The following is a 72,089-nucleotide window of genomic DNA, read 5'->3' as shown; positions in this document are numbered from 1 at the left end:
TGTTCTATCATGGTGCCGCTGATGTGATCAGATCAGATATACCCCCCCTCCCATCTGTTATCTGGGTGCTACGACTCATTTCTGGCACCGCTGGCACTGCATTGCGTTTGCTGGTGATAGTAAAATCTTTTAGTATTCATATCAATAGTTAATTTTAAAGGACAGTACAGGGTGTTATATAAGTTGAACTATAGTCCCAGATCCTCCATTAGCACATGAACCAAAAGTCCAAGAGCTAGCTATCATTTAACTATTAATGAAACTATTATTATGTTCTTTCGGATTGCTGTATAGAGCTGTTATTCAGAGGGGAGGTCTTGACATTACTGCTACATTAACAAATGAAAACATTGGTCGTTGTATTTCCTCAGTAGTCTTGGCTCTCTTTCCATCTCATTTAGAAATGGAGGGCAAATGTCAAAACTCAAAAAATAAATCACAAACAATTCCAATAACACACCATTATACCCCCCTCTCTCCAGTAGGCCTCCTATCCGCTACGATGCATTCGGCTGCAGTGATGCTGGAACCATTTGTCTTAGCCAGGGGCACTGGGGTCCAAAGATGAGGATGCACCATGATGCCCTCCTCAATTTATTAACTGGCCCACGAAGGGCGGAGCTAAAATCCTGACCCTGATAATACAAGCCTGGGGGGCAAATGGCATGGAGGAGCAGGCCCCACATCCTGTTGTTCCCCCACTCAAAATGAGATGCTAATTAATTACCATTGGCATCTTTAGCAATGCGTGTCAGCTCCTATTTGGGATATCAGTCAGTTATGTGATCAAACTGAGTAGTCTGTGGCCACCGCTGGTAGCCGCAGTGACTTCAGTTTCTGGACACACAAAAACGCACACACACAGACACACAACCACCTGGGGTTACAAAAAAGACTGGCTATCTTCCTATCCTTCTTAAATCCACTGACCTGAAAGGTACAGTAGGTGTAAACATCCTTAATCTGGAAAAAGAAGATACTTATTTTAAAAGACACTTCTGCCATTTTTGGGGGGGGGGACTTTCTGCAGGAAAAGACCTTATGATGCCTTTATAAAAGCAGGTAAACATACGCTTCACGTGAGATTAGACACTTAACATCCAGTCATCAGTTTAATTGGATATATCAAACGTGTATAGCGAAGAGATGCTATGGATACAAAACAAATATGATAAAACTAGATAGAAGCATTTCACCTGCAGTCTCTCCAACCCTGACTGGGACATTCAACATCTCCTCTACTGTCAGGCCTCTCTCATATGTTCACCAATATGGTAAATGATGTGGCATGACACACAATCATTTTCTTATTTTCATAGATTTCATTTCTTTTTTTGACCCCCCCTCTCCCTTTTTCCTCCCCAGTTGTACTCGGTCAATCATCACACTCTTCCGAGCCGTCCCGGTCGCTGCTGCACCCCCTCTGCCGATCTGGAGAGGGCTGCAGAGTACCATATGCCTCCTCTGATACATGTGGAGTCCCCAGCCGCTTCTTTTCACCTGACAGTGAGGAGTATCACCAGGGGGACGTAGCGTGTGGGAGGATCACGCTATTTGCCCCCGTTCCCCCTCAACCCTGAACAGGTGGTCCCGATTGACCAGAGGAGGCGCTAGCGCAGCGACCAGGACACATACCCACATCCGGCTTTCCACCCTCAGACACGGCCAATTGGGTCTGCAGGGACGCTCGACCTAGCTGGAGGTAACACAGGGATTCGAACCGGCGATCCCTGTGTTGGTAGGCAACGGAATAGACCGCTATGCTACCCGGACGCCCCGATAGATTTGATTTCTTTAATGATTCCTTCATTCTTTCATTCAGTGATGAATCAATGAAAACAAGTAACAATATGATATATCCTTCTTGATAACACTAAGATGTCAGTGGAAGTCCACCCCAGTAGAAAAATGTAATCGTGAATAAAGACATTTAAGGTTCACTCCTAGGGCTGGGCGATATATCGATTATACTCGATGTATCGCGGCTTGTTCTCTGTGGGATGTAGAAAATGATTATATCGCGAATATTCGAGTATACGTTCAACTGTCACGCAGTTGCTTTTAGTCGCGGGCATTGAACTACAGGTTTTTCTCACTCTTTCTCATCTCTCCGCACAGAGAGATAAAACAAGCGCACCTAGTTACGTACGTCACATTCTGTCGTGCGTGCAACGTCACACGCCCGGCAGCAGGTAGCAGCAGAGAGCTCAGGTAGCGGCGGCAGCGCGTGCTATGACAAATGGAGGAGGGAGAATTAATTCCCAAGAAAAACAACGCAGGATCCATCGCCCGGCGGTGGTTTGGGTACAAGAAGGAGGACGTTGAACAAATAAACGTAATATGTAAAGTATGCCGCAAAAGCGTCGCCACAAAAGGTGGTAGTACAATGAATTTATTTCACCATTTGAGAACCCACCCGCTAGAAAACCAAGAGTGCTTGAAACTCCGCACGAGCGCATCTCCGGCCGGTGCCATATCGAACAAAGTGCCGAAGCAACGGAGTCTGGTGTCTTCTTTTTCCAGAACACCACCATACGACAAAAATAGTCAAAAACAGAAGGAGATAACGTCCGCAGTAACGTTGTAAGTCATGAATGTTTAAAATCAGCATATATTAATGCAGTATGAACACGAATGTTTTAATGTAGACACGTAGAATCATCATACTGGCACATCATACTGTATGCATCAAAGTGTTAATTCAAGGCTAAGGCAAAATATCGAGATATATATCGTGTATCGTGACATGGCCTACAAATATCGGGATATCAGTAAAAGGCCACATCGCCCAGCCCTATTCACTCCTCTGGAAAAATACATCAAGTAGTGTTTCACAGATGCAGGATGAATACATGATGGACTTCTACAGCGGCTAAGAGGGTTCCTCTCTGTTGTACAAGACACCTATTAAAAAGGAGGTGTTGTGTACATTCCTGGTGGTAACTTGGTGCGGTCAGACCGTGGACCACTTCACTGCCGGGGTAATAGCAACAGCAACAGTCATTAGCCAGAGATAATAAGCCCAAGGTCAGGAGATTTCAAAATTATCTCCCCTTCTCCCCACTGTTCTGTCAGACGCCTATGAAGTTGTGTTCGAGAGCCGTTTCACGTTAATCAGCGATTTAATTGCCACTTGCCTCTGAGTGCACAGGGAATAAGGCCAATTTCCCCGAGTCTCTCCTTCAGGAGATCTCAGACAGGTCCTGGAAAAGGAGGTCTATCAATAAGGATTATTGTCCTCGTCAGGATTGTACCTCTATAACATACACATGAATATGGCTTAGGAGATTTAAAAAATACTGTCAGCGCTTTAACTACAATAACTATTATTGTTAGCGTTAATTTTGTTATTACTAGCAGTGGCATTATTAGTAGTACTATAGCAGTACTAGGTCATAATACCAATAAGGAATCTTATCCAAGATTCTGGTACAATTATAGCCTTTTTAAGTGTTTTATATATCTCACTGGTAGCACCTTTAGTAGTAACATAGTCTTGATATGAGCTACATGTACTGTCTTTGTGTATGGATATGTACATATCTGTATCTGTAATCTAAGTAGTGAACCCATTCTCACTCGCTGCGCACCCTAATACACAGTTTATACATTCGCTTAAAGCAAATTCCATATCCACAGTCAAGACATTCCTATTTATACGAATTAAATAATTTCAGGTCTCCTGTTAGCTAATGCATCCTGTTTAGAAGAATATTGCTTTAGTATCTCATATTGTTATTGCATTATCCATGTGTGCGAGTTGTGCATCCTCTAATAAGTCCATGTCAACATGATTAATGGACACTGCTTAATAAATTTCCTGTAATTAAGTGTCCACCTGCAGCTTGCCTGGAATCGGTTTCCTTTTTGTGTACACAATTTCCTAGAGGTATTTGGTTATGTCGATCCATTATGGAGTTGTAAGACGATATCTGCTTATTCTAGTCATTCCTGGGTTACCTTATATGACACAGCACGCAACAGCCTGCAGCAAAGTAAAGACTGCTGCTGAGTGATAGCATGGGATGAAACCAATACTCTCCTCCTCAGTGGTCATGTGGTCCATGAAAAGGGCCACGGCCAGTGTTTAGTGGGAGCTGTCAATAGTGGGTCACCAGACTGCAGCTCAAAACCAAGTGAAGATGTAACTTCTCCTCCTTAACTACTAGTGAGACGCCCTTGAGCAAGGTACTTAACCCCCAACTGCACTGGTGTTGTTGCTCAGTGAACACCAGTAGTAGTGTGGTTGCACAGTGGCCTTCAACAAAAGAACAAGGCTGCACTTGGCAGTTTCCTGGTGTGAATGTCTGTATCTCTATAAATATGTAGCTGAGTGTAACTGAAAAAAGAGCATCCCTTTAATCGAATTTAAATACATATACTTCCAAAATCCTACTACCATTTAAATTCTTTGACATTCCCACATACAATTCTTTGACTGCATGCAAATACACTGATTCTTCAACCACTTGCCCCAAAATGGGAACTTATTTCAGGGACTGTGTGGCTGTTTAAAACAGTGGAGTGGTCTCCAAATCAGATGACACATTACAGCCACAAGGGTGACCTTTTCATAAGGGCAGTGGCATGTGCAGAAGGTCATGGTGTCTAAATGGCACAGCCCTAAGTGACTGTCAATCAAATGACTGTCACGATGTCATTTCACTGTCATCGTGCTGCAAATATTATGCAAGGAAGGATGGTCCATTAAATTGAACTTCCACTACTATGCATGTTATCGCTTGAGTGGCTCCCAAATTTAGCCAAAAGTTAGGGATATATTGAAATTCTAATAGAATGTGAGAGGGAATTGGAAAAGAGGGGGTGGGGTGGGGGGCGGGGGTTGGATAAAAATTTGTGTGCTGGCGTCCGGGTAGCTTAGCAGTCTATTCCAACCCGGGGATCGGCACTTCGAATCAGGAATCGGGAATACTTTGTCAAGTGAAATGCCGCTGCCCCAAGCAGTACAACACAAAGACAAAAAGACATTCAAAAACTACAAGAACACACATATCCAAACCGACACATACATATATCCAAAAAAAAAATCATTGTCAAAGGGAACAAATGCCAGCCAGGACAACCGCCGGAACCGCCGGTCCACAGGGGCCAGCAGCCAGCCCAGCCCGCCCCGCCTTTGCATCCCTTCAGACCGCCCTCAGTGCCCCCCCCCTCGGGTGCAGCTCTAGGCAGGGGCCGTGGCCCCAGACGAAGCAGACCAAGCTCTCCCAGCCAATCAAGCGCCAGCTCTCCCAGCCAGACAGCCCCGACACACCTCCATGCACTCCACACGACGACACCAAAAATACCACAGTCAACGCCAGGTGGGGCTGCCGCCAGACCGCCCTCGGTGCCATCAGAACTGCCGGCCTGCACAAGCCGGCAGCCAGCCCAGCCCGCCCCCGCCAGACCGTCCTCAGTGCCACTCCCCCGGGTGCAGCTCTGGGCAAGGCCGTGGTCCCTGGGCCCACAGGACGCAGCAGACCAAGCTCCCCCAGCCGATCCAGCACCGGCTCTCCCAGCCATAAAACGAAGACAAAACCCAGACGCAGACGTAGACAAAGACGCTGCACGGATGGTACTGGGTGAGGCCGCCGCAAATGCAAATTCACACCGCCATCCTCCCACACCGGCACTGGGTGAGGCCGCCGCAAATGCAAATTCACGCCAACATCCTCCCACACTGGAAGCGGAAGTAGGTTAGCGGAAGAATCCCCGTGTTACCTCCGGCTTGGTTGGGCGTCCCTACAGACACAGTCTGCAGGCGGGGAGCCGGATGTGGATATGTGTCCTGGTCACTGCACTAGGGGGCACTTGTTCAGGGGGGAGGGGGAATTAGGGAGAATAGTGTGATCCTCCCAACCGCTACGTCCCCTTGGTGAAACTCCTCACTGTCAGGTGAAAAGAAGCGGCTGGTGACTCCACATGTATCGGAGGAGACATGTGGTAGTCTGCAGCCCTCCCCGGATCAGCAGAGAGGGTGGAGCAGTGACGGCTTGGAAAATAGGGTAATTGGCCAAGTACAATTGGGGAGAAAACGGAGAGGGAGGGGGGGGGTCAAAAAAATAATAAAAGTGTGTGCTAGAGTTGCAGTTGCTGACCAACATGTTCAATGAACCCGAGGACTTAAAAATGTCATTCACTGAATGACTGACTGGTGCAGCAGAGACATTTCTGCTTCACTGAAGTTCCTTTAAATAATCTGAGGGTGGTGCCGTTTTGCGCGATAATTTGCAAATGATTTTGAATCCCGTCACTTTTTCCTTTTTGGCTACAAAGACTAAAGAGTCACTGTGATGACCGGAAAACATTTGGCTCAACGGTGAATTAATGCAATCTAAAAAGTCAATCAAATAGCGTGTTTGTTAGAAAGACACTTTTTCCCAAACCACTGAAAAGACCGGTTAAGGGCGAAGCGCCTTCCAAAAACACACTGCTCAATTTTCATCCACTTTCGGGGGTATCAGGTCCGATATTAATTCAGCATTACTCCGCCTCTGTCAGGGCTCATCAAAAGCCAAGGTGTGAGATTAGGAATTGGGTTGCTTTTTTAAAAATTTATTATTTTTTCCCCTTCAGTGCTAAGGCGGTACTGGCTTCATGCCCCGACAAGAAGTGACTAGAGGCACTCGAGGCGAGCCTGCGCAGGAAATCAGTTTAGAAATTACTGTTGGTGGAGTAAGTGTGGTGCACATGAATGAGAAATAGACGTCAGTTTGCATTTCAGTGGCCAATCACTTGAGTAGGGCTCTCAAGGAGCACAAGTGACAAGTGGGCAAATAATTGGACTCCCCGTGTCCTGTTAAACTCTGTGTATCGGTAAAGGAGCCAGGGAAGGTATATTTACCCAGGAGACCATTGCAGATTTATCAAAAATGAGAAGAGATGTACTTGAAGTCTTCCTCTCTGCTTTCTATCCGACAAAAAACAAACGGTTTCCTCAAAAAGGTGACCTGCTGTTAACAGCTGCAGCCTCCAGACAGAGATTTGTGTAATATGTTCACTGTCACCCAGCCTACATTTATGTATGCAAATATGCAACATTTCCCTTTATGATCTGAATATCTAAATAGTGCAAAGGTGAATTGTCGTGCATATTGAAGCCGAGGAAGCCGAGGAAGCTGGATGGGTATGTGTTCTGGTCGCTGCAGTAGCGCCTCCACTGGTTGGTCAGGGTGCCTGCTTGTGGAGGGCAGTTGGGAACTGGGGGGAATAGCGTGATCCTCCCACACACTACATCCCCTCTGGTGAAACTCCTCACTGTCAGGTGAAAAGAAGCGGCTGGTGACTCCACATGTATCGGAGGAGACATGTGGTAGTCTGCAGCCCTCCCCAGATCAGCAGACGGGGTGGAGTAGGGACCGGGACGGCTCGGAAGAGTGAGGTAATCGGCCAAGTACAATTGGGAGAATAAGAGGGAAATCCCCCCCCCCCAAAAAAACACTAATCTGGATGGTGAGCATTCACAATCTTCAGAGTTTATGTTTTACACTGATCCCTTACACAGTGTACAACGTCCTGTTGTCCTAACAGCTTTAGTGTCAGCATGTGGAATGATACTACGTAGCTTGTAATTACGTCTTTGTGACATGCTATGCCTATTAGCTTTTTTGCTATTTTTGCATCCATCAACACTGAGATCCAGCAATGAACTGGTGCACTCATCAGAGCCACAAAGAGACTTAGTCAGCTTTACACATTACATAACTTGAATTTAGTTTGTTAGAGGTCAGTGGGCCTGAGCCCCCTGACGGAGCGATGTTAAGAAATATGACAACTTTTGTTAACCACGGCGAGAAAGATTTGTATTGCTAGAAAGCAGCCAGTTGGGAAGCCTTCAGCCGAAAGGTCAGACAGAGGGGACTGACAGTGGGAAGTGCAAAGATGAAAAAACTTGGGAGGGCAAAGTGAATAAGAAGCATTTCACCAGTCTATTTAAAACTACCATCATCGATGTACCACTACACGAAGCACCCTCACCCCACTGGCACTGGGCAGCGGCCAGTGGCCAACAGCAAGGGAAAGTGCTGGTACTGGGAGGCTCCTAGTTTTGTAAATGTGTAGGTGAAAAAAATCCATCCATTATCCAAACCGTTTATCCTGCTCTCAGGGTCACGGGGATGCTGGAGCCTATCCCAGCAGTCACTGGGAGGCAGGCGGGGAGACACCCTGGACAGGCCGCCAGGCCATCCCAGGGCCCACACACACACTCACACCTAGGTGAAAAAAATGTAAAATCAAAATCCTCTGAATGAATGCAGACTGGAAAAATGGTTGTAATCATGCTAACAAACATACAATGGCCTACAGAGCTCCTGAGCGGAAGGAACGAGGTGGCGGCTTCTAAACACAGCGTGGTCCAATTAAGAAATGACTGTTATCATTTATTTATCCATCAGAAAACAATTGGCCGTTATGATTGCAATTTGCTTGATTAATGACTTGATTAAGACTGTTAAATGTTTACAAAGGGGTTGAAACGTGCTCTGTAAATATTTCTTAAAAAAACAAGACGCAGCATCCCATCACAACGGTTTGTAAACTTTAATTAAGCTCAAAAACCATTCTGATCCCCCCCCCGAAACCCCCTTGGGATTCATTACTCCAACCCAAATCTGCATTTTTAATTATTTAATTTCAGATAACATTTGGCGGGGGATGCAAATTCCACCGGCAATTATTTATTTCTTAAAAAACACAAAGAAGGGTCAAAATGAAGGCGTGCTTCATAAAAGGTGTGGCGGATGATGTAGTTTTGTAAATGAAAGCAATTTGCACATTTTGTTCAGCTTTTGTCTCCCTCTCCCCTTTTATTTCTTAAATACCTTGTAATGATGGCTGCCTTGGCTGAGACCTCAGCGTCTTGTGATTATAAGGAGCATTTTCATCCCATACACAGCGAACTTGAAGGTGGAACACTGACATTACAAACCGTAACAAACAAGCAAACATCAAAGGAATATGGAACGGCACCGTGCCTGATGTAAACCACCCCATTGTGCTGTGGATGACAGGATGGTGGTGATGACGATGACAAGATAGTTCAGTGCCGTCGGCATCCAAGTAGCGTAGCGGTCTATTTCGTTGCCTACCAACATGGGGACCACCGATTCGAATCCCCGTGTTACCTCCGGCTTGGTCGGGCGTCCCTACAGACACAATTGGCCGTGTCTGCGGGTGGGAAGCAGGATGTGGTTGTGTCCTGGTCACTGCACTAGCGCCTCCTCTGTTCGGTCGGGGCGCCTGTTCAGGGGGAGGGGGAACTGGGGGGAATAACGTGATCCCCCCACACGCTACGTCCCCCTGGCGAAACGCCTCTTTGTCAGGTGAAAAGAAGCGGCTGGCGACTCCACATGTATCGGAGGAGGCATGTGGTAGTCTGCAGCCCTCCTCGGATCGGCAGAGGAGGTAGAGCAGCGACCGGGGCGGCTCGGAAGAGTGAGGTAATTGGCAGGATACAACTGGGGGGAGAAAAAAAGGGAGGGGGAAGCTAGTTCAGTGCATCCTGATCTCTGTGACTGTATTGCAAACAGTGTCAGAAGAAACACAATGGAGTTTGTTAACCTGATGGATAATGGAGGGGCCAATTGTTGTCTATTAGTTCTTCTTCCAATCCGGATTAAGTCATCCTGGTTAGAGCAAGGCACTAACACTGCCAGGGTTGGCAATTCCATTCACACATGGACTACCCTGAGTAAACACATACTGTATGTCGTCATGGTGCCGTTATAGGATGTCAATAAAATGGAAAGGGTTAATCTGTTCAGGCGCAGCTCTCGACAACAGCATCGATCGGCACCTTCCCAAAAAGAAAAGAAACAAAAGAGCAAATAAACAATAGGATAAAAAAAAAAGCATGAGCAAACAAACAATACAAGCCAGGATCTAATTGAGAGACAGGACCGGCTGAAGCACAGAGAAGGCAGGACTGGGTCGGCTGGTGCGGGGGGGACGGTAACACGGGTCTCGGGGGGTAACATGACAGAGGCGCACACAGTTCAGTGGTCTTTTTCCAAGAGTGGTAATCAGGCAGAGGGGGGATGAAAAAGGCTGATTTTCAGGGAATTAGCATGATAAGCGAGAACACAAAATCAATCCGCAGTCCTCAGCCGCGGCCTCCTCTGATTACTTTGAACTGTCAAAAAATGGCAGAATCAAATCGAAAGTGCTCGAGGTTACGGGAGTGATTTGCTCAAGAAGAGATCGCTGGAGCAATTGACACAGCTCTTGAGACAATAATTGGGTTATCAAAGAGAAAACAGTTCAAGTACCACGGGGGTGAAAGCTTATTTGCATTGGATTTTCATTCGGCGAGACACACCTCTTCTTCAGTGGTGCTCGGGGTTTTTTTGTATACTTGAGGGGCAAGTTGAGGCGGGCATTGCATCATTATCATCTGAAAGTTTGTTGCCTTGTGAACACCAAATGAATTGCAAGTGGTGGCTGTGTGTACGTGTGTGTGTGTGCATGAGTGCATGTTATTGTTAAATTCCCATGGAATAACAGTTTCTTTAAGATATTCAAAGAGAATAAGTTTAATTTTCTCTTACCAAACATGAAGTTTGGCTCCTCTAACTTTTGAGCACTTTAGTTATCCAGAAGTTTGGCGACAGGCATGGGAGCAAGTCCATGAATACTGGGATGGCATCCAGCGCTTTACCTGTGCCCCCGTCCATACGGTTAATGGCTGTGTCAGGAAGGGCATCCGACGGAAAACTTTGCCAAATCATTACGCGGATTGACAAGACCATACCGGATCAGTCAAGGCTCCATACTGGATCGGTCAAGGCCCAGTTTAACAACGGCCGCCATTCGTGCTGTGCCCTCAGAAAGTACCGATGGAAAGTATAAAATCGGCTGTGGCGACCCCTGAGAAACAGGGAATAAGCCGAAAGAAGAAGAAGAGTTATTCAGGGAAGTCAATTGGCTCTGCTTCACACTCTCAAAGTCTCACACGAGCTGTCCAGTAAAACCAGTCTTTTACTGCTGGCAACTAGGATTTTTTTTTTCTCCATTAAGAAGAATTTTCTATTATTAGCCACGAGGAGCTTCCCGGCTCAACGACAGTCTTCTACTGTCAGCCGCTGAGCAGCTTCACAGCAGCGGGTGGGGTCATGCCTTGCTCACAAGTACCTCGAAGGATATCAGGGCGATTTTACGTCACTTTCTCAGCCTGTTCAGGAATTCAAAACTTGCAGGCTGCTGCTGCGGCAACTAAAAAGAGTTTGACTGTGCTTGAATGATTTTACCCACACATGCCCATCAAACCAAACCACCACATCAAACCAAAGCAAGATAACTGGTAAGCCTACAAGTATGTCAACAGCACCAACACAAACACACTGTCATACATATGCATGCGACCCCGAATTGGATTAAGTGGGGACGGACAGACAGACAGACGGACAGAAAGACAGACGGACTGACAGACAGACAGATGGTTACCCGAAGCGAGCCTGACGCAAGGTGTGTGCATGTTGCATCCAGGTGTTAACAATGTCATCATCATCATCATCCTCCAGCTCTGTCATCACTTCCTTGACAATGACTCCATGGAAACCTGCAAGGATACCGTCTGTTCCCACTTCCTGCCTCGCTCTGTGCCTCTCAGGGGCCTTCAGCGGCCCGGATTAGCTTGTGTATCACAGTGTGAACCAAGATTAGTGGGTAAGGGATCACCTTTCCTTATTAACACGCTCCCTAATTATGTCAAAGATCAAAAGAGTGAATTAAATGCCTGCTGACAGTGGACTGACTTCTGCCACAGCAGACAGATTTAAACCGGTTAGAGCCACCTCTCCTGTGTCTTGCTTCCTCCCTCGCTCATCATTCTTGCTCTGCTTTCCATCTTCTCCAATAAAGAAAACCAACTGAGGATAATCATATCGATTTTGTACAGCTGGGGAAGGAACATTCTTGATAATGGCTTATAGTCGTTTTGGAACGCGAGAGGAGCATAACGGTAGTTGTGTGAAAATTCAGTTCAGTTAAAATAGCTGTGTGTAAAATATAAACCTCCCTGTAGCATAATATGACCAGTAAATATAGTAAAATGATTAATAAATATACTATTACGATGAGTAAATTCATGATATGAGTTGATATGAATCGCTGCACCCAACTCCTTATATTTCTACATTCAAAAACAGCACCGAGGCCAGCTGAGCGATTCCGCTGTAGTTGTGACGCCGGTCAGACCCGGTTACCGTGTTGTTGAATTGTTGTGAGAGTTGATCTGCATACAAGTAAACCAAATTGATCACATGACAAATAAAAACGGATCCGTTCCCGTCTTGATATTTTGGAAAAAGCAGGCGTTTCTGCTTGTTGACCCAGGGCTGCAGGGGCTTTGGACAGGAGCGTCGCAGGCGGTCCGCAAAGCCAATTTACACCGCACGCCTCTGCCTCAAAAACCACAGCCAGCTCAAAACCTTACTTCAGCAGACAAAAGTGCAAACAGTAGATGAATTAAAGGTTACCAATGATGTATGATGAATGTCAGGCAAATACAAATTACTGGGGGAGGACGAATAATGAAGGCATTTTTTCTTGTTTTTGTGCTGGAAGGCAGGGGCCAGTCAATAATTAGATGTGGTCAGTGTCGCAAAAAAATTTGTGCGGCCTTTGCAGTTTGTCTCATCTTTAATTGCTCATGTTAAAATGGCCAGATATGTTTCAGTGGAGAGAATGACTTGCACATTATTGACTTTTTGAAGACAAACACGGCAGTGGCATGGCAGTGCAGTGGTTAGCACGGTTGCCTAAGAGCAAGAAGGTCCTGGGTTCGAGCCCCGGGATAGTTCAACCTTTGGGGTTGTCCCGGGTCGTCCTCTGTGTGGCGTTTGCATGTTCTCCCTGCATCTGCGTGGGTTTCTTCCGGGTGCTCCAGTTTCTTCCCACAGTCCAAAGACATGTAGGTCAGGTGAATTGGCCGTATTAAATTGTCCCTAGGTGCGAATGTGTGTGTCGGCCCTGGGATGGCCTGGCGGCCTGTCCAGGGTGTCTCCCCGCCTCCTGCCCGATGACTGCTGGGAGAGGCTCCAGCATCCCACGACCCTGACAGCAGGATAAGCAGTTTGTATAATGAATGAATAAAGACGAACAGCGACAGATGATTCGGCTTCTTATGAGAGTCTTGGATTGAATAGCACACACTGTACCAATGTTTTAGGTTGACTTTACAGGGGCATTTCCCGCTTCTCTTTATTTCATGCTTACTTGATGTTAAGCGTAAGGGACTTCACTTTGATCCCGCTGAAAAGTCCCAACCGAACTGTTAAGTGGAGAAAAAGGAACCATGAGTGGTTGACAGCGTGCGCCTGTCGGTTGTTTTGAGAGTAAGGGAGGTGGGGTTGGGGGCGGTGGACGTAATCACACAAATAAGACATCAAAGATAAATTCAGAATTAAAATATGCATTTGAAAATTATTCAAATTGCTTTGGGAAGGCAGAGAGGAAAACATTATCCCCAAAAAGTGTCCAATTGGATAAAATCAAAAGCCGTGACACCGCAAGCGATGCACACACATGATCCCAGAGAGAGCTAACAGACAAGCATATATATATATATATATATATATATATATATATATATATATATATATATATATATATATATATATATATATAAAATCTTTTTTTTTTCTCCCAGGGCCCTTGGCACGCTTACATTTCACGTTGTGGTTCCCTTGACCAGAGGGGAATCCCATTTTTTTTCTGTCACTGGCATGCAGCTTGCCAATATGTCCGCTCACAACGTGAACCCATGTGCCCTGTGGGGTAGCACAGGAAGCCTGTCCAAAATACAGGCTGGTTGCTGCCTAAAAGACATAGCCACCGCTTCAGCAAGCACCACACCTGCGTCACGCGCCCTGCATGCCAGCTCCTACTGACTCCAACCAGCTCTCCACCTTTGAAATGGGCCTGAAAAAGAAGAGTACTTCTCCTGCCGCCGTTGCTCACGCATGCGTCACCCCTTACGTCATGGAATTTGTGCCCGGCTCAGCCCTAGTAAGAAGAGTCCAACTGACGCAGAGAGTTTTTCAGGAGATGGAGCATAATGTTCTACAGATGGAAGCCTTTCAACAATCTGTCTTTTTTTTTTGTAAAATGTTTGTAAAATGTTTGTTTATTTTATTTTTACTTCTGCAGAACAGCTTTGTGCACCAGAAACAACAACAGGCCAGAAAATGAATATGTAACCAAAGATGCAGCAGAAGAAGAGAGGAAGAAGAGGGAGTGTGGGTGCAGCGATGGGGGGAGATGATGGGGGGGGTGTAGAAAGAAAGAAAAGTTTCTCTTTGTCTTAAAGCTCTTGAATGTGCCACAGCAAGAGAAAACTCAAAGCCCGGCCCATCTCTCCTAATTAACACTTTGAAAGATAAAAGCAGTTTATTAAATCAATCAGGATGATGGTTGTTTGTGAATCCCAGTAGATAAGGACATTTGCATATTAACTTTGCAGTTCTAACCTACATTTGAGGATCTTCTGAGATTGTGGCCGGCTTCAATGTAAATATTTCCCCCTCGCTGCTACTGTACACGTTTTTAAAGTTTCATTGCCTGGATTCTCTGGCGGATTTTCCTCTTCATTAAAAAATAAAGAGGGATAAATAAGCAACTGTTCAACGTAAACAGACAAATGAATAACCAAACATGCATATCATGGCATGAGAGGGGCCTCGCCAAAATTTGTGATGAAATAAAACTGGATATCATCTGGCTACTAGATATTTCCAATTCAATTCTGGGATTTAAATGAACGAGGAAAACAAATGGGCTCTAAGAGAGTACAACTATATGTGCCCTCCAGATAAACGGCCAAATAATGGAAGGATGTTGGCATCACATCAGTTAGCCTCCACATCTTGACTGGAATTTACTGGAATGAAGACATTTCTAAAACTCTGATTTATAACCACTTCCGGTGTGGGAAGATGGCGGCGCGAATTCACATTTGCAGCGGCCTCACCCAGTACCATCTATGCAGTGTCCTTGTCCACGTCTAAGTTTTGTCTTTGTCTGATGGCTGGGAGAACTGGCGCTGGATCGACTGGGAGAGCTTGGTCTGTTGCGTCCTGTGGGTCCAGGGACCACGGCACTGCTTGGAGCCGCGCCCGAGGAAGTAGCGCCGAGGGCGGTCTGACAGGACGCGTAAGCGGGGCAGGCTAAGCTAACTGCTAGTCCATGCAGACCGGCAGTTCCAATAACATCGAGGGCGGTCTGGCGGCTGCCTCGCTTAGCAATGACTGTGTTGTTGGTGTTGTCATGTGGAGTGTTGTTGGTGTTGTCATGTGGAGTGTGGGGAGGTGTGTCGAGGGTGTCTGGCTGGGAGTCCTGGCGTTGGATCGGCTGAGGGAGCCTGGTCTGCTGCGTCAAGTAGGCCCAAGGACCACGGCCCTGCCCGGAGCTGTGCCCGAAGAGGAAACACCGAGGGAGGTCTGACAGGATGCGGAGGCAGGGCAGGCTAAGCTAACTGCTAGCCCATGCAGACCGGCAGTTCCGACAGCCATCCTGGCTGGCGTTCGTTCCCTTGGGCAGTGATATTTTTGTTTAGTTTGTATATATTTGATAGTTTGGCTATATTTGTTAATTTTGATATGTGTTCTTGTAGTTTTTGGATATGTGTTTTTGCTTTTGTGTTGCACTGCTGTGGGCTGGGAGAAACGATAGTTCATTTCAAAGTGACAAATATAAGTGATCCTGATTCCTGATAACCACGTATAAGTCATCAAAAGTCAAATATTCGGAATGACAGTAACTGAGATAAACTTTGTTCTTTTTAAAAAAAATAATTTTAAGACTATTTCTAGCACTGTAGCCTTTCTCAGACGGCAGTACAGAGAGGAAATGGTGAAAAGAGAAGGGGAAGACACATGGGGAAGGTCCTGATGCCGGGTTCCAACCCAGGATGCAGTAATCAGGCACGGGCCTCTCTCTATGGTATTCGCTAAACCGGCTAATCCACTGGGAACAAAATGTTTTCTTTATAATTGAAACTTCAAGCTTTCAAGCGTTTGGGTTGTGGCGCATTGAAATCACATGGTGTTGGTCTGCCATCGTCTTCTACAGTCTCTCGCCTTACCGCAATCAAACGACCTCTTCAAATAAAGACAGTTAGCAGTCTTTGACAATGAACCACTCGCTCCAGATTGTCATCAGTCAAACCCTTCCTGCATTCACTGTGCAAAACACACGCCCGACGATAACAAATGTCACTCGAGGCGATGAGTTTTCTCTGCCCGTATAAAGAGAGAGGCACAAAAGACGACAAGGCTCGAGGATATTGACCGGGCCTCTCGCGCAGAGACACAGAGGAAGAAAGAATGCTGAATCAATACCGGCCGCTGCTAATCCTGATACCTACACAACAGCGTTCATTGTGTTTCAATGGGAGTGGACCGCGATGTGACATTGTAAGAAATCACCGAGAAGACCCATCACAAAAGGCCCTGTCACCATTTTTCTTTTCAAACAATTGCAGAGGTGCACACGTTCTCTACACAATTCTCTGCTAATGTCCTCAGAAAGTGTGTTAGGAGGCGTAGATGACCTGTCGCACTAACAGGAACTGCATTCAACACACACACACACACACACACACACACACACACACACACACGCACACACAAATGGGGGGCAGGTGTAAGCTGCAGCTCCCGATTAAAGAGGGAAACAGGGAGGAAGGAGCTGCTTTAATAGCGACGGCGCAGTCTTGGATATTAGTTCAAAACGGTTGTCTTCATGCCTGAGAAGACGGTGCCACGGCGCCTGCGCCTCACCTCACCACTCGTTTTATCTCCTTGCAGACTCAACTCACTTCACAGCAAAGAGAGGCCAATTAGGGTGCGAAGGGATTAAAAGCACACTAACAAAGCCCCTCCATTTCTCCACTTTTGTAGAGGGATCACACACAGAGAGGGAGGGGGTAAAAATAACAGCAAAAAAAAAAAAAAAACCAAGTTTAAAAAAGCTCAGTGCGTTATGATCAGAAAACAAAAGAGAAGAGCGAAAGTGAGGGTTTACTGGCTGTGTTTCATCACCCATTAAAAGAAAAGCAATCTTTCTCAGCGTCTTCCTCTCTCTCTCTTTATCTGTCTGTCTCTCTCTCCCTCTCATGTGCAGGCCTGACCATTCAGTCATCCCTCTGAGTAGCGGGCCGGGGCCCTGACTAGCTAATAAAATAATTTCCCGTCTGCTGTTGGTTCAACTCAGAAACACTGCCCATGGGACACGACCCAGAGATAGAGTTTACTTTACTGTGTGTGTGTGTGTGTGGGGGGGGCTCCCTTTATATGTAGCATCTTTATGGGGGGGGGGGGTAGCCAGCCAAGGTTTCCCCTTCACAAACAGAGGAGGGCCGAGAGTGGCAAGGAATCGATGCCTTGTTTGTTTATTGGTCTGACCTCCGACCCTCCACCGCTCTAGATCTGTCAAGCTCTCTCTCTCTCACTCTCTCTCTCTCTCTCTGCTTCATCTGCTACCCTCACGCTCTCTCGGCCCCTCGCTATCTTCATTCCCCTCACTCAGCGGAGTTCAAACTCAATTCAACATACGAGTTCATTCAAAGAGTTTCTATTCTGCTGTGAGACACTTCAGGTTGATTTTGCAGAAGAAAATATCAATACTTGAAGTTTATTATTCAATACCCATTAAATACAAAGGATCCTTGTCATAGCATTGTCTTTCACTTGTCAATCAAGGACACAAACTGCAGTTCCCCCTATCCTCTTAACAGTGACAAAATACTAGAATTTACTTTTATTTTCAGGCGCTGATCATTTTAAACAAAAATGTTGGCTTTTTCAAATGAAAAACTATGCTTGGCTTCAACCAATCAGTCAAAATGCATTTATTTAGCGTGTTTTATACATGGACCCTGTGTGCTGTCCTGGAAAACACGTGGAAACTAGACATCTACAGAATATGCAGAGAATAAGGGAGCAACAGCGAATGTCCGATTTCTGGTTTGGGTGAAGGCCAACTGTGTGTGTGTGTTTGTTTGTGTGTGTGTGTGTGTGTACGCAGAGTGAGTGGGCTGATTGACTGACACAGAAAGAATACCGACCCGGTAAGGGAAGGGGTTTTTGGTGTCACACTGACCCAGACTGGATCACCACTGCAGCAGTCCTACAGGGTACAAATCCCTTGTGTGAGCACTCAACCATGTATGTTGAAGGGGGAGGAAAAAAAAAAAAAAAAAACAGGAGCCCAAACTTCCAAGACCAGCCTATCTGGAAAGGAAGGTCATCTGGTTCTCAGTGATGCTAATGGGGCCTAATTTGAAATGGATTTTATTCACATCTTCAAATGCTACAATGAGGTTTCATTCAGATGTAGCAGTTTACTTGCCTTAGTTATAAGTAGGTTTGAACACAAAGTATAATAATAATAATAATAACAATAATAATAATAATACATATACTAGGTGCTCTGCTTAGCTGTTCTTTTATTAATGACTCGAGTCCTGTTACGACCGCCAGAGAATTGTTTGAAGAGTCATTATCTTGGAGAAAATCACAACGGCTGATCACATTAAAGAGGTCAGGGAAGACGTTCTGTTTTTTCAAGGCCTCCTTTCTCTCGTCCGCTGTGAACTGTCGTCATTATCATCAGCACGAAATGAATTCTGTCCCTTCAAAAGAGAATGCCAACACACAAGTTAATGTATATTCATCCACTCCTGGACCAAAGGCTTGTTTTTCTTTAATTGTTCTGATGCCTGGCGGCTCTGAACTCAATTCCATGCGAGGACAATAATAACTGTGTCTCTGCAAACGTCAACCTCTTTTACACGCACGCCTGAAGACTGTTTCAGGTTGACGCGCGGCTCCATATCAAATCTGTAAGTGCGAACATATTTTGGCAACAAATTCAACATCACCCATTATATGAAATATTATTTCTAATGCCTCCATTACTACTGTTTTGTGTAGAGGAGCGGGATACTGTTTAATATGACCACCTCTACCAACAAGTCCAGCTCCAGCGTGTGCATGATGATAGGGTGTCATCTAAAGCACTACATTGCAGGTTTTCGGAGTAATATTTGTCTCCATTGGGTTGTAAATGACACCCTCCCTCTTTATCCTTGAAAACTACTGATGGTAATGCCTGTGGTCTTCTGGGACTGGACCTATTAGGGGGACAGGGAGCTCTCCTGGGAGCGTCATCTGTAGCCTGCCGTCTGGCTGTCTGTCTGTGGGGCCCTGCTGCATGAATGGGCCCCCAGTGCTACCTGAGTCCTGGCTGCACTGGAAGCTGCTGGGGGCAGGGCAGCCATGCCGTGATCTCATTTATCCCTGGGCTGGAGACTACAAATGAGTCTAGACAGCTTTTTCATAGCCAATGGACATATTTGCATCCACGCGTGTGTTCTTGTGTGTGTGTGTGTGTGTGTGTGTGTGTTTTTGTAATGGATGAAGGGGTAGGATTAAGACATGAGATGTACAGTTCCTTTAAAATATGGGTTTGAACTGCAAAATGCCTACAGACAGACATGCACAGTGTCATCATGATGAGTGTAAATATAAATCATACCTATAGCAAGGTGTAGTCTACTATCTATATGATGAGTGTAAAGGTGTAGTCTACTACCTACAGTGCACCCGAAAAGTATTCACACCCCTTCACTTTCCCCACATTTTGTTGTTACAGCCTTATTCCAAAATGGATTAAATTCCCTTTTTTTTCTCATCAATCTACACACAATACCCCATAATGACAAAGTGAAAAAGGTTTTGTAGAATTTTTTGCAAATTAATTAGAAATAAAAAACTGAAATATTGCATGTACAATAAGTATTCACACCCTTTACTCAGTACTTGGTTGAGGCACCCTTGGCAGCGATTACAGCCTCAAGTCTTCTTGGGTATGAATCTACAAGCTTGGCACACCTATATTTGGGGCATTTCTCCCATTCTTCTCTGCAAATCCTCTCGAGCTCTGTAAGGTTAGATGGGGAACGTCGCTGCACAGCTATTTTCACATTTTTCCAGAGATGTTCAATGGGGTTCAAGTCTTGGCTCTGGCTGGGACACTCAAGGACATTCACATACTTGTCCTGAAGCCACTCCTCCGTTGGCTTGGCTGTGTGCGTTGTCGGGTTGAAAGGTAAACCTTCGCCCCAGTCTGACGTCCTGAGAGCTCTGGAGCAGGTTTTCATCAAGGATCTCTCTGTACTTTGCTCCATTCATCTTTCCCTGGATCCTGACTAGTCTCCCAGTTCCTGCCGCTGAAAAACATCCCCACAGCATGATGCTGCCACCACCATGCTTCACTGTAGGGATGGTATTAGCAAGGTGATGAGAGGTGCATGGTTTCCTCCAGACGTGACGTTTGGCATTCAGGCCAAAGAGTTCAATCTTGGTTTCATCAGACCAGAGAATCTTGTTTCTCATGGTCTGAGAGTCCTTTAGGTGCTTTCTGGCAAACTCCAAGCAGGCTGTCATGTGCCTTTTACTGAGCAGAGGCTTCCGTCTGGCCACTCTACCATAAAGGCCTGATTGGTGGAGTGCTGCAGAGATGGTCGTCCTTCTGGAAGGTTCTCCCATCTCCACGGAGGAACGCTGGAGTTCTGTCAGAGTGACCATCGTGTTCTTGGTTACCTCCCTGACCAAGGCCCTTCTCCCCCGATTGCTCAGTTTGGCTGGGTGGCCAGCTCTAGGAAGAGTCCTGGTGGATCCAAACTTCTTCCATTTACGAATGATGGAGACCACCGTGCTCTTCGGGACATTCAAAACTGTAGAAATTTTTTTGTACCCTTCCCCAGATCTGTGCCTCGATACAATCCTGTCTCGGAGGTCCACAGACAATTCCTTTGACTTCATGGCTTGGTTTCTGCTCTGACATGTACTGTCAACAGTGGGACCTTATATAGACAGGTGTGTGCCTTTCCAAATCATATCCAATCAATTGAATTTACTACGGGTGGACTCCAATCAAGATGTAGAAACATCTCAAGGATGATCAGTGGAAACAGGATGAACCTGGGCTCAATTTTGAGTGTCCTAGCAAAGGGTGTGAATACTTATGTACATGCAATATTTCAGTTTTTTATTTTTAATACATTTGCAAAAATTTCTACAAAACCTTTTTCACTTTGTCATTATGGGGTATTGTGTGTAGATTGATGAGAAAAAAAAGGAATTTAATCCATTTTGGAATAAGGCTGTAACATAATAAAATTTGGGGAAAGTGAAGGGGTGTGAATACTTTCTGGATGCACTGTATATGAGTGTAAATATAAATCATACCTATAACAAGGTGTAGTCGACTACCTATATGTAGAGATGTGCACAGTCTACCATCTATATTCACAAATATGCCTCGTGAGTCATCTATTGTATGTGGTCTTTTGTCCCTCTACCATGTATGTCTGTAATATCTGTGTGACGTGCTTTTAGTTATCTCCGTCAGGTGGTGGTCGCCTGGAGGGGATTATGTGTTTGGTCACGCGTGCACGCATGTGTGTATTTCCGCAGCTAATCTTGCAAACTACTGGACCTATCAGCCTAAATTTTTTGTGGAGTTATGGGTGTATGCTGAAAAACCTCTTGTGGTTGCAGTGATTCAAAACCTTCAAAAAAGTTTATTCTCAATTTCACTGCTTCCTCTCTCCATTTACTCTCTAGCTAGCTTGACCAACGCTGCTAGTTCGTGGACTACCATTTAGAAGCCTCAAGTTTGGCGTTTCCCCATCGCCATCTTGGTTTTTTGAAACCGAATGTGACCATATTTGGACAAGAGGGTGGAGATGGGGAGGAGCGAGGGGTGGATCTGACTGAGAAACCTAGCACACTTTGCTCACCCACGACCTTGCTGGCAACCTGACTGCAGCTGGCTCTGCCGTGCTTAGTCGCATTCCAAATTTTTCCCACTAATTTCTAATATTAGTGTCACTAAGAAATACACTGAATTTTTTTTTTAATGCATAGATCATAAACCGGACAACACCCAAAAACAATTCACACCTATTTAACTGTGCCATGGATACGTATTGCGACCAGGTCCTGAACCACCTGTCACTCAATGCGGACACACCCTTAATTATGCATATCTTTAAGCCTTAATATAATGTAAATGAGTTACTTAAATATTCACCCCCGTATGTCGTATTGAACGGGGAAATTAGCTATAGAGACCAAAACTGCTGTAAACATGTTTTTTTCTGCTGTAAAGTTGGGCATTTTAACAGTGGGGAAATAGACTCACTTTTGGAGTCTGCCTCAACTGGCCATTTGAGGAACTGCGTTTATTGGCACTTCCTTATTGGCTTAATTTTTCAGCCGTGGAGGTTGCCGCTTAGCAAATACACTATTGTCCGTCTACCAGTTGTGTCCATTGTTCTAGCTGGACTCTAAATTAAAGAGAGACTGACATGCCCTTTCTGAGCACATTTTTTAACATTGGGAGTTTGAATCATAACCGAAAATAGGTGTGGTTTTATGAATTCAAAGCTATTGGCTACTGTCTTCCTGGGTGTGGCTCGGTGTTCGCGTGGGTGGGGCTCAGTACCGCTCGTCACTTGCCGTAGAATAAAATGAGAAATTCAGTGGCGCAAGGATTTGAATCACTGAGCTAACTAGCTAGCTAGCTTATTTGCAAGGCATAGCTAGCGGTAGCTACTTTTGGAGAAATCTACTTCTCGTAACCCGACGGCTTCACACTACTATCTCAGCGTTTCGGGATCTCTAAGAAGGGAGAAAAGGCTAACGCCGGTGCTCGGGCATCCAGGAACCACGCATTTCGCATGCGACCATGGCATGGTGGTAGGCCTACAGCACGGCAGTGCAATACAACTTGGCGAATAATATGTTCAATGATACAAATAAGATAGATGGATGATAGATATTTAGATACATAGACAGATAGATAGCAATACGTCGTAGCAAGATCGATAATAAAGTCTCAGCAAAATAGCACAAACTCGAGCCAAGTAGCTAGCAGCAGGGGTTGAAAGAATGGCTTCTCCATGGCTTTATAGCATCTCGCTACGGACACCCTGTATGCAAACTGACTGGTGTCTACGTATCCACCGCCACAATTTGACATTGGACACCATCTACAGTCAATCACAGATCTCTCTCGAGTGGCCGCAGATGTGCTGTTTTGGCAAATGAATTTCTCCGTGATCACATTCCAACTCGGAACATAGCCTATCAATAGGAATTTTCAGATTTTGATGTCAGTATCACTTTAACATCTAAATGGCTAAAGAAGACTATGAAAAACTATTTGCATGTAAGTAAAGCAGCGTACTAACGCTTAGACAAAAAAAAAACTAAGCGCAGTAGAAAGTTAAAAGACAGAAAGCAGAAACAAAGGAGAGCTGCTAAAACAGGCAGCAATTTGCAGCGGCAACATTTTTACAGGCGTAATAATCATGACTAATGAAAACTACACACAACTGTTTAAGGATGTGTTTAACCTCTGTGGCACCTTGATACACTTGGGTACAAAACACCACTATTACTTTGCTAATTTGAATCTAAAGTCACTAGATTTTTCTGTATCTCACTTCATTTCATGGTCTTCAAGCGACAACACAATTTGGAGGAAAAAAAACAATCAAAAATTAAGCATTACACAACTTACACTTGAGAAATTGGTTTCACATATGATCTATGGTTCTGTCAGTTTTGTCTGCCTGTAATAATCTGACACATACAAAAGGGTATGAGCCCCTCAAAGATCCCCATATCCAAAAGAGTTCAGATATATTTCATACTTATAAGTCAATACCAGTTTATTTGCCAGTATAAATTAATAGCAGCCACCACCCTGTTTGAAGTCTGTGGCGTGTGACCAGAGGTAAGTCAGGTGGTGTTCAGACCTGTGAGCGCTGAACCCGGTGTAATTATTCAACGCCGGGGTTGGCTCTGGACAATATGTCAGCCATCTGCCGGCATCTGTGCTTTCTCCCACTAATAGAGCGAGCCCCCCACCCCCCACCCCCGGTACGCCCCCCCCCCCACCACAGCCTGGAGCCAAAGGAGTTGGGACACGGTGTTAAGCAGGTCACATGTTGTCTTTCAACCTTATTTGGGTCAGACCTTTTGGATCCAGCAAGGAAAAACACAACACAGAGGCAAAAAAGACACCTCTTGCAGCCCCTGCCCCGCCTCCCCCCACCACACACACAAACACACACACACACACAGTGACAGAGAAAGGCCATCAACCAGGTGATTTTTAATAAAATCATCCTTACACCTGCATGTCTGGTCAGAGTCCCAACCCTCAGGGGAGCTGTGTGTGTGTGTGTGTAAAGCTGTGTAGGTAGGCGGAGGTTGATGTTTTAAAAAGGGTTCACAGAGGGTCAGCCCCTCCTTCAACATGAAGGTAAATTGCAGGGCTTGAGGCAAAAATAAATAAAATACTAGGAGCCATTGGCTCCTACACCCAAAATATTTAGGAGCCAAATCAAATGTTCAGAAACCAAATACAGTGACGTCCTATGCTCCGCTGCTGAAGGGCTGCCTCGCATGGCCTTCTCTTTCCCCTCTGTACCGTCTTGCCTTTGTTTGCTCCGCCGTCCACAGCCTACACAATGTATTTTTACATACACACTATGTTTTAAAGTTGCTTTCGACAAAGAGCCTGGTGGTTTTCCTTTGCACTTTATGTTTTCTTGCCAGCTGGCTAACGTTGGCTAACTAGGCAGTTAGCTGCATGACCAGGGCTGGAATGACACGTGGGCTTTCAGAGCAGCGCCGCCTGCCGGCGCGCTACTACACACGTCACACACGCGCAGGGTTACTGCGAACAACACTCTATACTAGTAATGCTGTCAACAACGTTTAATGCCGTACAGAAAGAACCTCGAGCCAAGCAGGTAACACACAGAGACAAAAACTATTCATCGTTGCAATATTTTATATCAGTCGAGCGACAAAAAACCAAAAAAAAACAAACAAAAAAATCCAAATAGTCAATCGGCCAACGGTTTGCCAATGGGACAACTACACTGTAAACGCAACAAGCAAATGCCTGCTGCATGCTAACACATCCTGGAGGCAGTGTCACTGTGACAATACACCGCAACACAGTACCAATCACACGTCTGTTCGACGGCTTGCAAAAGGAGAATTTAAAACACCACAGGCCTTGATGAAATGACGATCAATACCACACATGATACACGACGCATGCGCATAGCACACATGGTGCCACACTGGCTATGCTAGGCTATCCTGCGCCATTCAAGTCAATCTGAGAACAAGCGTCGGTCGGATGACCGGTTTTCGAGAAGATTAAAGGCCGGACAGGCGGACTCCCTCCACGTTAGTTAGGATTATTCTAGGAATTTTGAAACGTGCCTCTCAGGTTACCCACGAGTGAGCGACCACAATGTGCAACACACAGCCAGAATAGAGCGGCTGCGTCGCAGTTCGGCAAGAGTCAAATAAGTCGTAACAACATAACGTCACCAGTAAAGCGGACTAGGTCCAGTCCTCACACGCGCACCGCTCAAGCAGGGAATTCTCCCGTTCTTACCTTTAATCCGAGGCCGCCACAGGGGTCTGGGGGTCTGGGGGGTCTGGGGGTCTGGGGGGTCTGGGGGGTCTTGTTTTGACATTCTGACTACTCATCCACACGCCGTTGAAAAATACCAAACAAAACCACGGTTTTCTAACAGTTTACCACTCGCACGCCGCGAAGACCAGGTCACGGGCGGCTGGACACCGCGTTAGCTAACTTGCTAACTAGCCAACTCCGTGAACACGCGCTCAAGCGGCGACGGTCGCCCGACGGACGACGGCTACGCGCGGGGGAAGCGCGAGGGATCACGGGAGTTACATTCCTGTTGAGGTCATTGTTTTATTAGTGTGTCATGTCATCTTTTGATAACTGTTGGATGTTAGCGCCCTCATAATTCAAACCCTGTCTACATCTAACTTCTAAAATTCAAACGCCACCACCTCGAACTAAATTAAAGTTGACGCTTAAACATTTTAACCCGACAAACGTGACGTTAAACTATCTTCAGCCACCGTTTCTGTTCATGTGTACAGCCCACGCTTCAACCACCGCGGGACAGGCGCGCAGAGGCGCACGCTGGAGACTACAGCAGTTTACGCGCCGGGACAGGCAGACGCGCATGCGAGAGGAGAGGAGAGGAGAGGAGAGGAGAGGAGAGGAGAGGAGAGGAGGGGAGGGGAGAGGAGAGGAGAGGAGAGGGGAGAGGAGAGGAGAGGAGAGGGGAGGGGAGAGAGGCGAGGCGAGGAGAGGAGAGGGGAGAGGAGAGGATAGAGGGGAGGGGAGAGGAGAGGAGAGGAGAGGAGAGGAGAGGAGAGGAGAGGAGGGGAGGGGAGAGGAGGGGAGAGGAGAGGAGGGGAGGAGAGAGGAGGGGGGAGGAGAGGAGAGGGGAGGGGAGGGGAGAGGAGAGGAGAGGAGAGAGGGGAGGGGAGAGGAGAGGAGAGGAGAGGGGAGGGCAGAGGAGAGGAGAGGAGAGGAGAGGAGAAGAGTTCAGCCAGCACACAAAATGTATGGCCCTCCCCCCCTCTCTTTTTTTGCTTGTGGGTAATGGGGGCCACTAGCGACTGGCAGAAAAAAAAGGTGGCAAAATGATTTAGTGGCCATCTGAAGCCCTGAACTAATATCACTGTAAAGGTGTAACAATTTACTTGTGCTGCCAAAAGTATGGTTACTCCTCAGTTCTCCCAAGAAAGAACCATCTGAAAAATGGTAAATTTCATTGTCTTTATAGATTTTTAGCTGACAAAAACTACACCTTATTTGCTGATGTATGTTCACTAGAAAAAAAAAACTACAGTGCATTAAAACTTTGATAACTTTGGTACAGGTATGGAAAAATATCCTGGGGCGGCACGGTGGCGCAGTGGTTTGCGCTGTCACCTCACAGCGAAAAGGTCATAGGTTCAAATCCCGGGGTTGTCCAACTTTGGGGGTCCTCCCAGGTCGTCCTCTGTGTGGAGTTTGTATGTTCTCCCCGTGTCTGTGGTGGGTTTTCTCCGGGTGCTCTGGTTTCCCCACCATCAAAAAGACATGCATGTTGGGGGTTGATACTCCTGTCTGTGCCCCTGACGGAAGTGTCGCAAGATGAACTGCAGTTGGTCCCAGGCGCTGCACGGCAGCTGCCCGCTGCTCCTAGCTACACAGCTAGGATGGGTTAAATGCAGAGTGTAATTTCCCCACAGGGATCACAAAGTATCTCAAAATAAAACAACTGAAAAAAATAAATCACAATTTGTTGTAAGAATACAATGACAAAATAAAGGAGTTTAAGTCAGTTACCCATCAACTGCAAACATGTAATGTCTTCAAAACTTAGGTTCAGAGACATGTCTTCCAGAGTCTCTCTAACAGACTAACATAGTACCACAGTACATATCGATACACATGGTACACAGACAACAGTACTTACATAGTACCACAGTACATACCAACACACATGGTACACAGACAACAGTACTTACATAGTACCACAGTACATACCGATACACATGGTACACAGACAACAGTACTTCTAACAGACTAACACAGTACTACAGTACATACTGATACACATGGTACACAGACAACAGTACTTCTAACAGTACTAACATAGTACCACAGTACACAGTGATTTTATCCACCCAATATGTTAAGTAGTCAGTGAACTTTGAGGAGCTGAGAGGCTAACACATTTAATATTCTAGTAAATATATGCAAAAAAAAGAAAAAAGATTTGACACTTTTCCCCCTCTATGATTTATATTTGGACAAAGTACAATTACTGGGCTAGCTGTGAGCAACTCCAAATATTTAAACTTAATACAAAAATATCTGACAGCAATATGGCCTTTATTTTTCTTCCCTCATCACAAGTCTAAAAAATTAAATTCAGTGTACTGTTTCTTCAGTGTGTGAAATGCTGAGGGCGTAAGATTCGTAAGTAGTGGAGGGTGAATATGAAATATGAGCCCGCTTCAAAAAAACATTCGACGCCGTGGCAATCTGTCCATTTAGATCATCCTACAGAGGGCGGCCGACAGTAAACTGAGGGGAGTGTGACATGTTAGCAAGAATGTCAGTGTCTTGTGCCCTCTTCATCAATTCCACTGGCTCTTAGTCCCACAGATGCGGCCTCTAATTAAGAAGTTAAATTCCAGTTAAAGGCCGATTGGAAAAAACAATTAGATAATCAATTTGATGAATGGGTGGACGGTGCGAGCTAATTGACAAGTTGAATCAGCGGAGCGCATTACAAACACCAGACAGTTAGCAGAACAACAGAGGAGGTTGGCCTTGTGGACAAAAATGGTCATAGGAGGTCAATGATGCATTTATGCCTATCAAAACCATCAAACAAATTCATTATGTCGCCAGCTGGACGGAAGCCATACCTGCTACTGTCAAGGTCATCTGTGTCTGTTGTGCTCTTGGCTGAAATTGGTATGTACCGCCAAGCACAAAGTAGCTTAGCAGAGTTTATGTTGAGGAGTCCTCTAAGAAATGAGATACCGAGGAAGGCCTGAAAGTTGACACTTATCAGACGTCCAAGGTGTGTTGTTCATTTGTGATGCCTATATTGGATTCTGGGTCCATTTTTTTCTCTCTTTTTTTCTTTCAACTCAGGAGAAATGCAAAGTGGTATAAAAACATTGCCTCTGCTAAATCTTACACTAATATTTGACTATCTTGGTTGATGGTCTGCCGCGAATACTGCACACATTTCTTTAAAAGTTGAGATGGATTGTGGCAAGTTGCAATAAAAACATTTTGTAAAATTGCTATGCATTCCATAACTTAGCATAATTTAACATCATTAACATCACCATGTCTGCATGTTCAAGACTCTTCCCTCCACTGCTGCCCTCCTACCTACAGTATATGTCTAGTGCCATCAGGGCAGTATAAGCTGACATGACACCTTTCTTTAAAGATAAAAAATAAACAAAGTAGTGTAAACACATTGTGGGCATCTGGGTAGCATAGCGGTCTATTCCACTGCCTACCAACATGGGGATCGCCAGTTGGAATCCCCGCGTTACCTCTGACTTGGTCGGGCGTCCCTACAGACACAATTGGCCGTGTCTGCGGGTGGGAAGCCGGATGTAGGATTTGGGTGTGTGTCCTGGTCGCTGCACTAGCACCTCCTCTGGTCGGTTGGGGCACCTGTTTAGGGGGGAGGGGGAACTGGGGGGAATAATGTGATCCTCCCACGCGCTACATCCCCCTGATGAAACTCCGTGAAAAGTAGTGGCTGGCGACTCCACATGTATCGGAGGAGGCATGTGGTGGTCTGCAGCCCTCCGCGGATTGGCAGAGGGGGGTGGAGCAGCGACCGGGATGGCTCAGAAGAGTGGGGTAATTGGACAGGGATAATTGGGGAGGAAAAAAAAAGGGGGGGTATTGTCTACCAGGATTTTAAAGAGAGTAGACAAGCTGGGTCAGGTCCAGTTTTGATAGGAAAGACCAGTTTGTCAGGGAACGAAAACAAAACATTCCTACCACGCCTGTTAGCACACTTTTTACACAGGGTAAGTCACTTCAACATAGCACAAGTTTGAAATTTGGTGTGACTTGGCTGACATGGGTGACAAATTTGCACTTCGCATGATGCAAGGCGCAACAAGAAATAATATTGGTCAACTTTCCAGAACGATGTTGAGTGCTTGGCTTTTATCCTGCCTAGATGCAAACACACATCTCACCTCTCTTTGTGTCCTTCCACTAGCTCCAGTTGCTGCCTGCAGTTTAAAACCTTTCTGTTTGTTGGATTTCTGGACAGTTCAAGGAAGTGCACCAACTTCCCTTGAAACCGACACTATATTTATACACACACTCAAAACTGCTGCTATTTTCAATGTTCACTTGAACAGAGTTGAGCTCTGTGTGCAGACCTTTTTCTCACCTGGCCCAAACATGGTGGAGTGTTTCTCCCATCTTCCATCAAAGCTACAGATGTGCATCCTTCCTTTAAGAGAAGCCCACGAGCCTTTCTTTTCCAGGCCTACCTCTTAAAGGGTCTCTAAGCATTACTTTTATACTGATTTGATCCAATGATGTCCAGCCAATTTGAAACTTTAATTACTTACTTCACTGACCTACCTACTGCACACTTACACTTACTGCTCTCTTGACTACGATGTGATACTAGCTAGTGCTCTCAGATGCCTGTAGGGGAACACACATATCTGCTAATTGCTGACTCTCTTGTAAGTCATTTTGGATAAAAGCGTCTGCTACTGGAGAAAAATGCAAAATGTAAATAATGAGCCCAAAGGTGCAGGAGTGCAGTTTGCATGTGTAAATTAACATTGCTGTAAATTAACATCTACAGTACCAAGATGAGCCACTTCTGGAGGGTGGCTTACAGACTTGAGTCCCACCGTAGAGTACACTTAACTTTTACAAACTAGCAAACATACCAAATGACCAACAGTAAAGAGGTCCAGGGTCATCACTAAGACAACAGATGTACTGTAAGTAATATACCTCTGACCTAAGAAGATCATGCAACATCCCACGCATGAGCGTAAACACACCGTGAGGCACAGCATATGTACACAAGCACAGACATACACACAGCCATACACATACACAGCTCTGTCTGTGCTGGTATGTAGTTACGCACACACACACGCACACACACACACACACACACACACAACCTCAGCCTGTGTTTTTTAAGTGTGCTTATTTGCATGCAGATATTGTAGAGAGAAAACAGGACTCAGATACAGCAGTCAGACGAGCGAGTGAGCCAGCAAGAGGTGAAGAGGAAAGCGAGAGGCACTGCATATCATTAAAAAACAAAAAAGTACTACATCTCCATGAAGTTCAAAACCTCCAGCCCCCCCCCTTTTCCCCACCACCTCACTCCACCTCTCCTAAGCACATTCAAATGTGCAGGTTTGTTTTGGAGATGAAGTCTGCGGCTTTGATCAGCACTAATTAGACAGTCTCTGCTTTCCTTCACTACCTATTAGGGCCGGGTAGGTTATCTCTGTCCTAATCTCTGGCCGGTAGCCATGCAAGGGTGCTGTGCTCCTGAAGGAGCCCCTCAAAGCCGTCTAAGGTGAGGAGGAACCCTGATGAAAGAGGCCTCTCCTTTCAGTGCAGATCAATATGCTCCTCTCCTTTGCCTAAGGGGGATCAAGAGTTTCAACCACAAAGGGGGATTTTGCATAAAGATCCAAACAACGCTTCACAAGAATCTTTTTCCTTGCTCTATGCTTTATACATTCACCCCTTTCTCCGTGTCTCTATTTCTCTCTCTTTTTTTGTGTTTGTTCTGGCTTTTATTTCCCTTTAACTTTCCTCCTTGACAGATGAGCAGTGCTTCTTTTTTTTTTAATGAAGCTGGACATTTTTGATGAAAGTGCCTCCACAGCAAAGTTGTGGTGATTTTTGCACAGTGTGTTGTTTAGACTCTCCTGGGTGAAAACGGATTCGGCAAGGCGGCGAAACATGTTGTCCCAAAAAAGTGTGTTGAATGTAAAACACTTGACTGTCTAATAGTGTTTTAATACCACGTCAGTCATAAACAAACACGTCACGGTGGCGGAATACATTCTTATTCTGCCACAAGTCTGCTTTACAGGGGCGTCCGGGTAGCGTGGCGGTGTATTCTGTTGCCTACCAACACAAGGATCGCCGGTTCGAATCCCCATGTTACCTCCGGCTTGGTCAAGCGTCCCTACGGCCTCAATTGGCCGTGTCTGCGGGTGGGAAGCCGGATGTGGGTATGTGTCCTGGTCGCTGCACTGGCACCTCCTCTGGTTGGTCGGTGCACCTGTTCAGGGGGGAGGAGGAACGGGGTGGGGGAGGAGGAACGGGGTGGGGGAGGAGGAACGGGGTGGGGGAGGAGGAACGGGGTGATCCTCCCACGTGTTACGCCCCCCCTGGTGAAACTCCTCACTGTCAGGTGAAAAGAAGCGGCTGGCGACTCCACATGTATCAGAGGAGGCATGTGGTAGTCTGCAGCTCTCCCCGGATCGGCAGAGGGGATGGCACAGTGACCGGGACGGCTCGGAAGACTGTGGTAATTGGCCGGGTATAATTGGGGAGAAAAATCCCCCTTCCTCAAAAAAAAGTGTTGTATGCCAAGAAAAACACAATATATAGATTCTCAGTGATCGCTTAATGTTGGTTTAGGTCTCGACCAACGACAAACCAAAGCCTATCATCCCACGCTGCCTCTTTCACACATCATTACATGCACGTTTGGCCATTTTCAATCACTTCCAGTTTGTTCAGATAATTTCCTTAAACAACAGTTTCTGTAGTGATGTCAAACTGAAGACCGGGAGAGAGCTTTTCTGTCACGTCTGTGTGGCCTGGCTTCCGAGTACAGCGCGGCCTGAATCCGATCGATCTTTTTTCGATCATCTGATTAAAACAATTCAGAGTCATTGTGGGAAGACTACGGAGAGGGCGCTGTGTAATTGACTGATCAGACACAATGATCACAGGTTTAGTCTGCAGGGCACTTTTGTCTCATGAGGACTCAAAGGAAGAGAGAAGTGTGTAAAGTGAATATACATACATGCACAAACACACATACATACACACACAAACACACACGTGCACAAATGCACGGAAAGACAGACACTCACATTGGAGTGGTTAAACTTCCAGTGCACCACTCTTGTTCTCTCCCTCTCTCTCTCTCTCTCTCTCTCTCTCTCTCTTTCATTCTTCAGTGGAAAAAAAGACGATCATCGCTTCACTTCTGCCGTCACGGTCTCTGCCATGATTATGTGACCCTTTTTACAAGTCATTTTCCCCGGATTAGAAAAACAATCAATCCAATCAAGACAAAGACAGGAGGAGGGAGAGAGAGAGCGAGAACAAGAGAGAGAGAGAGAGAGAGCGAGAGAGAGAGAGAGAGAGAGAGAGAGAGAGAGAGAGAGAGAGAGAGAGAGAGAGAGAGAGAGAGAGAGAGAGAGAGAGAGAGAGAGAGAGAGAGAGAGAGAGAGAGAGAGAGAGAGAGAATAAATACGATTTGAGAGGAAATCTCTACAGAAGTTGTCGGGTATTGAGAAAGAGGGATGTGGATGGTGGTATTGGTGGTGGGGGTGGGGGGGTTGGAGAGAAGAAGGCGCAATCTAGAGAGCTGGGGTATATTTTTCCCCCTCTCAAGTAATTCATTTATGTCTTCAAAACTCTTTCAGAGACCAGAGTTACTGTGCCTTTGTTGTGCTTTAAAAAGCTTAGCCATACTCTATGAAGAGAAGCAATGAGAGCACTTTAGAAAAGCTACAAAGGGATAGGACGGGCGGAGGAAGAAAGCACAAGTTGAATGGCACCACTGATAAAGTTGAGCAAATTAAGTCATTGACCTGCGGTGGAGATTAATAGCAAACAAGGTGCCCCAGCCTCACAAGTAATGAATATTCTTCAAACGCCATGCGCGGGGGGAAGGCTGATAGGGCCCGCTTGATGCGGATGACATTGAAAGTTTGCGGAGAACAGAAAAATTCTGTCATTTTTCATTTGTATGCAAATTCGCCTGTTACACGAATTAACCTTTGAACCCCAGTGTCAGTCCTCATCTTGGGCGGAAGCCGACTCCCCGCCGGAGCCCCGGGGCCATGGAGCCTCCTGGCTTCCCCTGCGGGTCAACCAGGCCTTTAAATCCCACCCGGGCAGGAGGGTGGGACACATAATCACAGCACCACCCTTTGTTTAGCGGTATGGTTTTAGATGTGGAGAGGCCCAGCAGCCCAGCAACAATTCCACAATTTGCTGTTGAAGTTCTCTTGAGCCAAACATTAAGTGACCTGCAGGCTTGCTGAAAGTGGCTGAGTGGGTGAATGTAAGCCAAACACCCAAAATGGGGAGAACCCCCCCCCCCCTGTAAAAACACAGTTAAAAGTAAAGAGGAGAACTCGTGACACACCCGTCGTACCAAAAAAGAAGGGAGGTAGCGATCGGCCTGTTTTAATCCTCCATGTAGGGGCTGACAATGATTGAAATGCAAAACACCAGCTGTGCCGGTGCCCACCTCGGATCACGCTGCCAAGCCTAATCACTCCCTGCTACTTTAAGATGCACCTCCAGAACAAGAGTATCATCCTGGTACCTTTCCTTTGAGGTGACCTGGTTCTCAACTGTATTTCTCTTTCAATCCAGTATGCATGACAATCATTCTCACACTGTCAAACATCCGGGGAAAAGCATAAAGCAGCACTCATCTGAACTTGGATTTCACATACAAGCAAACAAACAAAATGGGACGCATCCCAGAGCTCGGACATGTGTCTTCAACACTCAATGGATATTTCAAAATGTAGCAAATTTCATTCAATTCTTTGTGTTATTTCAGCCAATTTTAGCTGAGAACTCTGGTCTCACATCTGTGTATTTATCACAGCGGAGAGGATAGCCCCGCTAACTCTCCACCTCCCCGTCTCTCTGCGGTGTCGCACAGGGGAAGTCAGCCCTCGACAAATCTCGCCATCTGCGTAGGAAGGTGGCAGGCGCGTCGTGATTGACCCCTTTAATTGGTGCAGCTTTAATTATGATAATCGCCTGCCAGAGTTGCCGTTGTTTCTTTTTCCCCGGCCCCCTTTTTTTCTATGGCGTTTTCCATCCTGGCACCCGCAGGTGCAGGTGTCCCGCAGATGGTTGTTTGCCTTCCCTTGACGCGGGGCAATTTGTCAGCCACTAATCAGGGAGCACCTTCGCATGGCCGCAGTGACATGTCCCAAAACACCGAGCATGATGGAGAATGTGATGTTACAGCGGATAAAGCAAAATATCCAGCAGTTCAGCTTCATAATGACATGCCTGCGTTTTAGAAGTGACAACCTCACAAACTGGTGAGTAAAAACATTAAGCCACACTGTGGCGCATTTTCTCAGATGGTGTGGCAGGAAAGTCCTCCGTTCAAACATTTTCTAGGTTTTAGAGATACCCAATATCCAATGAAAGCCGAGTTATTGTGCTCTGTTATTCTTTGGCCAAATAGATGAGACAAAAGAAAACATTTACGGGGTGTCTGGGTAGTGTGGTGGTCTATTCTATTGCCTACCAACACAAGGATCACCGGTTCAAATCCACGTGTTACCCTCTGGCTTGGTCAGGTGCCCCTACAGACACAATTGGCTGTGTCTGCGGGTGGGAAGACGGGTGTGGGTATATGTCCTGGTCGCTGCACTCGTGCCTCCTCTGGTCAGTCGGGGAACCTGTTCGGGGGGGAACTGGGGGGAGTAGCGTGATCCTCCCACGCGTTATGTCCCCCTGGTGAAACTCCTCACTGTCAGGTGAAAAGAAGAGGCTGGCGACTCCACATGTATCGGAGGAGACGTTTGGTAGTCTGCAGCCCTCCCTGGATTGGGAGAGGGGGTGGAGCAGAGACTGGGACGGCTCAAAAGAGTGGTGCGATTGGCCAGATACAATTGGGGGAAGAAAAAAAAAAGGGGGGGGGGAGAATCCAAGAAAACATTTACCATCCTGGAATACTTGATCCTGTCTCATTGTGCAACTTTTTGTTAGCCATCGTCCCAATAACAGAATTACAGGATTTTGGGGGTATCCGAGTCCAAAACGAACAAGAAGATGACACACCCTCGATAACTGCAAAGTCTTATTCACGGAGGAAATGTTTGGCACGCTGGAAACCCAATGTGAACTCCTCATAAGAAAGTCTTGCCTGGAAACTTGGAAACCTGGAAACTGTTGACAGCACGGTCGCAAAACTGGTGAGTAAAATGGGTTTAGACAAACAAACAAACACACACACACACACAAATACATACATTTCGGCCGCCACCAGTGGCACGGCAAGTAAGTTCCCCTTCAAAGGATCCCCTGAGGACAGCCTGTGCGAACATAATCCAAGGCCTCTTTGAAGTGCACACTTGAAATGTCGTTTGGCTCGACTGATGCAAGTGGCACTGCAGCCCCTTGGGTTATTGGAGAGCAGAAGCGGCTCTCAACCGACTGGAGATGGCAGGAAGGACCACCACCAGGTGCAGTCGATCCTTTCTGTCTCTTTCTGCCTCATTTCACACTTGTAAAAGTACACAGGCGCCCCTCGTTCTCGGTGGCTTCATTACAGGGACACGGCGGTAAAAGGCAGCGGAGTTGACTTATGGCTGTGTGGGGGATTTGATAATGCTGCGTGATAATCTAATAAAACCTGACAGGCGCTGGATTACACACAACTTTGGGAGGGCAAAGTCATGTAGGGACAGTGATGCATTTTTTTCCTTCTTCTTTTTGCAAGCTTAAGAAGTAAAGAGTGCCGTGATGTTCTGACTAAAGCAACATCGCTTTTTTAAGTCAATAAAGAAAGAAAAAAAAGCAGGAGTTTCTGAAGTTTCTACAGACAAGCTACTTTGATGCCAACAGACAGGAATTTACTCAGTAGTTCAACGTATGACTTTCGGGGCTGCGTTTAAATATCGATTTCATTATCGATGAATATCTATGGATTATTGTTTTTGGATGATCAATTAATCGTTTAGTCTATGAAATGCCATAATTACGATGGACGCCCATGACAAGTTCCCAGAATCTTAAAACTGTTCAATTAAGCTGGCCAACAGCCAAAATGACCTCAAACTGTTCAGTCTATAATGATATGGATGTGTGAAAAGCAAGCAACTTTCAGCATTTGTAAAGCTTTAATCAACAAATGATTGGTATTTTTGCTTGACAAAGACTAAAATGATAAATCAACCACCGAGATGATGATGGATTGATTTTCTGTCAACTGACTGTCGATCGATATCGGTCACACATTTCAGCACAACAGCATAAACACTGTGTTTCAAGGAGATGTCTGCTTAAATTCATATCAGTCTTCCAGGAATATTAAATGTCAAAATGAGGAAAGAACGGGTGTCCGGGTGGCGTGGCAGTCTATTCCACTGACTACCAACACAGGGCTTGCCTGTTCAAATTCCCGTGTTACCTTCGGCTTGGTCGGGCATCCCCACAGACACAATTGGCCGTGTCTGCGGGTTTGGAAGCCGGATGTGGGTATGTGTCCTGGTCGCTGCACTAGCGCCTCCTCTGGTCAGCTTGGGCGCCTGTTCGGGGGGAGGGGGGAAGGGGGAACTGGGGGGAATAACGTGATCCTTCCACGCGCTATGTCCCCCTGGCGAAACTCCTCACTGTCAGGTGAAAAGAAGCGGCTGGTGACTCGGAAGTCACCAGCCGAATCGGAAGAGGCATGTGGTAGTCTGCAGCCCTCCTCGGACCGGCAGAGGGGGTGGAGCAGAGACCAGGACGGCTCAGAAGAGTGGGGTAATTGGCCAAGTACAATAAGTGAGATAAAAAGGGGGGGGGGGGTCCAATTGGCTTCTTTAGCTCTGATGTCATACTGTGAAGTCACATGACCTAACATGACATCAGAGCTGAAGAAGCCAAGTGGATGATGGTGGAAGATGTACCGTGTTGGTCTCATTTTGACATCGTTTCAGACTTCTGACATTTTTTCCACCTATAATACATCTTGGTGCAAAGAGCAGCGAATGGAAAAGTGTTCAACTCTGCCATGAAGAAAAGTTTCTATTTTTTTTTAATGGTATGAAGACAGTTTTGGTGCTGTTCAATGTGTGAGAGAAAAGCTACAAACGTTTTTTTGTTTTGTTGCTTTGGTTTGTTTTTTTTTGTAAATACCTGCAATCCTCCGCGGTTGCACTTGGAGGGCTTCCATACCTGAAGGCTGCACAACTGAGCGCTGTAAATAAAGAACAGTTTAAAGAATCGATTACAGCGATGAACTCATTAATCCAGAACCACATTTTGAAACAAAGCAAAAGCAGTGTTTGTAATGAGGGCTCTCCCTGCAGAGCAACACCGGGTTATAATCATAATTATGTATTTATTTTTTGTTTATTTCTAATCAGGAGAGCTCCATATACAGGGTTCAGGTGTGTTGGTCTTTTTTGTAAAAGTGCATCTAATCTTCTCATAACCCAAGACTTGACTCCTGAACTAGAGAATGGATTCCAATATTGGTTTCTCACACTCTCTCTCTCTGTCTCTCTCTCAAACACACGCTCTCTCTCTCTCTCAAACCCTAAGAGAGACAGCTCCTCCTCTGTGAGACGAGATCAACATACCCCACCACGTTGACAGAGCTGACCGTCTGCCACCACGAGAGCCAGATTATCTCAACTGAAGTTGTCGAGGCAATTGAAAACATGATTAGATGGCGTGTGTCACATGACTGTGCAGCATTGTGTCAACAGCCACACCACCATATGTCATATTCTGTTCTTTTTTTGGGTTGGGGGGGGGTGCTCCCTCTACAGGCTGGCCTCGGGGCAACATCTTCCACTCCCACCTCTCCAGGTACAAAAAAAGACCATGAAAATCACACATCACAGCAGCGCCCACTCACTACCTAGACACTAGGACTTCCTAGACTCACATCCTAGACACTAGGACTTCCTAGACTCACTACCTAGACACTAGGACTTCCTAGACTCACTACCTAGACACTAGGACTTCCTAGACTCACTACCTAGACAGTGGATGACACAGAGTGCCGCAGCTGAATGGTTAGAGCTTGCAACATGGCCGCACGGTCGCAACCATTGCGTGTACGACGACCCATGCGACCTTTGCTGCATGTCATACCACTTTCTCTCCCCCATTTCTTGTCTGCCTCTTCACTGTCTCTGTCTAATAAAGGTAAAAATACTGCAAGAAATAATCTTTCAAGAGACATAAGATAATAACTCACTCTTCAAATGCCAATCTACCTCATACAAACTAAAAACATGACACTATTATCACAGCATCATCCTGTTCACTGTATTTCTTTATTCAAAATGGACTGACTGAAGAATAGTTCCTTCATCCCACAGTGTGTGTGTTTTGATCTCATACTGCTGTTTGTGTTTTCATGTTCTGTTTTATGTCCTTGTTGCCACAGCTACAATGTCCAATAGAAATATCCCTGCAGGACCAATAAAATTGATCGCATCTCATTTAACGTGCTGACGGAGATTTAGGAGAGAGAAATCCTTAACATGACGGCAACCGCCATTTATCGTTCGACCGGATCTCTCTTATCTAAAACCCCATGTGCCTGATTATTTTGAGAACATCCAAAGGATTTTTTATGTAAAAATTTGCATCAGGCCTAGACATTTTGGTGGCTAAAAATCAGCAAAGACTTTGACCTTTGGCCTGTTTGATCAACATTGACAATCGTGGCATTTATAAATCAGCTTTAGGCCTAAAACGTCATTAGAAAGGAAATTAACCACATTTCAGAGTTTGAGTTTGTTTGGAAGGTCATTTAGCCTCACACAGTTGGGTTCGAATCATCCATCCGTCTATTTTCCAAGCCACTTCTCCGAATTCGGGTTATGGGAATGCTGAAGACTATCCCAGCAGTCACTGTGCAGCAGGCGGGGAGACACCCTGGACGGGCCACCAGTCCATCACAAGGCTGGACTGGGCTGGGCCAGGCCACCCCCCCACACACACACACACACACATTCTCACCTAGGGACAATTTAGTACGGCCGATTCACCTGACCTACATTACTTTGGACTGTGGGAGGGAAACGGAGCATCCGGAGGAAACCCACACAGACACAGGGAGAACATGCAAACTCCACACAGAGGATAACTCGGGATGTCCCCCAAGGCTGGACTACCCCGGGATTCGACCCCAGGACCTTCCTACTGAGGCGACCGCGCCAACCACTGTGCCACCGTGCTGCTGGTTTGAATCATACGCCTCAAAATTCCCATTCGATATTGGTTATTCATTAAACCACACCCAATATAACTTCCCTTTAAAAGTAAAGACTGGTGTATGTATCAGTACAATTAAACAAGCCACCATGGCCATGGAGATACCCATAACATTATTCATATCTTAATGAAGGATCAACTGAGACTTCAGAATTACAATCAGGGGTAGACTCTACAACACACCTAGGCTGCAGTTAGGTCATATCAGTTTATTTATAGAACTGGAGATAGAAGAAGTGGGATCTCTGGGTGTCATCTTTGTGAATGGAAAATGACAGTTTAGTCAGACCGAAACCCAGAGCAGCACCTAACAGTTTGCTGTTGTTGGGTTTTTTTTGTGGTATTTTACTGGTGTTATAAAAATCACAAGCGAGATGGTGTTTGAGATAAAGGAGAGCGGAGAAATCATGCCGGTCTTTATGTAGTGTTCTGGCTGAAGAGTTTGGATGATGGCCACCATGGAGGGGCGTCGAGGGTGGGGGTGGAGGGTGTTGTACGTCTGTTTGAGAGGACCTGTGTGCGCGCGCACACATGCATGAAGCAAAAGAGTCAATTCTTGTGTATATTGGCTGTAAATCATGTGCATGCATCTAGTAGTTGCAGTAGTAGCATGTGCACGCATATATGTGTAAGTGTGTGCTTCGGTGACTGTGTGTGTGTGTGTGTGTATGATGCATGCACATGCTTACACATATACACGTGTGTGTATGTATGTATGTACGTGCATTACTGTTTGTGTGGTATTTTGTCGTGCCTGTGTCTGCTGTACAATTTCCCCCACAAAGGAGTCGGTCAGAAGCAATGGAGTCATGACCCAGAGTGCATTATGGCAAGAGGGCTAGAACAGTAAGCCCGGGGCAAGAGGGCTGACTCCAGACAGTCACTTTCATGGTATGCTACGCTCGACTCTCGGCGTTTCTCAAACAGCACCCAGGGGCTGGACGGTGAAGAAATGCAGACAGAAAAGGCATACTGAAAAAAAAAATAGAAATATAAAATATATGAATAAAATAAGAGATTTCGAAGCCGGTGGAGAGAGTGGGAAATATTTTGTCTTGTAAACACAACATGGCCTTGTGTGCAAGATGGTGCTGCACAGAAATCGATACAGTCTGAAGGGAACGAAAATATTTAGGTTACAAATAATGTTTGACAAAATATTCCACTGAAAAACTGTGGCAAAATATTTTTTTCTCAGGTTAGTTGATCAACCACCTCAGACGGGACCTCAGATTCCTTTAGCGAAACTGATTTCCGGCAGCAGTGATTATTTTAAGGTGAAACACAAGGTAAACATGACAACATCATCCACATAAAATGTGCTAGCAGGAAGGACTATGTGGCCCTGGTGCGTAAGTACAGCAGCCGAGCCCTGTAGAGATGTGGAGAGACAGGTATCTCTGGGCTCTCACCAGAAACCTACTGAATGTGGATTTGTTTGAGAGTTGTTCTGCCTTAGTTAGCTTCAGAAAAACTCACATTATTCTGTAAGAATAGGTGGCCATTTTTTTTAATTTTCCATCAAAAGAATGGATATCTGGTTTTGGAACAGAGTTTGCAATGACATGCCTTCCAAATCCTCTCCAAATTTTGAGAGAAATTTACACAGAAAGACAGAGACAGAGAGAGGTGTGTCGGAGGAAAAGAAAGAAGCAGAAAGACAGTGTATGCGACCGTGGACGAGGCAGCCGGCAGGAGATTAGCGGATTTTTCTGTGAGTGATCCGTGCAGACTGCCCAATCTGTTCAGCGGGGGCCCCGTGTTCACGCAGACGGCATGAGGAGTGACACCAACTGCTGCGACGAAAAGGTGGGACAGAGAGAGAGAGAGAGAGAGAGAGAGAGAGAGAGAGAGAGAGAGAGAGAGAGAGAGAGCGAGCGAGCAGGAAGTTCGGTGGCATTTCGCCCATCACGTGACCAGTCGGTGCTTGGTCCCTGTCCAGCCATCTGTTTTTTTTCAGGGTTTTTTTCTTCCTTTCCACCCGCCTTCCCTTGCAGGATGCCGGCGAGCCACACCGGAAAAGTCTGACGTTAGGTGTTGCGCCCGAACCTGCAAACGTGTTGGGAAGGTGGCGTGGCAAAAGAAACCTGTGGTGGTGAAGGAAAAAAAAGTGCTTTGTTTGCAAGGTCATCTGGTCCCTCTTAAGAAAGACAGCAGAATGTGAATGAGGCAAGGCACTAAATTTCCATCAGGGTTAGGGGTTCTGTTCCCACCGGGGCCAGTCGTCGGTAAAATATGTGAACTCTTAATGTGAGGGATTTGGATATAAGCCTCCACCAAATGTAAAAGAAATAAAGCACACGAGCTGGGCTCGTGTTGATTGACGACGACGGCGGTGGCGGCGCCTCATCATACATATGGAAAACAAAAGGCTGGAGATCCCAAACAGATACAACTGGGAGACAACATGGTAATTGTCTTTTGATGGGGGGCCTTTTTGCGGTGGTTTTCACATCTCGGCTCGTTCGCCGGCACTGCATTGAGCAGAACTTGTTTCCAAACGGTTGCCTTTCACTGCGATATTGTGCTAATTCACTTAATTTAATGTTCGCAGACGCTGTAATTGGTATAATATTGGTCCATAATACGTTGAAGGAAACCTTGGCATTAGGCACTAAATTGAAATTTTGAAGCAAATTGTGAAAAGGACTGTGGGGGAAGAGAAACCCCATTAAATGTAATTTGTTCTGCATGGCTGTGGGGGTAATGGGTACACACACACACACACAGTCACACTCCTTTATTAAGTCCAATAGGTAGAGGTGCACTTGAGATTTACCTCTCTCTCTCTCTCTCTCTCTCTCTCTCTCTCTCTCTCTCTCTCTCTCTCTCTCTCTCTCTCTCTCTCTCTCTCTCTCTCTCACACACACACACACACACACACATACACACGCACACACATACACACAGTGTCAGTGTCAACAGAGCTGTTAACAGAGGTATTCCGCAAGGTGTAAGCTGCCGTCTGCTGTTATTTCAGGCACAAAAGGGGACGTTAAACACCCAGCTGAGGACTATTTCACACACACACACACACACACACACACACACACACACACACACACACACACACACACACACACACACAGACGTGGGACTATAGAAAGCCTGTAACCCTTCAGGTGACGAGGTTTCGGAGTCAGATTGAAGAGGAGGGAGAGGAGACGGGGGAGAGAGGAAGGAGCTCCCTGCGGAAGATGAGAGATCAAACACCGACTCTAAGTAAAACTCCACTGAGACATCTTAAACCCCCTTTGTAATTGGAATTTAAAAAGTTAATACAAAGGCGCCCCTTCAGTAAGATGTCTTTAGCAGATAAAAAAAAAAAAAGGAAAAAGAAAGAAAAAAAGAAAGGCAAGGCTCACTGTTTCTCTTTGGTCCCATCAAGGATGTTTGAAGCTATCGCTCCCCTTCAAAGAGGGAAATTAGGCTAGGTTTTCTTTTTCTGCTCTGCCCCCCCCCACACACACACACACTTTGTGAAAGGAATGTCAAAATACTTAAACATGGAGAACATGGGTAATTCCGGGTCATCGTTTCGTCTTGGACTGGTTTTATAATTCAGCTGTAAGTGAAGAAGATGGTTAAATGTGACGTCTTGGATGGTTGAGCAAACCCCCAAACCACTCCAATGTGTTGGAAAGAAATTTAAACAACGGCCGTCAACTGACACCGAAAATTACAAACCGGATAGATAGATAGATCGATAGATAGATCGATAGATAGATAGACAGATAGATAGGTGATAGATAGATCGATCGACAGACAGACAGACAGACAGACAGGCAGATAGATAGATAGATAGATAGATAGATAGATAGATAGATAGATAGATAGATAGATAGATAGATAGATAGATAGATAGATAGATAGATAGATAGATAGATAGATAGATAGATAGATAGATAGATAGATAGATAGATAGACAGACATTTAGATGATAGATAGATAGATAGATAGATAGATAGATAGATAGATAGATAGATAGATAGATAGATAGATAGATAGATAGATAGATAGATAGATAGATAGATAGATAGATAGATAGATAGATAGACAGACAGACAGACAGACAGACAGACAGACAGATAGGTGATAGCTACAGATAGACATACAGATAGACAGATAGATAGATAGGTAGATAGATACATAGATAGCTAGATAGATAGATAGATAGATAAGTGATAGCTACAGATAGACAGATAGACAGATAGATAGATAGATAGATAGATAGATAGATAGATAGATAGTACATTTTAAAGGATAGTAGGTATCCTGAGTCCTAAGTTTAAAAAATAAAATTTGGAGGGGTTGTCCAGGTGGTGTGGTGGTCTATTCAGTTGCATACCAACACGGGGGATCGCTGGTTCGAATCCCTGTGTTACCTCCGGCTTCGTCAAGCCTTCCGACAGACACAAATGGCCATGTCTGCAGGTGGGAAGCCGGATATAGGTATGTGTCCTGGTTGCCGCACTAGCACCTCCTCTGGTTGGTCGAGGTGCCTGTTCAGGGGGGAGGGGGAATAGCATTATCCTCCCGTGCGTTACGTCCCCCTGGTGAAACTCCTCACTGTCAGGTGAAAAGAAGCGGCTGGTGACTCCACATGTATCGGAGGAGACATGTGGTAGTCTGCAGCCCTCCCCGGATCGGCAGACGGGGTGGAGCAGGGACCGGGACGGCTCGGAAGAGTGAGGTAATCGGCTAAGTACAATTGGGGAGAAAAAGGGGGGGAAATCCCAAAAATAAAAAACAAATTTAAAATGATTTATAAAACCCTCTATGTTCCAGAGATATCTCTAGCTACACATATTCTTATAAAATAGCATGATGAAACTGTCTCTGCACCTTTATTTTTTTTTAATCTTTTAAACATAATAAAAAGGCCCTGTGATGGTCTGGCGGCCTGTCCAGGGTGTCTCCACACCCGCTGCCCAATGACTGCTGGGATAGGCTCCAGCATCCTCACGACCCTGAGTAAGGCTAAGCGGTTCAGATAATGGATGGATGGACATAATAAAAAGGAGTTCTACCTTTGTGTTCACTTTATCTTCTTATATTTCAGCCATTTAGCCGACACTTGTATTAAGTACAGAATAACACCGAGTACACCTGTAAAACACGTGCCACAGCTCCGTTAGCCAAGACTACGTTTAACCAATAGTGACAGGTGTCAAGGGTCAGATCCATGGTACCCAGTTGACACTGTGTAACAGAAGCTCTTTCAGTCCTTCTACAGGTTCCTTCGACCGGCCGGGGGGCGGGCCGTGCCGACACCACAGGGTAGAGGCAGAACTTGCAGCAGTGATCGGGTGTGGTCAGGCAGACAGCGGGCGTAGCCGCTGTCTGAGGGTGCTCGGCAGTCTGAGAGGAAGGTGTTTTGGTGCCGGGGGAACAGATGGGAGAGGCTTTCTAGAGGGAGGGATGAATTCCGGTCAAACAACAAGGTGACAGCAGAGTGTGACCGCCAACATGTCCGGTACACACCTCTCTCCCTCTCTCTCCCTCCTCCCATTTCTATTTCTATCTCTGTCTCTCTCTCTCTCATCGTGCTCTCTTTCCCTCTACCCTCCCCTCCCAGTTCAACTTAATTCATTTTAATTCCATTCATTTTATGCACACAGAACATTTCAAAATGTACAGACAGAAAAATAAGAATATTTTTTCTCCCTCACTGCATCCGCCCAATTACCCCACTCTTCTGAGCCTTCCCAGTTGCTGCTCCACCCCCTCTGCCGATCCGGGGAGGGCTGCAATCTACCACATGCATCCTCCGATATCTGTGGAGTCACCAGCTGCTTCTTTTCACCTGACAGTGAGGAGTTTCACCAGGGGGATGTAGCATGTAGGAGGATCACACTATTCCCCCCAGTTCCCACCCCCCCGAACAGGTGCCCTGACCGACCAGAGGAGGCGCTAGTGCAGCAATCAGGACACATACCCACATCCAGCTTCCCACCTGCAGACACGGCCAATTGTGTCTCTAGGGATGCCCGACCAAGCTGGAGGTAACACGCAGATTCGAACCGGCGATCCCTGTGTTGGTAAGCAACGGAACAGACCAACATGCCACCCGGACGCCACATGTTTTGAGAAATCTACCCATCTATCTATCCATCTATTATGCCTCCCTCTACATCTTCCCTCTCTTCCCCCAAACTACTGTTTTTTCTGTCTCATGTTCACTTGTTTTACCGAGTCTCTCTCTCTCTCCATCTTTACCTTCTCTCAAATCTCTTTGCACTGTTTCTTGTGGGATGGGGGGGAGACTCAGTGTGCCAGTGTCCAGTAAATATATCCACCAGTACAAACCAGTATGGATGAAATGGGGCTGGGGTGTTGTGGAGTAAAGTGTAATCTGTTGCCAAATGCCCCCCCAACACATTAAATACACACAGACATAGACACACACGCCACACAAGAACACAAACACGCATGCAAGCATGCACACGCACACATGCACAGACAGACAGACACCGGGAAATATGTACACACACAAACAGGCATGCACACGCACACACACACACACACACACGCCCACCATTATCTGGTGGAGATCTTGATGAGGACCTAGGGAATACCAAAGAAAAAACATAATCTTGCTGTGAGGGATTTTACACACAGAGATACTTTCAATATTTGCACAGCCTCTTTATGCAAGTACACAGGTCACCAGAATGTGAGGTTTACCGTTTTAGCCTCTCTTTCCATTTGAAACAATGTGCTGATTTATTTTTTTTATTTCTTTAGAAAACTGATGAAGTTGGATGATTTCCAGACTCCCGAAAGTCAGATTTGTACGTTTTTGTTTGTTGTTGTTTGCTTCCCATTCATTTTGCTTATGAGCCTTTTGGCGGCTCCTGGCAAAGAGCACACGAAAACCACCACAAGCGGCTTAAGTAAAACCAGGCATAACTACGGGCGACTGTGGACCCAACGCTCGACTTCTTCACCCCGGGAAGTTTGTGGAAGGGAGATCATTAAGGAAGAAAATGTTTGACAACAACTTTGAAGCTATACAACATTCAAATGAAGGTGGAAAAAATATTTAAAGAAGTCTCCCCGAGTAAGTGTATCCCCCCATGAAGCCCAGCTGCCCACCTCCCTGATCACTTTTTAAACATCCCTGCAGTTTTGCTGCAGACTGAATGATATGCTTTTTTTTTGTTTAGCAAATTCTATTGATTTTCAGTTATATCAAACATTCACTCGTTCGCAGCATATATACTGGCAATCAAAGTGTGTACAAGCATGCGACACCTGCATTATTCAAATGATTAGAAAAATAAGCAATTTTAACTGCGTTGTATCTATAATACTGAAATAAATAGTAATTGAAACTGAGCTGTACTCGATAAAACATAATATGGGTTACAGGCTCTTTGTTGATGGTGTTTTCAGTATTAAAATGTTTACTACTACACTCTTAAAAACTGAAATTTGAGATGTGTGTGTGTGTGTATGTGAGTGTGTGTGTGTGTGTGGTACTTTTATCTCTGTGAGGACCAATTTGAGTTCAGAGTAAGGACATTTTTACAAAGTGAGAATATTTTGGTTGGTCCTCGCTTCTTTAAGGGAGCATTTTTGGGTTCGAGTTCAGGGAGGAGTTAAGACAGGCACTGGGTGGTAGTGAAGAGTTGCCAAATGGCTGGGCAGCTACTGCAGAAATAGTGAGGGAGACAGCTAGGAAGGTACTTGGTGTGTCATCTGGACAGAGGAAGGAAGACAAGGAGACTTGGTGGTGGAATAAGGAAGTACAGCAAAGTATACAGAGGAAGAGGTTGGTGAAGGAGAAGTGGGATAGTCAGAGAGATGGAGAAAGTAAACAGGAGTACAAGGATATGCAGCATAAAGCGAAGAGAGAGGTGGCAAAGGCAAAGGAGTATGGTGAGTTGTATGAAAGGTTAGACACTAAGGAAGGAGAAAAAGACTTGTACCGATTGGCTAGACAGATGGACCGAGCTGTGAAGGATGTGCAGAAGGTTAGGGCAATCAAGGGTACAGATGGAAATGTGCTGACAAGTAAGGAGAGTGTGTTGAGAAGGTGGAAGGACAACTTTGAGGGGCTGATGAATGAAGAAAATCAGAGAGAGAGAAAGTTGGATGATGTGGGGATAGTGAATCAGGAAGTGCTGTGGATTAGCAAGGAGGACGTGAGGGCAGCTATGAAGAGGATGAAGAGAGGAAAGGTGGTTGGTCCAGATGACATACCTGTGGAGGCTTGGAGGTGTTTAGGAGAGATGGCAGTGGGGTTTTTAACTAGATTGTTTAACACAGTCTTGGAAAGTGAGAGGATGCCTGAGGAGTGGAGAAGAAGCATACTGGTACCGATTTTCAAGAACAAGGGCGATGTGCAGAACTGTAACAACTACAGAGGTATAAAGTTGATCAGCCACAGCATGAAGATTTGGGAAAGAGTAATAGAAGCTAAGTTAAGAGGAGAGGCGATGATCAGCGAGCAGCAGTATGGTTTCATGTCATGAAAGAGCACCACAGATGTGATGTTTGCTCTGAGAATGTTGATTGAAAAGTATAAAGAAGGCCAGAAAGGGTCGCATTGTGTCTTTGTAGATTTAGAGAAAGCATACGACGGGGTGCCGAGAAAGGAGGTGTGATATTGTATGAGGAAGTCAGGAGTTGCAGAGAAGTATGTAGGAGTGGTGCAGGATATGTATGAGGGAAGTGTGACAGTGGTGAGGTGTGTGGTTGGAATGACAGATGGGTTCAAGGTGGAGGTGGGATTACATCAAGGATCGGCTCTTAGCCCTTTCTTGTTTGCAATGGTGATAGACAGGTTGATGGACGAGATCAGGCAGAAGTCTCCATGGACGATGATGTTCGCGGATGACATTGTGATCTGTAGCCAGAGTAGGGAGCAGGTTGAGGAGAGCCTGGAGAGGTGGAGGTATGCACTGGAGAGGAGAGGAATGAAAGTCAGTAGGAGCAAGATGGAATACCTATGCGTGAATGAGAGGGAGGACAGTGGAATGGTCAGGATGCAAGGAGTGGAGGTGACGAAGGCATCCGAGTTTAAATACTTGGGGTCGACTGTCCAAAGTAACGGGGAGTGCAGTAGAGAGGTGAATAATAGAGTGCAGGCAGGGTGGAGTGGGTGGAGAAGAGTGTCAGGAGTGATTTGCGACAGAAGGGTACCAGCAAGACTGAAAGGGAAGGTTTACAAGATGGTTGTGAGACCAGCTATGTTATATGGTTTGGAGACAGTGGCACTGACGAAAAGACAGGAGGCGAAGCTGGAGGTGGCAGAGTTGAAGATGCTAAGATTTTCACTGGGAGTAACGAAGGAGGACAGGATTAGGAACGATTATATTAGAGGGACCGCTCAGGTTGGACGGTTTGGAGACAAAGCAAGAGAGGCAAGATTGAGATAGCTTGGACATGTGTGGAGGAGAGATGCTGGTTATATTGGGAGAAGGATACTGAATATGGAGCTGCCAGGGAAGAGGAAAAGAGGAAGGCCAAAGAGGAGATTTATGGATGTGGTGAGGGAAGACATGCGGGTAGGAAGGTGAGTCAAATTTCTTGGTGCACATGGGGAAAAGATTGTCTGAAACATAGCAGCTTAAACCGTAGCATTGCTTTGAAAACATTGTTCACCATCATTTAGTATCACACAGACTTAATCTTGACTGTTCACCTTAGTATTGAAAAGGTGGCTGGTGTGACAGAGGAAGACGCAGAAGACAGGAAGAAATGGAAATGGATGATCTGCTGTGGCGACCCCTAACGGGAGCAGCCGAAAGTAGTAGTAGTAGTAGTAGGTATAGTTTCATGCCACAAAAGAGCACTATAGATGCAATGTTTGCTTTGAGAGGGTTGATGGAGAAGTATAGAGAAGGTCAGAAGAAGAATCATTGTGTATTTGATTTAGAGGATGACAGGATGTTGTGTTGTTGTAAAACCCCTTGAGGCAAATTTGTAATTTGTGATATTGAGCTATACAAATAAAATGGACTTGAGTTGACATAGAAAAGCATGGGTGCCGAGAGAGGAGGTGTGGTATTGAATGAGTAAGAGAAGTATATAATAGTGGTGCAGGATATGCATGACGGTGGTATGAAAGTCGTGAGGTGTCATCATCATTGGTGGTCACTCCGGGTCAAGTATGACTGTCCTCCTTCTGGGTCCCTCTGGATTTTCAGGTGGGCGGAGAGGCCAATCCTGGAGCTACACAATGGGAGGACGCCTGCGCGTGACAGCTTTTTACGTGGAGTGGCTGAGGCGCCTGCAGCCACCACACGGTCCTTGGGAGGGGCTGGCCAGAGTCCAATGGTATGGAGAACCAAGATGATTGGGGACCATCCTCTGTTGCAGCCTTCATCCGCCATCACTGCCATTGTGACCTGGAGACATCTTCTGCCAGTTTCGCCATTGAGGTCTTTGTTGGATCGTGCCTTGTCTGGACCCACCCCTTGACTTATCCGCCTTGGGTGACCCTACCAGGAGCTAGCGAATGAATGTAGTCAATGAGGGGACCTCACAAAGTACAAGAGACTGTGTGTGTGCATGCATGTGTGTACATTTGCAAGACTAAAAGAGTTAAGGTATGTTTAGAAACATTTGAAGTAGCACATGAGGACACCTGTGTTCTCCTTCACTTGTGTGCTTTTTTTACGCTTGATGCACAGCAATTTGGAGATCAACTCCATGTTTGTACGGGGGGGGGGGGCCGAGTGGTCCCCGTAACAGCTCTCCAGGTTGTAATCACCAAAAACATGTTACAGTCGGCGGTAAGGCACAATTTCCTCATGTCAACTGACACACAAAGCAAACAGCAGCTTCCCTCCTAGCCTCCCACCCCTCGACTCTCCTCTCACCGGCTTTCATCTGTGAAAATGGAGCACGCATGAGGTGGTGGCTGTGGGTAGGTATGCCTTGGGCGAAATCACGGCTGTATGCTCAATTGTGGAGGAGGACAGTTAAACCAGGCTCCCAGGGGCCCAGAGAGCCTCTGCTTCATCTATTAATAACCATAGAAACATGCCCCCTCGCCACCCTACCACTCCAGGTGAACAGGCACACAACACACACACACACACACACACACACAAGAGCACACAAACAAGTACATACATACATACATTTTAGTGGGACAAATCCCATGTGCTCTATCACGGAATTTTAGATCACACACCATTTCACACGAACACTTGTGCACACAAAGATACACATTTTTATAAGTTCCTAAAACCCCATAAATTTCCCTCACATAGCTGACATATCTACACACACATACACACACTGTACGTGAAGATGCAAACACATACACAAGCACACACTGCACATACATGTGAGCATTTTCACTGCCTACACACAAATAGAGACGTAAAAATACACACTTGAGGCCGACATGCACACACTCCACACAAGGCAATGTCTTCTAGTGCAGCAACGGCACACATTAAGACCTGATCCATGGCAACGAGAAGCACCAGTCCCATCACTTCAGCCGTCTTCCTCTGCAGCCAACACTCACGCACGTTCAGTTGGTAAGACGACCAATCATATCGCTTATATACACACTTAATTTTTTTAACTAATTTTTACCAATTTCCTTCCTTCATATTCACATTTTTTCCTTTCTACATTTGTCTCTCAACCACCTTGATCCTGTCTCTCTCTCTCGCTGTTTGTCTCTTGCTCTCTCTCTCTCTCTGTCTCTCTCTCTCGCTGTCTGTCTGTCTGTCTGTCTCTCTCTCTCTCTCTCTCTCTCTCTCTCTCTCTCTCTCTCTCTCTCTCTCTCTCTCTCTCTCTCTCTCTCTCTCTCTCTCTCTCTCTCTCTCTCTCTCTCTCTCTCTCTCTCTCTCTCTCTCACTGTGTCTCTCTCTTTTGCTGTCTGTCCGTCTCTCTCTCTCTCGTTGTCTCGTCTCTCTCTCGATTCAGTTTTATAGTTCTCTGTTCTTCTGTCACACCATAAATAGTAGAAGTGAGAGCCAGAGAACACAGCCGCAGGTTACAGAGAAAAGGAGACATTTTTGAAATGGGAGCAGGGAAGTGTGTGTGTGTGTGTGTGTATGTGTGTGTGTTTCCGAGGCAATCAGAAACAACGCTAATAATGATGCTGTGGACTCTGTCCCTGTTTTATCTCCCCCTCTATACTCCACTTAATGCACGCGCACACACACACACACACACTCAATCAATCAATCAATCACAATATGACTGCTCTGTTGCTCTATGTCCACTTTTTCTCTCACTCCCACTCACACCTTTCCATCTTGTGTATTTCTTCTCTGCCAGACACATAGTTGCACACACACAACCAGACCTGCTCAAACACAACCACACCCAAAACACACACCCACACACACGCGCGCGCGCACGCAAGCACACACACGCTGGAGGCTTGTTGGCGCAGCACAGTGACTGCACCACGCTGGGGAAGCAGGTGTTAATTACCGAGTGGAGCGGGAGCTAAAAAGGTGGAAGGCTTGGAAAAGAGAAAAAGAAAAATTGGACTCTCCGACGGCAGCCATAACAACACACCTTTGTTCCCCAATTAGAGGTCCAGAGCCCCCCCTGTTTCCTTGTCTGTCACCAGAGAAAGCCACCTCATCAACACCATGGATGACTGAGCGTACGGGAGTTGCGACTTCAAAAAAAATTTTTGCAAAAAATTCGTTCCAATTTTCCCCCCTTGTATGGATTTTCAATATTTTTTGTAGGCGCATGTGTCCATGCTTTTGCAGTGACGGAGAAACAGGTATGGATGTCAGCAGGGAGAGTGACAGAGACCAGAGAACAGAGTAAAGTGTGAGAAAGATCAGGTGGGATGAGGAGGAAGACAAGAATGGGGAAGAGTGAGTGTCTCATTACATCATATGGGGTGGGGGTGGGAGGGGAGAGAGATGCTCGCCAAATTAACACTGTTTCTTTCTCTACAGTCTCCAAGATTAATCCGATGTAAACGAAACCCAGCAAGTTAAATGGGAATACCTGTCAAGAGACATGTCAATAACAACATTTTACACACACAACCTGCAGGTATGTTCACTTGGAAGGCCGCGTGTTTACACACACACAGAGGAAACAATTTCAACTCTCCAATCGGCAAAGCAAGTACTCTTGTGCAGCACTGGATGGTGGGGCACTGTCTCTCCCAACATGTAGTTAGATATTTGTATCCGCTATCTTATCTCATCTCATCATCAGCTGCTTCTCCGGAGTTGGGTCGCGGTGGCAGTAAGCTAAGTAGGGCACTCTCCAGACATCCCTCTCCCCAGCAACGCCCTCCAGCTCCTCTTGGGTGATCCCAAGGCGTTCCCAGGCCAGATTGGATATTTGGTCCGTCCAGCAAGATCTGGGTCTACCCCCTGGTCTCCTCCCAGTTGGACGTGTCCAGAAAACCTCCAAAGGAAGCCACCCAGGGGGCATCCTAATCAGATGCCCGAACCACCTCCTTTCGACGCCAAGGACCAACTGCTGTACTCCGAGCTCCCTCCGGATGTCTGAGCTCCTCAACCTATCTCTAAGGCTGAGCCCAGACACACTAGAGAAGAAACTAATTTCAGCCACGCTTTCGGTCACTACCCAAAGCTCATGACCATAGGTGAGGGTTGGAACAAAGATTGACTGGTAAATTGAGAGCTTTGCCTTCCAGCTCAGCTCCCTCTTCAGCACAACGGTCCAGTACAACGTCCCCATTACTGCTGACGCTGCACCGATCTGCCTGTCATTCTCCCGCTCCATCCTACCCTCACTCGTGAACAAGACCCCGAGATACATGAACTCCTCCACTTGAGGCAACAACTCATCCCCAACCCGCAGGTCGCAATACACCATTTTCCAGTAGAGAACCATGGCCTCAGACTTGGAGGTGCTGACTCTCCATTTCACACTCAGCTGCAAACCACCCCGTTGCGTACTGGAGGGAACTTAACTGGAGATATCCGCTATCTCGTATGAAAAAATTAAAAAATAAAATGCTTTGAAGACACACACCCCCTCAACATAGTCTTGTCTTTCTTCCAATACTACTAATATAATACTATGACTAATAATAATAATAATAATTAGTAACCTTCAGGGGTTGCTAAGATTACAATTATGAAGTGTCGTACCTTCAAACAGAGTTCATGAGCCCTGACCATCCAGGAATCGGAGGACTCTTGTACTCAGCAGCCCTTCCCTTCTCGGGTGATGTAGCGTGACCCGGACGTCACCCGACTACCTGGACGGGAGTTTCGACTCAAGAGGTGTTTGAAGCTGTGACCTTTATGACTCCTGTCATGTTAGGAGACATGGGGGGGGGAGAGAATAAAGAAAACAGAAGTATCTCGGCACGGTGTCATCCAGGCCAAAGGGATGGAAAACTGCTTTTAACCGGAAATTCAATGTGGCATCACATATGGGACACATCAGCTGCATTCTTATGAGGCTCAGTGTGTGTGTGTGTGCGTACAGTCTGTGTGTGTAACATTACAGAGTGCTGAGTCCGACTGCATTTGAAGGCATGTGAGGCTGGGGACATATGCACTCATCATAAGGTTTCTCTCTGATGCTGTGTTTAATTTTTTTGGGGCGGAAGGGCTGTGGTCTGGGGAGAGTGAGGTGTGTTGGGGTGGAGTGGAGGATATGAGGGCGCCACAGGTTTGAAGCAGATGGGCTCTGTGTTGGCCATGACAGGCAGCCAGGCTCTGACTTCCTCCGCACATTTTTGTAGCTTAGTCTCCCCCAACCCACCAGCCCCAAACACACAGACACACACACTCAACAAAGACAAGTACACACAACCATGCACATGTCCATATAAACACACACACACGGCTCATCTCTGTGATCAGGTAAATCTGGAATCCTGTGGAAAGTTCTGGAGGATGGATTTCGCCCGAGGCAAGGAGTTTTGTGACTGCCCCATCTGCCACAAATCTACCCCAGCTTCGCCTGCCAGAGGAGCCCTTACCATTACCTCGGGGGGGGGGGGGGGGGAGACACACACACACACACACACACACACACACACACACACACAGACACACACACACACACACAGACACACACACACACAGTGTGTGTAAGCATTGGTGGTTCAGTGGTAGAATTCTCGCCTGCCACGCGGGAGGTCCAGATTCAATTCCCGGCCAATACAACTGTACCTTTTCCTTCGTTTTACACATGTACCTGCTCACTGTTTTTAATGACAATATATTGAACTGAAAAAAAAGAGAGAGCAAGCATTTGTGCATGTAAGCATTGGTGGTTCAGTGGTAGAATTCTCGCCTGCCACGCGGGAGGCCCGGGTTCGATTCCCGGCCAATGCAACTGTATCTTTTCCCTCAAATCGTTTTTTCACGTGCCTGCACATTGTTTATAACAGCAATAAATTGAATTGAAAAAAAGAGAGAGCGAGAGAGCGCATTGGTGGGTGTAAGCATTGGTAGTTCAGTGGTTGAATTCTCAGGGGGCACGGGTTCAATTCCTGGCAGTTCTGGACTCTGTTAGTCATTGTTTAAGTTGAGACCTTTAATCTGTAGACGGACTTTCATTTTGAAGTACTTCCTTCACAACCGGCAAATTGTAATCAGGAAGTGTTATACCGTCTTACCAGTGCATTGTGTGTGCCGCAAAAGGTTATCCTCCATCCTTGATTCTTACATCTTGATACACGTAATGTTTGTAAGTATTTCAGTTCATGTGGCCTATATTTACTACAGCATATCAAAATTCCATCCCATTCATTTTTCGTTTCATCTGTAGTATGTTATGCCGTGTTGGTGTGTGCTAGCTTGCTATGTGTTAGCATGTTCCCTTTTGCTAGTCGTATGCTATGTTATACCTTTCTGTATATTGGCTAGTCTACAGCTCTTATTTCGTGCACTGAGGTACTCTTATTTGTATTTTTGATATGTCTTATGTGTTCATACTGTGTACTTACTTTGTAGTACCTTCAATTTTGTAACTACGGTGTTATATTGTGTTTGTATATTTCAGTTTCACCTTTTGGCAAGTAAACATCATAAACTTCACTACTACTACTTTCGGCTGCTCCCGTTAGGGGTCACCACAGCGGATCATCCGTTTCCATTTCTTCCTGTCATCTGCGTCTTCCTCTGTCACACCAGCCACCCGCATGTCTTCCCTCACCACATCCATAAACCTCCTCTTTGGCCTTCCTCTTCTCCTCTTCCCTGGCAGTTCCATATTCAGCATCCTTCTCCCAATATACTCAGCATCTCTCCTCCACACATGTCCAAGCCATCTCAATCTTGCCTCTCTTGCTTTGTCTCCAAACCGTCCAACCTGAGCGGTCCCTCTAATATAATCGTTCCTAATCCTGTCCTTCTTCGTTACTCCCAGTGAAAATCTTAGCATCTTCAACTCTGCCACCTCCAGCTCCGCCTCCTGTCTTTTCGTCAGAGCCACTGTCTCCAAACCATATAACATAGCTGGTCTCACAACCATCTTGTAAACCTTCCCTTTAACTCTTGCTGGTACCCTTCTGTCGCAAATCACTCCTGACACTCTTCTCCACCCACTCCAACCTGCCTGCACTCTCTTTTTCACCTCTCTACTGCACTCCCCGTTACTTTGGACAGTTGACCCCAAGTATTTAAACTCAAATGCCTTTGTCACCTCCACTCCTTGCATCCTCACCATTCCACTGTCCTCTCTCTCATTCACGCATAGGTATTCCGTCTTGCTCCTACTGACTTTCATTCCTCTTCTCTCCAGTGCATACCTCCACCTCTCCAGGCTCTCCTCAACCTGCACCCTACTCTCGCTACAGATCACAATGTCATCCGCGAACATCATCGTCCATGGAGACTCCTGCCTGATCTTGTCCGTCAACCTGTCCATCACCATTGCAAACAAGAAAGGGCTCAGAGCCGATCCTTGATGTAATCCCACCTCCACCTTGAACCCCTCTGTCATTCCAACCGCACACCTCACCATTGTCACACTTCCCTCATACGTATCCTGCACCACTCCTACATACTTCTCTGCAACTCCTGACTTCCTCATACAATACCACACCTCCTCTCTCGGCACTCTGTCATAAGCTTTCTCTAAATCTACAAAGACACAATGCAACTCTTTCTGGCCTTCTCTATACTTCTCAATCAACATTCTCAAAGCAAACATCGCATCTGTGGTGCTCTTTCGTGGCATGAAACCATACTGCTGCTCGCTGATCGTCACCTCTCCTCTTAACCTAGCTTCTATTACTCTTTCCCAAATCTTCATGCTGTGGCTGATCAACTTTATACCTCTGTAGTTGTTACAGTTCTGCACATCGCCCTTGTTCTTGAAAATCGGTACCAGTACGCTTCTTCTCCACTCCTCAGGCATCCTCTCACTTTCCAAGATTGTGTTAAACAATCTAGTTAAAAACTCCACTGCCATCTCTCCTAAACATCTCCATGCCTCCACAGGTATGTCATCAGGACCAACTGCCTTTCCACTCTTCATCGTCTTCATAGCTGCCCTCACTTCCTCCTTGCTAATCCGCTGAACTTCCTGATTCACTATCCCTACATCATCCAACCTTCTCTCTCTCTCATTTTCTTCATTCATCAGCCCCTCAAAGTTGTCCTTCCACCTTCTTAGCACACTCTCCTCGCTTGTCAGCACATTTCCATCTCTATCCTTGATCGCCCTAACTTGCTGCACATCCTTTGCAGCTTGGTCCCTCTGTCTAGCCAATCGGTACAAGTCCTTTTCTCCTTCCTTAGTGTCTAACCTGTCATACAACTCACCATACGCCTTTTCCTTTGCCACCTCTCTCTTCGCTTTACGCTGCATCTCCTTGTACTCCTGTCTACTTTCTTCATCTCTCTTACTATCCCACTTCTTCTTCGCCAACCTTTTCCTCTGTATAATTTGCTGTACTTCCTCATTCCACCACCAGGTCTCCTTGTCTTCCTTCCTCTGTCCTGATGACACACCAAGTACCTTCCTAGCTGTCTCCCTCACTATTTCTGCAGTGGTTGTCCAGCCATCTGGCAACTCTTCACTACCACCCAGTGCCTGTCTTAACTCCTGCCTGAACTCCACACAACAGTCTTCCTTCTTCAACTTCCACCATTGGATCTTCAGCTGTGTCTTCACTCGCTTCCTCTTCTTGGTCTCCAAAGTCATCCTACAGACCACCATCCGATGCTGCCTAGCTACGTTCTCCCCTGTCGCCACCTTGCAGTCTCCAATCCCTTTTAGATGGCGCCTTCTAGATAAGATATAGTCCACCTGTGTGCACTTTCCTCCACTCTTGTATGTCACCCTGTGTTCCTCCCTCTTCTTGAAATACGTATGTATTCACCACAGCCATTTCCATCCTTTTCGCAAAATCGACCACCATCTGTCCTTCCACATTTCTCTTCTTGACTCCATACCTTCCCATCACCTCCTCATCACCTCTGTTCCCTTCACCAACATGTCCATTGAAGTCCGCTCCAATCACCACTCTCTCCTCCTTGGGTACCCTCTCCACCATGTCGTCCAACTCACTCCAGAATTCTTCTTTTTCATCCATCTCACACCCAACTTGCGGGGCATATGCGCTGATAACATTCAGCAATAAACCTTCAATTTCCAGCTTCATACTCATCACTCTGTCTGACACTCTCTTCACCTCCAGCATGCTCTTGACATACTCTTCCTTCAGAATTACCCCTACCCCATTACTCCTCCCATTCACACCACGGTAGAAGAGTTTGAAACCACCTCCGATACTCCTGGCCTTACTCCCCTTCCACCTGGTCTCTTGCACACAAACATCATAAACTTCACTATGCCTACTGAAATGATTGATTGCCGAAGAGTTTAGCTGACTGGGTATTTGGGTTATTGCTCAGATCCTCTGAGACCAGTACACCGGCCAATGCAACAGTACCTTTTCCCTCATTTCGTTTTTACCTATGTGCCTGCGCATTGCTTTTAATGACAAACTGAAATTAAAAAGAAAAAATAGAGTGACAGAGCATTGGTGGTTCAGTGGTAGAATTCTCGCCTGCCACGCGGGAGGCCCGGGTTCGATTCCCGGCCAATGCAACAGTACCTTTTCCCTCATTTCGTTTTTACACGTGCTTGCACATTGTTGTTAATGACAATAAATTGAATTGGGCAAAAAAAGAGCAACAGAGAGAGAGCAGAGGAGATGCGTTTGCATGATAATTAATTTAGTCAGAGACTACAGTCTGTTATTTGTCATTTATTGTGTCCTATTTACCTACACTGACAAGTGCACAAACAGATATAAAAATATACATGACTAAAACATAGTAATGCTTCAGAGAATGGCACCAAATGGCAGCATTTCTTATGTTTACCATCAGTAATTTTTTGGGTGTTTATCTTCTGCTATGGAGCAAGACAGACTATTTTACAAACAACAACAACAAACAACAGCAGCAACCCAACTTAAAAAAATTGTTTCCTTAACAGCTGGGTCCGTTTTTTTTTAAGGTGATTTGAGGAAAGCAACAAAAAAAAATAATCAAATGTGTACTTTAACGGGGTTCTGTTTGTTAAGTGGCCCAGTAAGGCTTGTGAGGTCAAGAACCACCACAAACAATAAATAAATAAATAAGAGGATAATGGGATATTAATAATAATAATAATAATGGGGATGTTGGGATAGGCTCCAGTATGCCCGCAACTCGAATTCGAATAAGCGGCTTGGATAATGGCTGGATGGATGGCTAATTAAATAAATCACTCTCCCAAAAACAAAAACCCCAGCTCATACTCTATGGGTTTATTTACCTGAACACAACGAACGTAATCATGAACTATGAAGGCAATACTCAGACTTTAGAAATAACAAATCACATTTAAATGCACTTGTGTGTATTATCCGGTTATCTATATCCACCTTAAGTCAAATTAGAAGTGAATATAAAATTTATCTTAGGCCCGATCCAAAGACTTATCGCTGCATGTCTTTTTGCTTTTTAGAAAAAGAGAGGGATCCACTGAATCAGATGCTGTTTGTACGATACAGACCTTAGAATAATAAGTAATCTGTGTATACTCGGGTATTAGGGAAAGCGTGACTCAGGGTGGCGTCCAGGTGGCATGGTGGTATATTCCGTTGCCTGCCAACATGGGGATCGCCGGTTCAAATCCCCGTGTTACCTTCGACTTGGTCGGGCGTCCATACGGACACAATTGGCCATGTCTGCGGGTGGGAAGCTGTGTCCTGATCGCTACACTAGCGCCTCCTCTGGTCAGTCGGAGCGCCTGTTCAGGGGGGAGGGGGGAATAGCGTGATCCTCCCACGCACTATGTCACCCTGGTGAAACTCCTCACTGTCAGGTGAAAAGAAGCAGCTGGCGACTCCACGTGTATCGGAGGAGGCATGTGGTAGTCTGCAGCCCTCCCCGGGTTGGCAGAGGGGATGGAGCAGTGACCGGGACGGTTTGGAAGAGTGGGGTAATTGGCCGGATACAAATGAGGAGAAAAAGGCAGAAACAAATAAAAAAAAATTATTCTGGATGAAAATATCGGTGTACACTGATTACTTCCAGTCAATAGGGTGTATTTGTGTGTCGGCAAATATATACAACGAGATCAGCAAAGCTGACACCTTCCACTTGAACTTCACTTTAAATCACAGTCGCCTAAAAACATCATTTGGCCAATGTCCACTTAAGTACTGAGAAAAACAACACAATGAGACCCAAAACACACAGAACTGGCAAAACGCACACCTTGCATTGTGACTGGACTTGTATTTACAGCCAGCATAAATGTACAAATGACGATAGCGACTCCATATCACTACATTTCTGTCACTTGGACTAGACTGGTGGTCAACTGTATACAAATAAACCTAATTTCACATTTTGATAGCACCAACTTGCGACATTATGGCTTTCATTTACTGAAATGTTATCTACGTTTTATTACTTTATTTAACACTAATTTAATTTAATTATTTTTAGAATTTTTTTTAAGTATTTTACTTTATTACTTTTCTTTTATTTACTTTTAAGATGCATTACGAGAGTTACCGCTGCTCCCTGATTTCTATTCCCTTCGCACTAGTTTCCATCTTTATAATCTTCTGTTACACCCCACGTTTTCTTTTTTTGTCGTGTTTTCGTTGAGCAACAACCACAAAGCCAAACCCTTCGCACTTGAAAACTTACTTGGCTGATTATAAACAGATTTTGAGTCTTCTAGTATCATTCTGATTTTAATAAATACTTATTTTACTACTATGGGGGCTAGTTTTATTAGCAATAACCCCAGTAGTGGAAGAAGGGTCGAGAGTAGCCAAGAGGAAATGCCGAATTCATCGTCTCCGGTTTGGTTTCCCTGAAAGCCATTTCCTGTTGGAAAAGCTACACACAAAGCAGCCAGATCCCCGTCTCTCTCCTCCGCTGTAAATCATCTGTACGTCAACGGAGGACATGCTGCTGCATCTAAATGATGAGTAAAAAAAAAATCTAAAAATATTAAGACAGACTTGCTTGTGCGTGAATATGTTTTCTTCCAAATTTTCTTAAACCAATTAAAGATATATTTACTCACTTTATTAAATATAACCATTCTTTCAGCACCATGTCACTTGTTTGAAGATATTTATTTGAAACGGGCATCTGTCTGGTAACTTCTTTTTTAGAGACTTATTCTGTCACATTAACATGACTGAAATGAAGACATGAAAGTTACCTGCCAGCACACTAAATAAATAACCATGAATTATGACCCAACATGAAGTCACTTGCACAGCTTGTTTTTATGCACCGCAAAACTTCTTATTTAAAACGTGTGCAGCAGAAGAAAAGCTTAAAATTTTGAAGCTGACTGCTATACAAGCAACTCAATAACGAGGTCAAAGGTCAGAGCCACAGTGCCAATATAACAGATGGAACAAATATCCCTGTGTCACTAAAATGAAACGGCAGAGAAGTGCCAAGGAGAGAAATGAAAAAGTAGGATGAAAAAATACAGCTAATTTTGGGTGCCAGAGGAGGCGCTAGTGTAGCGATCAGGACACAGCTTCCCACCCGCAGACATGGCCAATTGTGTCCGTATGGACGCCCGACCAAGTCGAAGGTAACACGGGGATTTGAACCGGCGATCCCCATGTTGGCAGGCAACGGAATATACCACCATGCCACCTGGACGCCACCCTTATGTATGCTCCTTTAAAAGGGGGGGGCATGAAAAAGGGACCATAATACCATTTATATTTGTGCTTTCAATCATTTTGTAACAGCGGATGTCACCTAATTTTGGATCAAATGTCGGCAAACCATTAGATTAGATGGATTCGGAAGATGATGAAATCCAATTAGTGAAATTGGTAAATTAACAACAATGTCAGGGGAGATTTTTCTTTAACTCAACAATCTACTACTACTTTTGGCTGTTCCTGTTAGGGGTCACCACAGCAGATAATCCGTTTCCATCTCTTCGTCCTCTGCATCGTCCTCTGTGACGCCAACCACCTCCATAGTCCTCTCTCACCACATCCATAAACCTCCTCTTTGGCCTTCCTCTTTTCCGCTTTCCTGAAAGTTTCATCTTCAGCATCCTTCTCCCAATATACCCAGCATCTCTCCTCCACACATGTCCAAACCATCTCAATCTTGCCTCTCTTGCTTTGTCTCCTAACCGTCCAACCTGAGCTGTCCTTCTAACATAATCATTCCTAATCCTGTCCGTACTCTTCACTACCCACAAAAATCTTATCATCTTCAACTCTGCCACCTCCACCTCCTGTCTTTTCATCAGTGCCACTGTCTCCAAACCATATAACATAGCTGGTCTCACAACCATCTTGTAAACCGCCCCTTTAACTCTTGCTGGTACTCTTCTGTTGCAAATCCCTCCTGACACTCTTCTCCACCCACTCCACCCTGCCTGCACTCTATTATTCACCTCCCCTCCACACTCCTTTTGCTTTGAACAGTTGACCCCAAGTATTTAAACTCATCCACCTTTGTCACCTCTACTCCTTGCATCCTCACCATTCTGCTGTCCTCCCTCTCATTCACACATATGTATTCCGTATTGCTCCTACTGACTTTCACTACTCTTCTCTCCAGTGCATACCTCCACCTCTCCAGGCTCTCCTCAACCTGCACCGTACTCTCACTGTGGAACACAATGTCATCTGCAAACAACATAGTCCACGGAGACTCCTGCCTGATCTCGTCTGTCAAACACCATTGCAAACAAGAAAGGTCTAAGAGCCGATCCTTGATGTAATCCGACCTCCACCTTGAACCCTTTTGTCACTGCTACTGCACACCTCACCACTGTCACACTTCCCTCATACATATCCTGCACCACTCCTACATCTTTGCCATTCTTGACTTCGTCATATGCCTTCTCTAAATCCGTAACTCCTTCTGACCTTCTCTATACTTCTCAATCAACATTCTCAAAGAAAAACATCGCATCTGTGGTGCTCTTTTCGTGGCATGAAACCACGCTGCTGCTCACTAATCATCACCTCTCCTCTTAACCTAGCTTCTATTACTCTTTCCATATCTTCATGCTGTGGCTGATCAACTTTATACCTCTGTAGTTGCTACAGTTCTGCACATCGCGCTTGTTCTTGAAAATCGGTACCAGTATGCTTCTTCTCCACTCCTCAGGCATCCTCTCACTTTCCAAGATTGTGTTAAACAATCTAGTTAAAAACTCCACTGCCATCTCTCCTAAACATCTCCATGCCTCCACAGGTATGTCATCTGGACCACTGCCTTTCCACTCTTCATCCTCTTCATAGCTGCCCTCACCTCCTCCTTGCTAATCCATAGCACTTCCTGATTCACTGTGCCCACATCCTCCAACTTTCTCTCTCTCTCTGATTTTCGTCATTCATCAGCCCCTCAAAGTACTCCTTCCACCTTCTCAGCACACTCTCCTCTCTTGTCAGCACCTTTCTATCTATATCCTTCATCGCCCTAACCTGCTGCACATCCTTGCCCAGCTCAGTCCCTCTGTGTAGACAATCGGTACAACTCTTTTTCTCCTTCCTTAGTGTCTAATCTCTCATACAACTCACCACACGCCTTTGCTGTCACCACGTCTCTCTTTGCTTTTTACTGCATCTCCTTGTACTCCTGTTTACTTTCTCCATCTCTCTGACTATCCCACTTCTCTTTTGCCAACCTCTTCCTCTGTATATTTTCTTGTACTTCCTCATTCCACCGCCAAGTCTCCTTGTCTTCCTTTCTCTGTCCAGATGACACACCAAGTACCTTCCTAGCTGTCTCCCTCACTAATTCTGCAGTAGTTGTCCAGCCATCCAGCAACTCTTCACTACCACCCAGTGCCCGTCTTAACTCCTCCCTGAACACACAACAGTCTTCCTTCTTCAACTTCCAGCATTTGATCCTTGGTTCTGCCTTCACTCGCTTCCTCTTCTTGGTCTCCAAAGTCATCCTACAGACCACCATATCCGATGCTGCCTCGCTACGCTCTCCCCCGTCACCACCTCGTAGTCTCCAGTCCCTTTCAGATCACGCCTCCTGCATAGGATATAGTCCACCTGTGTGCACCATCCTCCACTCTTGTACGTCACCCTGTGTTCCTCCCTCTTCTTGAAATATGTATTCACCACAGCTAATATCATCCTTTTTGCAAAATCCGCCACAACCTGTCTTTCCACGTTCCTCTCCTTCACACCATACCTATCCATCACCACTTCATCACCTCTGTTCCCTTCACCAACATGCCATTGAAGTCTGCTCCAATCACTACTCTCTCCTCTTTGGTTACACTCTCCACCACTTCATCCATATCACTCCAGAATGCTCTCTTCCATCTCACACCCAACTTGCGGGGCGTATACGCTGTTAACATCATCAAACCTTCGATTTCCAACTTCACAGTCATCACTCTGTCCGACACTGTTTCTCACCTCCAACACACTCTTGACATACTCTTCCTTCAGAATTACTCCCACCCCATTTCTCTTCCCATCCGCATCATGGTAAGAATTTGAACTCACAGACGATGCTCCTGGCCCCACTCCTCTTCCACCTGGTCTCTTGCACACACAGTGTACCTACCTTCCTTCTCTCAATCATATCAGCCAGCTCGCTCCCTTTACCAGTCATAGTGCCAAAATTCAAAGGTCCGACTCTCACCTCCACACTCCTACTCTCGCTGCCTCTGGATATGCCTTCCCCTTCTCCTTTGCCCAACACACACTCAACAACACCCCTCTAAAAAAAGAGCGAGAAAAAGCAATAAGGCCATGGTCAAACATACACGAATGCAGGCGAATGACCATTGCCTGCTGAGGTGAAATTTGTACCTTGTTGTGCTGAATGTGGACAGTGCAGGGATGTGATGCACACGGAAATCAGTTTGCTGGTTTTTAGTCTGTTTAGTAGTTGTTGTTGTCGATCAAAATGTACACTGAAGTCCAGAGAAAGATAAATAAATGTTTTCACTTAATTTGTACATGTTATCATAGTTTCATGGACAAATACGAAAGAACATTGGTGTAAAAGTTATATTTGTTAGCTAGCTTAGCTAAGTTTAATTAGCTAACAAAGCTGTGAAATATGAACTGATGTTATTAATAAATTTTCCATTTATGTTTAATGCTTGTCTCCTGACTCACTGCCAGCCAGCCAGGCAGCATCTCTCTTATGGGGCAGTTTGTAGTTTTCACAGGCAATGTTGTACAATACCGGCTGGAACAATCAAAGTCTCCTCCATCCTGGCTCACTAAGAAATATACAGCCAATTACAGCCAAGTGGGGTCAACCACACCACTCCTTTGGTATTGGTTGAGGCTGCAAATTCACCGGTCAAAGTTCACGAAAGTTGAACTCCATGTGAAGCAAAGATGCACATTTCATTCACCATCAGAAGCAAATGTTTTATTCGCCCCTTTGCTTGCATAGAATGGAAATGAATGGGAGGCAAATATTCGTCAGTGTTTATTTCACGCATGTGTGACCGTAGCCTTACACATCACAGAGGTTGGGGGGGTGGGGTGGAGAAAAAAAACACGGCCATCCTCTAAATGGGTGAAAAAAAAGTCGAACAAAATTTCCCATTCTTGGTCTACCAAGGCAACTAAAAATCTCTTGTGTTTATCAGGCCAAATGAAAAAAAAAGAGGGGGAAAAAAACACACACACCTTATGGAACATTTGGACACTTGGCGCATTTGTTGGCAGACGGCAAACAGCTCCACTCCCAAAGCCTGTGGTTTGGGAGTGGAGCCGCATGGTTTGGGACTATGGTTTTTAAGTATGGTCGATGCATATGGAAGTATTTGAGTCTTTGTCACCTTTAACTGACATCATATTGAGCCAACTGAACTTTGGAAAAACTGCAGTAAACACCCCACCGCCACCCCAAGAGCAACGTCGATTGACTCGCTTTGTGGAGCCTGTGTGGAAATGAATCTCCGCCTTGGTTCTGGCTGGGACCAATGCTTCATTGGATTCACCCACTGTGAATCAACTGTGCCAGAGCGAGAAGGTTTCAAGTGTAAGTTTCTTTCTCAAAAAAAAAAAGAAAAGAAAAAAAAGTAGCTTGCGGTAATGCTCCGAGATTGTGCGCAAGAAAGGGGAGCTAAGCGGACTGAAACGGCATAAAACATCAAAATTAAAACTGTGAGCTATGTGAAATGGAATACGTTATCAAAAATCGCTCAAATTAGGTAGGTTGCCTCTCCCTTCTGGGCTTGCAGGAGTTAGGCACAGATCTTTGTAAAATGTTGCTTGGAATGGGAGTTTTTAGATGTGAAAACTGCAGTTAGCAGCCAGCTCCCTTGGACATTGAGTCTTTTTTTTTCTTTAAGTGTTGGAGTGGGTGGAGTGACAAGGCACATGATTGATTAATGACTTTACTTTTACACTTAAAGACCGCAACTAGTTTTTCTTCAGCTCTCCTCAAGTCTTGCTCATTTAACTTTAATTTATGAGGGAACGCTAAGGTAAGGCTGGATCCACGCTCATCAGCACACTCAGGAGACAAGGTTGGTGTCAGGAGGGCTCCGGTTGTCTTGGTAAGAGAAAAATAATGCCTCTGTGTGTGTGTGTGTGTGTTTCCTCTCAAAGCCTTTAACTGTGTGTTTGAGGCGGTGCCATTAATAATCCAAATTATGCTCTCCATCTAAAAGCAATGACTCTCTCTTACTGCAGACAAACGTGAAATTGTGTAAGACAACTTTATAAATTTACATTCCATATAAATGTCCTTTTTCACCACCCTAAGTTGTCTAAAAGTACTCTGTTTCATTTCAAGTTTATCCAGAAAGTGAGCCAGCATGGGTTTATGCCTGTCACCTGCAGCATCTTAAACAGAAAACTGCATTATCACAATGAAATCTGTCATTTGCATACATGAAATGAAACGAAATATCGTTTCCCCCAGCCCAAAGCAGTGAAACACAAAGACACAAACACATATCCAAAAATGACAAGAACAAACATATCCAAACTAATACATATCCAAACTAACACATATGTCCAAACTAAACAATCTGTCCAAGGGAAAGAACGCCAGCCAGGATGACTGTCGGAACTAACGGTTTGCATGCGCTAGCAGTTAGCTTAGCCTGCCCCGCTTCCGCGTCCTGTCAGACCGCCCTCGGTGTTTCCTCTTCGAATGCAGCTCCAGGCAGGGGCTGTGGTCCCTGGGCCCACAGGACGTAGCAGATCAAGCTCACCCAGCTGATCCAGTGCCAGCCCTCCCAGCCATCAAACTCAGACAAACTCAGAAACAGATATGGACAAAGACACTGCATGAACGATACTGGGTGAAGCCACCGTAATCATGAATTCCCACCACCATCTTCCAACACCGGTACTGGTTGAGGCTGCTGCAAACGTGAATTTGTGCCGCCATCTTCCCACACCGGAAGCGGAAAGTAAGTTCACAGTACATTTGAGGCAAACAATACTACAATATTGTTATCATATGTCTTATATAATAAAGTCTTGAGTCATATCTTGAACTGAGTATGTTGTTTGCTCAAGACAAGTAAAGAAGACTGTCATAGAGGATGAGATAATTTCCCTTGTTTCAGCTCGACTCATCTTATTTCATGACACCGTGTGCAAAGGTGAAAGGATCTGACATCAGCATTTACTACCCGATAAGTAAAAAACAGATTCTGGGTTGGCTGTTGCCCATCACGCGGTCCAACCAAAACATGATTATGCTGACCAACATAAAACAAAACGACTTGTTAAGACTGACAAACATGACCCTATTTTCAGCATCAAGGACTGTGAGGTATCCTACTAAATGAACATCTCATGTACAAAGAATTCTCTATTGATGACGAGATCATAAGTTTAGTTTCTGCACATCTTCCTAACTGTTGGTTACATGTGCATGCATCACTTTTTCCCTGTCCTTAAACTCTATGTTCACCTATTTTCACCCACTCACATAACAAATGGTGTCGGCGGATTGTTAATTCTTTTCGCTAAAAGCGTTAAGTTCAGCTCGGTGAGGCTCAGGTGTATTTTCCACAGGGATACACAGCTGCAGGGGAAAAATAGATGCATATTTTATGGGACAAAAAAACCTCAAAGCCAAACCTAGATATTAGTCACTTTAGTAATTAAAAATGTATATTGCTCTGTGCAGTCTCATGATGTGCATTATTAAAACATGGTTTCTTCTTCTTCTTCTTTTTTCCAGTTACATCGGCTCAAAAGGATTTTTAATGTGAAACACTCCCTGAGAGTGTCTGACTGCGCTCCGCTCCTCTCCTCCGGGTGAATTAACAGACATCGTACCAGATTTTACCAAGTTGACTTGGTATTGGCAGGATTATTTCATTTTATTTCCTCCAGGTGACTAAGATGCCATATAATACTAAATCATTACTGTAGGCGACACTCTAGGAGGGGGACAAATTTGCTGTATGTGAAACACAGAAAGAAACTTTATGCCTCAGTCATTTTTTTGAGAAAATGTTAAAACGGGAATCGACTGAACTGTTAAACTTTGTAGATTTCCTCAACTTGGTTGCTGCGGATGAGAGTATCTGATATGTCTGCAGGTCTTAATGCCGGTGCCCCCCCCCCCCCACACACACACACACAGTGCTGGTGGTTTTCTATCCTGGCAGACATTCTGCAATCTAATCAGGCCATAGAAAGTCACTATTTGTCACTGTAAGTAAGCAAGCATACAACAAAATTCATCCTCTGCATTTAACGCTGCAGCGGCTGCCCACTGCTACGTGCAGTGCCCGGGGACCAACTCCAGTTCTTCTTTCCATTGCCTTGCTAAAGAGCACAGGCAGGAGTATTAACCCTAATATGCATGTCTTTTTGATGGCGGGAGGAAACTGAAGCACCTGGAGGAAACCCACGCAGATGCAGGGAGAACATGCAAACTCCACACAGAAAGGACCTGGGACGGCCTGGGGTTTGAAACCAGGACCTTCTTACTGTGAGGGAACAGTGCTAACCACTGTGCCACCCACAGCAGGAGAACGTAATTAACTCCCTGGCAGGACAGGAAAACAGCAGTTTGGGGGTCCAGGGACCCACTGGCCTATGCAATGCAATCTTATTAAAGTCAAGGTCTCATAGGGGACCTCGACTTTAAGGGACGGGATCGCTATGGGTGAACATCACGAAAGAAACATATCTAGTTCTAACAAGTCAAGTCAAACTCAACTAGAAAAATGATCCAACAAACAGGCTGAGCACCAAACCCCTTGTCTAATACAACTGCACATCAAGAAAAATCAATACACATCACAACATGACAATGCTATGTGGCTAAAGCTTGTGTGTATGTGTGTGTTCTGAAAAACTCCATACTTCAAACCTTAATCTGGACAATAATATTTTGCCAAGAGCGTCTGGGTAGCGTGGCAGTCCATTCCATTGCCTACCAACACAGGGATCACCGGTTCGAATCCCCGTGTTACCTCCAGCTTGGTCAGGCATCCCTACCGACACAATTGGCCGTGTCTGCGGGTGGGAAACTGGATGTGGGTATGTGTCCTGGTCGTTGCACTAGCGCCTCCTCTGGTCGGTTGGGGCACCTGTTCGGGGGGGGGGGGGACTGGGGGGAATAGCGTGATCCTACTAGGTGCTACATCCCCCTGGTGAAATTTCTCACTGTCAGGTGAAAAGAAGCGGCTGGCGACGCCACATGTATCGGAGGAAGCATGTGGTAGTCTGCAGCACTCCCTGGATCAGCAGAGTGGGTGGAGCAGCAACTGGGACGGCTCGGAAGAGTGGGGTAATTGGCCAAGTGCAACTATACCGTGCAACTATACCGTGGAGGACACTAGGTGCTATGCCTCTCACCCAGCAGGGCTGTGAGCTGGGGGCGTGGTTTACGTTCCCGGGCTCTCTGGTGCAAGGTTGTCCCTGTTTCAGTTTGGTTTTTGGAGCTGAGGAATAAAGTTCAAACTCGCCATCGTCTCCTGTGTTTTTCCTCATCCTGCCACATTGGTGACCCCGACGTGATATGTTTGGAGCAGAACAAGAGTGTGAATCCACTTCGGCCACTCCGCCCCAACTCTCACAGCCGGCCGTTCTCGCGGCGCCTGTGAAGCTCCCAGAGTTCTGGCAGAGCGACCTGGCTTTGTGGTTCCAGCATGTTGAGGCGCTGTTCCACCTCCGTGGAATCTCCGCGGACGACTCCGGATACTATTTGGTCGTCGCTGCGCTGGACCAGCAGTCCACACGCCGTGCCATGCAGCTGTTGCGCGCCCCCACCCCCCCGCAACACGGTAAATGTGTCGCCCTCAAACATCTTCTGCTCCGGAGATACAGCCTATCTGCTGCAGTGAGGGCAGATAGAATCCTTTCCCTATCCGGTTTGGGCGACAGGACGGCTGTGGATCTCATGGACAATATGCTGTCGCTGCTAGGCTCGGACGAAGGTGGGTTCCTTTTCCCGCACGTTTTCCTGCGCCAGCCCCCGTCTCCTGTGCGCGCGGCTTTGGCTAACGCCCCGTGTCTGGCTGCTGGTGACTGCCGAGGTTTGGCTGAGGAGGCCGATCGGGTCCTGCTGGCTACCAGACGGTTCTCTGTGCAGAGTGTGGCATCGAAGCCTCTGCAGCCGGCGTCGGAGGACACGGACCCGGCAGTGGTGGCTGGAGTGACTGCCCGGAGACGGCGCGGGAGCGGCCTCTGTTCTTTCCACCAGCGGTTCGGCAGCAAGGCTAGGCGCTGCGTCCCTCCGTGCACGTTTGAGGCGCCGGGAAACTCCAGGGCCAGCGCTCAGTAGCAGCTGTGGGCGCTGGCGGACGTAGTGAGCTGCTCTTCATTAAGGACTCAATGTCAGGAAGACGGTTTCTGGTGGACTCCGGCTCGCAAAAGAGCCTACTCCCTCCAGCTAGCACAGACATGTCAGCTGAAGGCGGCGGCCCACAGTTGAGTGAAGCTAACGGTTCGTCCATTGCGACGTTTGGCACAAGGTTGGTGATTGTTTGTTTCCACGGGCGCCATTTCGAGTGGGATTTTGTAGTCTCCTCCATTACTGTTCCTATTATCGGCACAGATTTTCTGTGTGCTAGTTTAATTGACGCTGTGTCTTTCGCCACTTTTCCGTGCGAGACAGGGGGAGCCGGGCCGTTAACACACGCTAACTTTTTAGCATTAGGGGATGTTTTTCAGCGTTTGCTGGCGGATTTTGACTACACCTGCCTTTTTTGCACGCGTGCGGCGCCTCAACGCAATAAAGTTGGCTACAGCTAAGGAGGAGTTCACCATCATGGAGCGTCTGGGTATAGTGAGGCATTCCAACAGCCCGTGGGCCTCGCCCCTTCACATGGTGCCCAAGGTGGATGGGTTGTGGCGGCCTTGCGGTGACTTTTGCTGCCTGAACAACGTCACCGCCAATGACCGCTATCCCATCCCACACATACAGGACTTTTCCATACGCCTGGCAGGTACCACTATTTTCTCTATGGTGGACCTGGTGCGCGGCCGTCATCAGGTTCCCGTGCGCGCAGAGGACGTGCCCAAGACCGCAGCGATCACCCCATTTGGGCTTTTTGAGTTCATGCGCATGCCTTTTGGCTTGAAAGGGGCAGCGCAAACCTTTCAGAGGCTGATGGACTCGGTGTTGCGTGACCTTGCTTTCGTGGTCGTTTATCTCGACAACATATTAGTGGCCAGTCAGTCAGCTGAAGAGCACCTGAAACAGGTTTTCCGTCGTCTGGATGAACACGGCCTGATAGTCAACCCGGCCAAGTGTCAGTTTGGACTGCCGGTGATTGACTTCTTGGGTCACAGCATTTCGCCACAAGGCGCGGTCCCATTGCCTTCTAAGGTGCAAGCGGTGGCGGAATTTCCCCGCCCAGTCTCTGTTAAGGCATTGCAGGAATTCTTGGGCATGGTGAATTTCTATAACCGTTTCCTCCCTCACGCTGCCCACCTCCTTCAGCCACTTCACGAAGCCCTGCGGCTTAAGAAGGCTAACGATCCTGTCGACTGGACTCCCGAACGAGTCCAGGCCTTTGACGGAGCAAAGTGCGTC

General features: G+C 46.0%; 3 non-coding genes across 3 annotated transcripts; all 3 read left to right on the top strand.

Annotated features, from left to right (window-relative positions):
- Positions 1 to 54,713: 54,713 nt before the first annotated feature.
- Positions 54,714 to 54,784, top strand: trnag-gcc (transfer RNA glycine (anticodon GCC)). The gene has a single exon. It is a non-coding gene; the product is annotated as a tRNA-Gly (tRNA).
- Positions 54,785 to 54,885: 101 nt separating this feature from the next.
- On the top strand, positions 54,886 to 54,956 carry trnag-gcc (transfer RNA glycine (anticodon GCC)). Its single transcript has one exon. It is a non-coding gene; the product is annotated as a tRNA-Gly (tRNA).
- A 3,656-nt stretch (positions 54,957 to 58,612) lies between these two features.
- trnag-gcc (transfer RNA glycine (anticodon GCC)) lies at positions 58,613 to 58,683 on the top strand. Its single transcript has one exon. It is a non-coding gene; the product is annotated as a tRNA-Gly (tRNA).
- Positions 58,684 to 72,089: the final 13,406 nt, after the last annotated feature.

The sequence above is a fragment of the Lampris incognitus genome, chromosome 21 (genome assembly GCF_029633865.1).
Source record: "Lampris incognitus isolate fLamInc1 chromosome 21, fLamInc1.hap2, whole genome shotgun sequence".
Taxonomy (NCBI): Eukaryota; Metazoa; Chordata; class Actinopteri; order Lampriformes; family Lampridae; genus Lampris; species Lampris incognitus.
This window is presented reverse-complemented; position numbering and strand designations above follow the sequence as displayed.